The sequence below is a fragment of the Macaca mulatta genome, chromosome 2 (assembly GCF_049350105.2).
Source record: "Macaca mulatta isolate MMU2019108-1 chromosome 2, T2T-MMU8v2.0, whole genome shotgun sequence".
In the NCBI taxonomy this organism is placed as follows: domain Eukaryota; kingdom Metazoa; phylum Chordata; class Mammalia; order Primates; family Cercopithecidae; genus Macaca; species Macaca mulatta.
In genome coordinates this window covers 4,603,953-4,674,806 of record NC_133407.1, presented here as the reverse complement: position 1 = coordinate 4,674,806, position 70,854 = coordinate 4,603,953, and the positions used below count along the sequence as shown (strand labels likewise).

The window sequence follows — 70,854 nt, the reverse complement described above, 5'->3', positions numbered from 1 at the left end:
CCTGCTTCCCAAAGATCTGCCTCACTCTTGGGGAGGTCCTCTCTGATCTTCTCTGAGCATTAAAAGTAAATTTATGAAAGAATTCCTGGAGAAAAGCCAACCAGGGCGACTTGTCCTGAATCATTAAAGTTTCTGTCTTAAGAGATGATTTCCACAAAGGCCAACTCTATTCTCGTCTCTCAGGTTGGGAAGCTGATGACCTTCTAAGCAGTCAGGGCCCTCTGATGAGATGAACTTTGCTCCCATTGTTCCAAAGAAGGTGAACCTGTGCCCAGGAAAGCGATTGAGGATTGAGGGGCTGGTCCAGGCAGATGTAGCAAAAGGCAATTTTAAAGTTCTTAAGACAATGTGGGCATGCCCAAGATAACAGTCATGCACCCATCCATCCATTCAACAACTGAATGTTTATGTCGGCCAGAGCCCTGCATTAAATGGCGATTCCCTTCAACCTCGAGAGGGCGGGTAAGCCCACAAAGCCCTGGAAAGAAGATACAATGGGAAGCTCAGGAAATTCAGAGAGCCCACGGTGAGTGTGAGTGGACTGACTATGGTGGAGCCATGAAAGCATCTCAATACCAACCCCAGAGGCAAGGCCCAGCACGTGGTGGTGGAGGCAGGTGGTCCAGGACACCCTGGATGCTCAGAGAACTTCCTGTGGGCCAAGCCCAAAATGGCACAGGCTGAGGCAGCACATCCCACGTGTCTGTCAGGAGAGCAGTTTCCAAATGAAGCCATGGGGAAGGAGCCAGCAGGACAGGACCCTCTTCTCTGAGGAGCTGGGGACACGGGGAGAGCTCTTCACCTGAGCCTGGGCCAAGGGGAGGGAGTGCCTGGTGGGACCCAGTGCCCAGAACAAAGGAATTTGTGTCAGGGCCTCTGGGACAGGGACCAGGTGAGGCCAGCGGCATGAGGCCCAGGTGAGACTTGCGCTGCACAGTGACCATCTGGACATGCCCTCAAGCCACCACAAAGAACTGTCGCCTAATTGCTGGAAAGCAGAGGGCCGGGCTGGGGCAGACCCGAAAGGGGAACCTTGAGAAAAGAAACAGAGGGAGGCAGGAAAACCTTCTTTGGAACAATGGTAGTAAAGTTCATCTCATCAGAGGGGCCTTGTTGCTTACAAGGTCATCAGCTTCCCGACCTGAGAGACGGGGATAGGTCGGCCTTTGTGGAAATCATCTCTTAAGACAGAATCATTAATAATTCACTCTAGTTGGCCTTTCTCCAGGAATCCCTGCACAAATTAACTTTATATGCTCAGAGCCGGTCAGAGAGGACCTCCCCAAGAGCGAGGCAGATGTTTGGGAAGTGAAACCAGAGACTTTGCCTTAAAGGAGACACATTCCCTCCTGCTCCCCACTAATCCTAGAGTCTGCAATAAGCTGTCTGAGATAAGGGGGGCAAAGAAACCAGCCAGAGAAGAGCTGCAAAATTCCTGGAAGTTCTTGATCTGTAGTTCTTATCCCAAATGTGTGGCAATGAAAGAAAGCTGCCCACCACCTTTATGCCTTTCTCCCAGTAAAAGACTAATTTCAGCCGGGTGGGGTGGCTCACACCTGTAATCCCAGCACTCTGGGAGGCTGAGATGGGTGGATTGTCTGAGATCAGGAGATCGAGACCAGCCTGTCTAACATGGTGAAACCCTGTCTCTACTAAAAATACAAAAATTAGCCAGGTATGGTGGCACACACCTGTAGTCCTGGCTACTTGGGAGACTGAGGCAGGAGAATCGCTTCAACCTGGGAGGCAGAGATTGCAGTGAGCCAAGATCGTGCCACTTCACTCCAGCCTGGGAGACAGAGTGAAACTCCGTCTCAAAATTAATTAATTAATTAATTAAAATAAAATAAAATAAAATAAAAGACTAATTTCAAAAATCCCTCTTAGGTACACAGCAGAGCATAGCATACAAAATGCATTTGGCCCTCTCACCCTGGGTTTCACTCTGGGATTTCCCTATAAGCATTTAGATTTCCTTCTGCATGACCCAACCTTAGGCTGGAAGGGAACCTTTGTCATCAGCTGACAGTGAGGAGTGGCAGGTAGACAGGCCCTAGGAGAAGGGGGAGGTCAGTGTCTGGATGGGACATCCAGCCCCAATTCTGACTCCCAAAAGGAAAGCATCAAGGCCCAGAAGCGTTCAAGCAGAGGTGAAAGCACACCACACACCAGCAGCATCTGCCTCACTGCCACCCCCAACCTCAACTTAACCACCCAATTCTGCTCAGAGCTGAACTGATTAGTCATTCATAATGCTTAAGTCATTATTTCAGGAAGGAAGCCACGCTAGCTGCCTCTTCTCACTGGGAGTTTGCTGCCGTTGCAAAACAGATGAGTAATCAGACATTCCGGGAGCCCTCGTTAAGCCCATTGCCAAGAAAGGTGTCTTGCAGCTCATTTGCTGGAGGGGGAAGCCACGCTACAGGCCCTGAGTCATGCTGGGTCCAGGGGAGGGCAAGGCCAAACTTGCCTGAGTGCAACATTGCATCACGGAGATCTGCGAAGGAGAGGCTTGCCCAGCCCCCAAGCTCCGCTGACCTCATCCACAGCCCCAGCTGGGGCTGACCCTCTGTGGGCTGCTCTGCTGCTTCTGCGGTTTGGGGAGACTCAAGGCGTCAGAGACAGACATCCTGGGAGGGACACCAGGTACTAGATATGTCCCTATATGACAGGTGCTAAAACTGAGGCTCACAAAGGCAGTGACACTTGCCTAGAGTCAAACCTAATTCAAACAGACTTAGGATAGAATTTCATCTCAGTTTTTTGTCCCCAGCAATTTTCGCTGCACCAAATTACATTAATAGGTAATGTTAAAGGCTTGACTGTGAATGGCAACATAGTGAAAACTGCCCATTGTCCAGCAGCAGGCAAGTACTTCAGAGAATTGTGGTCAAATAAAATGAAATGCTAACCATCCATCTAGAAAAGATTGTTACCGCTTTATATTCCGATATGGAGCTATCTCCAGGATATACGTTCTGTGGCTGCTGTTGTTGTTGTTATTATTATTTGCTTTCCATTGTTGAGATGGAGTTTCGGTCTTGTCGCCCAGGATCGAGTACAATGGCGTGATCTCGGTTCACTGCAACTTCCGCCTCCCAGGTTCAAGCAATTCTCCGCCTCAGCCTCCCAAGTAGCTGGGATTACAGGCATGCTCCACCATGCCCAGCTAATTTTTGTATTTTTAGTAGAGACGGGGTTTCACCATGTTGGCGAGGCTGGTCTTGAACTCCTGATCTCAGGTGATCCACCTGCCTCAGCCTCCTAAAATGCTCTTAAATGGTTTTTAAGAGCAAGAAAGCAACTTGTGGAGAGAGTACGTATGGTGCACTACCGTGTGGAGGGACACACACGCATACTCCCTAACACTTAATGTTCCAAAGGGGTGCAAGGACTGGCACTAGCCATGCGAGTTATTATCAGAGCGTATTTTCCAACCCATGCCCTGAGTCGAGCTTCCAAGAGTTCCTCTAACTCGTGGCCACTGAGCCTGGCCAGCCCCGTTTCCCTGTAGCCCTCCTCCACCCCGGTGCATCTCCATGCCTGAGTGTCCAGGTGCTCAGGAACCTCTGTGTAAGCAAAGCTCTGGGAGGGGCCCCTTGGTACCCCCTACTCCCCCTTCCCCTAGTGTCAGACAGCGGAAGCCCCGCTTCGAAGCTTGCCTGAGGTCAAAAAGGGACAGCTCCAGAAAGAAAATGCTTCGTGCCTCTGTGTCTTAAAGCTCTCCTTCTTTGTGAGTTGTCTGTTCACGCATAAAGACCCCTGAGAGGAATCACCTTGAGCTCAATCAGCCACCACCTCATTATTTACCCACCAGCCTCTCCTTGGGTATTAACTCACACCCAGGGAACAGCAAAGATCTCAGGGGAGGGCCTGATTGCTCGCCTGCCCTCCAGACGGCTGCGGGGGACAAACTGCTCCCCAGCTGCTACTCCAGGCCCAGGGAGGAGGAACCATCTGAGCCATATCTGGTCAACCTGTGGTGAGAACAGCGCCCCTGGGTAGGACTGAGTCCATCCACCATCCCTCAAGTCACCTGGAAAAGTTGCTTTAGGAACTCCTAATATCATTTTTCACCTCCCAAGGAGTTCACATCTATGCACATGTTTCCATCGTACGGACCAGGAAACAGGCTCAGAGAGGAGAAAGGAATTATGTACCTCGGTTTAGAGCCAAAGTGTCCTGCCTGCATTCCAGCTGTTTCCATCCATGGCCATGTCAACTGGCATCTGGAACTACTAGTAGCAGCATCCAGTCAATGTGAGTTGACTAAATGGAGGAAAATCTACTATGGTGCTTGGAAAGATTGGGACCCTCATGATTTAGGATATAAAGATTTGTTGTCTGGATGAAAGAAAGAACAGGGCAGTGCTATGGGGACACTAGGATGTTCTAAGGAAACACATCCACTAGTTTAGGGTAATCAGGTAATACTATTTATGGACTATTAATGATACATGAGGATCACACTCGGCCCGAGTTCTTTGCTTTGTTTCACTGTCTTACTCTGACATCCTCTCCTAAGTTGCAAGGCTTCTCCCTCCCACCTCCCTCTCCCAGCCATATCACCACCACCACCATATTTTAATTCCCCATTTTTCTTTTTCTTTTTGAGACAGAGTCTTCCTGTGTCACCCAGGCTGGAGTGTAATGGTGTGATCTCGGCTCACTGCAACCTCCACCTCCTGGATTCAAGCATTTCTCCTGCCTCAGCCCCCTAAGTAGTGGGGATTACAGGCGTGTGCCACCACGCCCAGCTTTTTTTTATTTTATTTTATTTTTTTCAGTAGAGGCAGGGTTTCATTCAGCATGTTGGTCAGTCTGGTATTGAACTCCTGACCTCAGGTGATCTGCCCATCTCGGCCTCCCAAAGTACTGGGATTACAGCCGCTGGGCTGGGCCCTTAGTCCCCATTTTTCTGTCCACCCTCCCTTTGGCACCATCACAAACCTCTCCCAGGCCGGACTGGGCTTGCCTTCATATTGACCACGCATATTTATGCTGGGATACTCTTTCCTTTTTGAGGTCCTTCCCTCGCTTATTGATGTGCTTATTAATTAATCAGATGTTTACTGAACACTTGCACACGAGACACTTTACTAGTGTCACTGCATATGAATAATCATTGAAAATTACACAGAGTTTGGTATATCCTTCATAAGAACTAAAAAGGAAAAGTTACTCTAAAGAATCCTAAAATGAAATAACTTCTAAGCAACAAGATAGCAGTAAAAAGCTTGAGTTTTTATTAATGTATTATTATTATTTATTAATTATATTCTTCTGTCTGAAATCTTCCCTCAGTCACCAGGGCGGAATCGATAAATGGCAACGTTTTCCTGTCTGATGTTTTTAAACTACATTAAAAGGATGGAGTTTTAATTTCACATGCATTTGTTTCTGGGTCTTGGGTCTTTTTTTTTTTTCTTCTTCCTCAAAGCGGGTAAATGAGGTTCCAAACTTAGGATAATAAGTCTTAACAGTGAGGCACTTTTTAAAAAGTGAATCATTTCTCAGTTCTCCTTTGCTAATCTCTGTTGGTAACATTAATTATGAGTTTATGCAGTGTGCCCCAAGGCGAGCTCGGCTTTCCCAGGACAATTAAAGTTACTTAATTATTAAAAACTGTGTGTGCTGCTGCCCAGGGAGAAAGAGGCGGCCAGGGCCGGCTCTCGCAGCCCCCCATAGGAGTGACCGTACACTGTGGGAACCGGGCCCCTTTCCCTCACCATTGTAATTCTTTCAGTATAATCTGTGAAAATCCCCTCCACCGCCACGGCCTCTCCCACCTCAGCGTGAGTGATTTCGAGACCGCTCAGCACTAAGTCCAGCCTGCCGGCTGGTCCCCGTCCCAGGGTGGAAGAGGGCCCTTGAGCCCGGAGGCGGAGGGAGATGAGTGGCCCTCTGCCCAGGGTTCTCGGGTGGAGCAAGGGCCTTGGGAAGCGCTGAGCCCTTGGTTTGCTGGGTTGCTGTTGGGCCCACCCTCCCTCAGGCTTTCTGCCCCGTGGGAGCAGGACGAGCTGGACAGAAATGCCATCATGTGCCCTTATAGGGGGTGGGAGGGAAGGAGGGCTGATGTGGCCACGCTGCGCTTGGAGTGGGCATTTCCAAGAGTGGATGCTAATCTATAACAGCATTTTTTTTCTGGGTGGCTCTTTGATCATGCGCGTGAAAAAAAAACTATAGGTGGCCCTGGTTCTGCCATCCACACCCAAAGTGACCTTGGGCAAGCCATTTCTGTATTCGGAGTCTTGGCTTCGTAGTGAGAGGCAGCCTACGATCTGTAGGAGCCTCTCAGTCCTGGTACTTAGATGGAGTCTAACAGTTTCCCGGAAAGAAAACCTCTAATTTTCCATTTCATTTTCTACTTTCCTTCATTCACCCGGCGACTCTGTACACCATGCTGTAGGCACGGAGGCATGGACAGAGCAGACGCCCTGAAGGCCACAGCCTCTAATCCTATTGCTTGTCTTGCACGCAAGAGGAAAGGAGGCTGAGAAGGAAGGGGGCTGGTCCTAGGATCCCCCAGCGTGGCAGTGTGAGGCAGGCGGGGACCTAGTCCTCCCAACAGCCAGCCTGCTGAGCATGGCCAGGCCGCCGCTGCTGCCTCCTTCCTGGTTTTCGGTCTTCTCCCTTCCTGCTCTGTTTAACCCCTCCCACCATCAACTCCATCCCTGGGCTCCAAGTCTCTAGGGAAACATGCTCCAATAGAAATACGCTGGCCACAGGCTGGGCGCCCTGGCTCATGCCTGTAATCTCAGCACTTTGGGAGGCCGAGGCGGGTGGATCACAAGGTCAGGAGTTCAAGATCAACCTGGCCAAGATGGTGAAACCCCGTCTCTACTAAAAATACAAAAATTAGCTGGGCGTGGTAGCGTGCGCCTGTAATCTCGGGAGGCTGAGGCAGGAAAATTGCTTGAACCGGGGAGGCAAACGTTGCAGTGAGCCGAGATCGCGGCCACTGCACTCCAGCCTGGGTGACAGAGTGAGACTCCGTCTCAAAAAAGAAATATACTGGGCACAAATGCAAGTCACACGAGCATTTCACATTTCCTACTGGCCACATTTTTAAAAAATGAAATAGAAACATGTGAAATTGGCCGGGCATGGTGGCTCAAGCCTGTAATCCCAGCACTTTGGGAGGCCGAGACGGGCGGATCACGAGGTCAGGAGATCGAGACCATCCTGGCTAACATGGTGAAACCCCGTCTCTACTAAAAAATACAAAAAACTAGCCGGGCAAGGTGGCGGCGCCTGTAGTCCCAGCTACTCGGGAGGCTGAGGCAGGAGAATGGCGTAAACCCGGGAGGCGGAGCTTGCAGTGAGCTGAGATCCCGCCACTGCACTCCAGCCTGGGCCACAGAGCCAGACTCCGTCTCAAAAAATAAAAAAAAATAAAAAAAACAGAAACATGTGAAATTCACTTCATTGATATATTTTATTTAACCCACATATTCCAAATATTATCATTCCAACTTGTAATAATATAACAATTATTAATTAATAGTATGTTTTATATGTTTGAACTAAATCTTCAAAACCCAGTGCCTATTTTGCCTTTAGAGCATGACTCCATTCAGTTAGTCCTTTTTTTTTTTTTTTTTTTGAGACAGAGTTTTGCTGTGTCACCCAGGCCAGAGTGCAGTGGTGCGATCTCTGATCATTGCAAACTCCGTCTCCCGGGTTCAAGCAATTCCTGCCTCAGTCTCCCAAGTAGCTGGGACTACAGGTGCATGTCACCATACCCAGCTTATTTTTGTATTTTTAGTAGAGACAGGGATTCACCATGTTGCCCAGGATGGTCTTTAACTCCCGACCTCAGTTGATCCACCCTCCTTGACCTCCCAAAGTGCTGGGCATACAGGTGTGAGCCACCGCACCCAGCCTGGTTAGCCACATTTCAAGTGCTCAGTAGCCATTTGGAGGCAGGGGTTACTGTACTGGGTAGTGCAGGCCTCAGGTTTTTGGCATCTCTATCACTCCTCAATACTCTTCACTTCCTACAGGAACAAAAGGTTCCCACAAAATGCTCCTTAGACATATGAAACATTGACACCATGGAATACCACGTAGCCACACACCAAAAAACCAAGGACACTCTTTTATGGACCCATAGAAAGAGCACCAAGACATATCACAAAGTGAAAACAGCAAGATACAAACAGTGTATATGGAATTCCACCACTGCAGGAAATATACATATTTGGCGGTACAGGCACAGACTATCTGTAGGATTCTTAAGAAACTGAGAACATTGGCGGGGGAAACTGGATGGATGGAGGGCGGGTTGGGAGGAAGACTTTTCATAGCATGTATGCTTACACTTTTTGAATTGTGAATATGTGGATGTATCACTTATTCAAAAATTGAAACCAGAAGTTCAGTTAATGGGCACACCTTGGCACGTGTAGCCTGCCCGGGCACCTCTGTCCCTGCTCGGCGCTTGCCCTGGCTCCCCATGGCAGTGCCCCAGGAGGAGCAGGAACAGGTCAGTTCGCTGTTGTTCCTGCTGCTCCACAGTAGGAAGAGGGAGGCTTGGCAGAGGCCCAGGCAGGAAGACATGATATCAAGTGACTCTAAAGGGCCCTTTTGTCTCCGGAAAGACAGCAGTTTCCACTCAGCATCCCTGCCCCCACTGACAGCCCACTGGCTCTGGGATCCCCTCGCCACCTGCTGCAAGAGCATCATTTCTCCCCCGGAAGAGCCTCTGGGCCTGAGGTGGGGAGGGGAGGGGAGCACTGGCTGGGAAGGAGCATCATTCTAGCTTCCCAAAGGATGTCATTTGTTCCCAGAATGTCATTTCCAGAGGCATGATGCCACCCTGCCAGCTGTCCTCCAAATTTTGGCATCCCCAGCCTGCCTGTGGCAGAGCAATCTCACTAAGAAAACAGAGCACGAGCACGTGTGCATGTGTGTGTCCCCCTGTGAGCATCTATGGCCCGTGTACTGGCATGCATTCACTCCATTCATTAACTCCTTCAGAAGACATTCATTGAGCACCTACTATGTTCCAGCTACGCCCTTGGGATACATCCAGGAGCAAGACAGTAGAGGTCCTGCCCTCATAGAGCTTACAGTCCAGCAGGAGAAATTGACATTAAATTTTAAATAATTCAGTCCCACTTGTAGGGATAAGTGGAAGGAAAAGTACATGCAATCGGGGCACATGATCTAGTGTAAGAGGCCAGGGAAGGTGGAGCAAAGAAACTGGCATTTAAACTGAGACTAAGAAATATATCAATCGGCTGAGCATGGTGGCTCACACCTGTGATCCAGCACTTTGGGAGGCCAAGGCGGGCGGATCACCTGAGGTCAGGAGTTGGAGGCCAGCCTGGCCAACATGGTGAAACGCTGTCCCTACTAAAAATACAGAAATCAGCCAGGCATGGTGACATGCACCTGTAATCCCAGCTACTCAGGAGGCTGAGGCAGAAGAAACGCTGGAGCCCAGGAGGTAGAGGTTGAAGTGAGCCGAGATCACACTACTGTACTCCAGTCTGGGCAATAAGAGCAAAACTCTGTCAAGAAAGAAAGAAAAGAAAGAGAAAGGCAGGCAGGCAGGCAAGAAGGAATGAAGGAAGGGAGGAAGGAAGGAAGGAAGGAAGGAAGGAAGGAAGGAAGGAAGGAAGGAAGGAAGGAAGGGAGGGAGGGAGGGAGGGAGGGAGGGAGGGAGGGAGGAAGGAAGGAAAGGAGGGAGGGAGGGAGGGAGGGAGGAAGGAAGGAAAGAAGGGAGGGAGGGAGGGAGGGAGGGAGGGAGGAAGGAGAAAGAAAGAAGTCTAGAGATGGTAAGAAGTGAAAAGTGGGCCTTCCGGCCGGGCGCGGTGGCTCAAGCCTGTAATCCCAGCACTTTGGGAGGCCGAGACGGGCGGATCACGAGGTCGGGAGATCGAGACCATCCTGGCTAACACGGTGAAACCCCGTCTCTACTAAAAAAATACAAAAAAAAACTAGCCGGGCGAGGTGGCGGGCGCCTGTAGTCCCAGCTACTCGGGAGGCTGAGGCAGGAGAATGGCGGGAACCCGGGAGGCAGAGCTTGCAGTGAGCTGAGATCCGGCCACTGCACTCCAGCCTGGGCGACAGAGCGAGACTCCGTCTCAAAAAAAAAAAAAAAAAAAAAAAAAGAAAAGTGGGCCTTCCACAGACAAGGAACCTGCTCCATGTCCTCGAAGAAACCATACCCCCTTAACATTGTTTTATTTGGAAATATATTTTAAATTTCAAAAAATTACAAAAATAAAAATAGTACAAAGAACACCTGTATATGTTTTACCCAGATGATTCACTATTGCTCCCATTTTACCCCACGTGCTTTATCCGTTGTGTGTGCATCATGCACTCTCTGACCACACACACACAGAATTATTTCCTGAACAATTTGAGGATACATTTCACACAGCATAGCCCTCTAGTGCTAAATACTCAGAATCAGATGTCCTTTCCAAGCTCAGTTTGCTCAGTTAGAGCACAAGAAGGATAAGCCCTGTCCTCTCCACCTCCCAGGGCAGCTGCAAGAAGCACATGAGATCCTGCAAAGTCTTGGACACACAGCAAAACTATTATCTTATTTGGAAGCACTTCTTGGAATTTGGAAATGAAAGGTGCTTTCCCAGAGAAATGCCCAGGTTCTCAGTCCCTCCAGGCAACAGTGTGCTCTTCAGCCAGGTCTGGGGTGTGTGTGTGTGTGTGTGTGTGTGTGTGTGTATAGGTCAGCAGTGTTCCCCCTGCAGCCCCTCCTCTCCATCAGGCAGCCAGAGCAGACTTGAGCCCTAGTGAGCGCCTTTCTGGCTGATCAGTTCCCCTGGCTCCGGGGAAGCCTTGGGAGGGCAACCGTGGCTTGAAAACAATGCTCACCCGCCCCTGGGAAGGGCTCCTTCTCCTTGAGGAAATGGAACAGAGCCAGCACAGAAACCCAGACCTGCATTCAGGGAGCCCACAGATACTCACAGAGCACAATACACAAGTGTGGGTCCTCTCAGCAAGTTTGGGGACCCATCTCCTTAATGAGAACAATAAATTCACACGAGGAAAAGTGGTCGCCAAGCAAAAGCAACTGACGCACTCCCCCGGCTTCCTTGGCCCCGGGGGACTACCCCCTCTGAGCGTGGGACCTGCAGAGTCAATAACTGGAAGGGACAAGGGCCAGACCTACGGAGTCAGAACTTCTGGGCTCAGAGCCTAGGAATGTGTATTTTTAAAAGCTTCCTGGAGGACAATCAGGTTTAGCAACCACTGGCCTAAATACACTGTGAGATCACTTCTAGCACTGAAATACTCTGGTCCTGTGAATAGGAACAGAGATCTAAAGGTAGAAGATACACAGACACCGTTAAATGGGGGTGCATTGATCCTGGGACCCCAAAAAGGCACTTGGTAATAGTTTCCACAGAGCTGAAACCTTAAGCTCTTTGCTGGCAGCCTGTGGATCCTGGAAGGGAAACGTGTACAGGCAGGCCTCAGCATGGGTGCAAGGATGTCTTCCAGCTCCTCTCCCTCCTCAGTCTGTCAAAACCATCCCTGATGTACAGATTCTGTCCCCAGACTGCAAGTTCTCCCTGGGTTGGGGAAGAGAGGTGGAGGAGAATCAGGCAGGCAGCCACGGTCTGCTCTAGCTGCACTGATAAGAACTGGTTGCTGGCTGGTGTGGACCAGCTCAGCGGAGCACAGCTGTGAGCAAGGCCAGGTGCAGTCGGCCTGAGTGAGCCCAGAGGGACCAGCTGCCCAGCCCAAGCTAGGGAGCAGTGCTCACTGACCACAGGGCAGTGGGGACTCCGTACTCTGCGTGGCTGGCTTATTTTTTTTTTTCTTGCACCAGTGACCCACACACCTCAATGGGGTCACTCTGCCTCTCACTGGAGGTTTCTTCTTGAGTTTCTAGGCAAACACTGGGGCTCTGGGGCCCTGCAACCTTATCCCTCCCATCATTAAACTGTGTGAGAGTCCCAGGGAGCCAAAAGCTGAGTCGCCCTCCTCCCCTGCCCCAGCACTCAGCATTGCCCCAGGCAGACAGCAGGCACTAAGGAAATGACGGAGAGAGGGAGGCAGGAATGGAAGGGAAAGGAGAAGGAAGAGGGGAGGAAGGGAGGGAGAAAGGAAGGAAGGCTGCAATAAATCTGCAATAAAACTCCATTCTTATTCGACCCACTGCCTCAGATTTCTCCCCAGGGCCTCTTCCAGGAAAGCTCCTTGGTGAAACCCAGTTCATAACTACTTCCCCTCCCTCCCACCACCACACTAGGACTTCTCTTGTGAGGGAAGAGTGTGAACTAAACTAAAAGCATGAACTAAATGGACTTTACAATGGTTTTCCAGACATCAGAAGCCACCCACCTTGCACACAGAAGGAATAACTGACAGATTGAAAGAATCAGCATCTCTGAATGTCCAAATCTGTCCTATTCTTCAAGATCCAAAGGCATCAGCTACTTCTCAATGAAGTCTTCCTGGATGTCTCTAACTGGGGGTGATCTCTCCTCCTCTAAAACTACACAGCACATTACCCATCCTTCTTTGACTGATAGGCTGCAGCTTTTCTGCCTTATGATACAGCCATTTTGTGAGCATGGCAAGGGTGATACCAGGGAAATAGCAAAAGCTTGGCAGTCAGACGTTCCCAAGGTTAAATCCCACCTCTCCCTCTTACCAGCTGTGTGAGTGTGAAGGAGCTGCTTATCCTCGGTTTCTTCGTGTATCAAATCAGGATAATAACCACATGGCAAGTTTGTTGTAGGGATTACAATGTGATAGAGATTGGTGGGGTTCACATCATTCCCGTATATCCTTTCCCGTCCCAGGGAAATATTACACTTCTCTGTCCCGCTTGAAGTTAGGTGTGCCCATGTGACATCCTCTGGCCAATGACACGTGAGCAGAAGTCACGAGTGTCACCTCCGGGCAGAAGCGTTTCAGAGTTGGTGCACAGTTCCTGTGCTCTCTTCCCTGGGAGCAGCAACAGCCAGGAAAGAAAACAGCTCCCGTGTTGAGAAGGTGGCATCGTCGGATGGTACAGCGCCCTTTGGATTGGCAGCCATCAGCACATCCCTCTCCTGAAGAGCTGTTCAGAGGATGTAACATCAGTGAGAGACAAATGCCTGTTGCCTCCAGCCACTGAGATTCTGAGACTGTTTGTTACCACAGCATTACCTAACCTATTCTAATACAAGACACGATGTATGCAGGACCCTTTGCATGGCTCCGATACATAGTAAGTACTTGATAAATATGCCATGACTAAAGAAATAGCCAAACAAATCTGTGAACAAATGAATGGACTAGTCAATACGTACGAACTAGAGCTGCACTCCCTCGGGAAAGCCTAGACAAGTCTCCTGGTGCCTTTAAGGTGAATGTAAATGCCTTATACAGATGCCACTGGTGGCCCCGTTACACCTGAACTGTAGGGATGGCTGTCCTTTATGACTTTTCTCCCTGCCTATCCAGGAATGCAGTGTCACCCATGCAAGCCCCACACCTCTCCCTGGACACCACCACTCCCTGGACACCACCACTCCCTGCCACCTGTAACTGAAGATTCTGTGAGTTGGGGCTCTCGGATCGGGTGTGTATGCCATCAGGAGAGTCACACTCCCAGCAAAGTGACACTGGAGGATCCCTTGAGCCTCTCCACCACCCACAAGGCACAGTCCACAGAGAAGGGCCTGGGGAGAGGGAATCAGAGGCAACTAGTTGCTGTTCTTCTCTAGTCCTGGAAACTGAGGGGCCTTCACAGGAAGCTACTTCACACAACTCTGACCCATCCAGTTGAAAATAGACAGGCCTCAGCCCAGAAGGGAGCTGAAAACGGCCATGAGCAACCCCTGTGGAGTGCACAGGGGTTTGTAGTTTACCACGTATTATTTTCATATCCAGTGTCTGCTGAGGTCCCAAAGCAACTCGATGAGGTTGCCTGGATTGGAATCACTAATGCCCCCATTTTACAAAAAAGGAAACTAAGGCTGGGATAGGGAGATCAATTCTTCCAGACACTCCACAATGTCTAGAGGAGCTGGACTCAGTCACTGCTATCAGGAGCTGGCCTGAGTATTCCCTCTGCCTACTGAAGGAGGGGCTGAGAGCTCTTTTTTTTATTTTTTCACATCAAGGACATCATTTTCTTCTGGCAGATACCTACTGCTTGATGAAGCAGGCGTATGGTGTGTTCATCAACAATGTTTAAAGACTGCTCCCCATAACTATAAAAGCAATAAAAAGGAGAGAGAGAGGGAGGAGAGAAAACAATACATCACCCAGGAAAAGAGGGGAAAGAGGAAAGCCTTCTTCTGAAGCACTAAGTTCCTGACCCCACTGCAATGTGAGGTGTGTGCATCCGAGGTAGCCAGCAGCAAAGCACCACGCATGTGATCAGAGTCACTGCTGAGTGGACCTGAGGCCAGAGCTGGGAACTAGCAAGGGCCAAGTCCAAAAGGAAAGGCGAAATGTAGCCGGGAGAGTAAGTGCCAGGTCAGGTGGTGGGGAGGAGGATGCTGAGGACAGGTCCGGAAAGCCTGGGGGCACCAGGAGTCCCCATTCTGTGGTGTTTGTGCAAGTTTGAGGACAGGTGTGGTGGCCACAGGGGCCCTGAGGGCAGGGCGTAGTTTCCTCTTCTGGCCGATGAAGGGGTTGACCCTGGCTTCCTCTGCTTGCCCCCAGCTCTGACGTTGAGATGGTTTTTCATGAACCAAAAGCTTTTCGATTCTCGATCTCTAGACCACTGAGGGCTGTGTCACATCCAGACTCAGAGCTAACCAGCAAGCACAGGAACCGTCACTGCACTGTCCCCTTCATACCTCCTGACCCAGCAAGGAGAACAGTTCATGCCTGCCATACTGATGGGGAAACTGAAGCTTTAAGAGGCGAAGGTTGGCCGGGTGCGGTGGCTCAAGCCTGTAATCCCAGCACTTTGGGAGGCTGAGGCGGGTGGATCACGAGGTCAGGAGATCGAGACTATCCTGGCTAACATGGTGAAACCCCGTCTCTACTAAAAATACAAAAAACTAGCGGGGCGTGGTGGCGGGCGCCTGTAGTCTCAGCTACTTGGGAGGCTGAGGCGGGAGAATGGCGTGAACCCAGGAGGCGGAGCTTGCAGTGAGCCGAGATCACGCCACTGCACTCCAGCCTGGGAGACACAGCGAGACTCTGTCTCAAAAAAAAAAAAAAAAAAAAAAAAAAAAAGAGGCGAAGGTGCTTCCCGAAGTACCACAACTAGGAAGTGGAGAAATTTGAATGCACTCCCAGCTGACTGCAAATCTCAGGTTATTTCTACTGCATCAAGCTGCTTCCTAAGTTCAGAGTGAAGATCCACCCAGGGCCACAGTCCCCTGGGATCATTTTGCAGAAAGTTAGCCACCTACATGAACGAACTAAAAAAGAGCGGTGATAAGGTTCCATCTCTTCCCTTTCCTTTGCCCAAACAGAATGAGCACTCATATCAAGAGCAGCGGTGCAGAAAGCCATTTGCCCCCGTGCCCTTGCCAGAGACAAACAGATAACCCTTATTTGCAAGCTGGGTAAAATATTAGCTCAGCACCCAAGGGCGCTGTCCAATACAAGCAAGACAAAGTCCTTGGCTTTGGTTTGGGAGCTCAGAACTAAGCATCTACCCTACTGCGGTCCTCCCACCCCTCCCCCCCGGGTGCAGGGTCCCTTTCCCTCACCATTACAGCACTGCAATAAGGCAGCACAATGCCTCCGCAGCCTGGAGAGGCAAGGGAGAGCATAGTCCTCACGTCAAACTAAAGGTTCCCTAAGGTGCAGGGCTGTGTTCGCACCCTCTGCCTGCTCAGACAGCCATTCCAGGAAGTGATTTTGCTACTGCACGTACTCCTATGGGTGCCACCCACCCCCACTTTTGGTCTCACCCACTGTGACCAGGCAGAGACTCCACATCATGATGGCTTTCAAGAGGAACAGCTCCCACTCTCCTGGCTGGCTCAGGAGGGGAGTGGCCTCTCCCAGATGTACCAAAGTGTCTGTTCTCTGGGCCCTCAGTGGCATCTCCACTGCTGTTGTCTGCCCATTGGCTAAGCACCACATGCCCCAAGCCTGTGTCCACCACTGCTGTGGACATGCTCAGGCAACCAACTAGAGGGGAGCAGGCAGTGACAGATCTCAGATGGTGCTGGACAAGGGCTCTGGCCATCTCTTAAATACGCAGACATGTCAATTTTCAGTCACTATAGGGGCCAACTCGCCTTTCCAACTGGTTGATAAAACAAATGACCTACCTGGAAATTGACTTCCCCTCCTTAACTCGACTGATGTTAAAATCTTAGGAAGTAAGACATTGGTGCTGGCAATAAACCTCACCCACCAGAGCACATAAGAATAAAAACAAACAAACCAAACTCTTAGGTGGTTGGCAGTGTAAGCACAGCAATGACTTTTGGACTGATGGCTCCAACCACAGGACTGGAACCTAAAATAACCCAGGCAATGAGCCCCAAATAAACGAAACAGGCAGAAGATCTCTCTGGTCTGTACTTACTAGTCATGTTTTGAGGCCACCTGGGAATACACTGTCACTCTGTTTGTTCTTGTTAGACCCTGGACTAGCAGCCACCCCAATCCCTCCACCCTATGCCTCAGAGCCTTTGTTTATGTTGTTCTCTGTCTAGAAGGACCTTCTCTACCTCATTCATTCCTGCATAAGCTCAATGCCACCCCCTCAGTGAAGCCTCCCGTAACCTACACAGCCCTGAACTTCACAATCACAGTTACTTGTTTTTTCTCTAATCATCTCCTATTTTAAGTGTGGCTATTGGACAGTACTTGCCATGTTTTACTATACTTAGCTCTTTTAAACATCAGATTTCTAGAATACTTCAAATTATTTCTAAGGAAAGAATATATTTTGCAAACCCCAAACCTGTCTTGTTGTAGCTGTTGGGCAGTTTATTGCATAAATTAGTGAGAGTCTGGATAAAATACCTTTATAATTATAAACTACTTGATCCTCAAAGCATCCCTCCGATAGGAAAGGACAACTATTACTACTCCCATTTAACAAATGAGATCCACATCACAGGCTGACACTCATTCACTCAAGTTAAATGTGTGCAAATTTCCAGTCTAGAAAAGTGCTTCTCGATGTGCACACGAATTTCCTGGGGAGCTTGGAAAGATGCAGACTCCAATTCAGCAGCTCTGGTATGGGGCCTGAGATTCTGCATTTCAAACATATCCCCAGGTGACATTACGCTGCTGGCACGGGGGCCACATTGCCAGTCTCACCTCCCTAACAGGGTGGCTGAGAGGAAGAAAAGACCCGGTTAGTGTGAGTACGTAGCTGGAACTGATGTCTCTGAAACCTTAGGAAGGAGGATGGATACACATCATTATATCCACTTCACAGAGGTGAAAACTGAGGGTCTGAGAGACAAAGTGACTCCTCCAAGATCTAACGCACCCTCTGATACCAGTTCAGTACTGTTCAGACTGCCGTCTACTGCTCTGCATTTCAGGGGGATTCCGAAATGAAGGTACCACATCCTGTCCTCAGCAAAGTGACGAGGGTGACACACCTGCACCTGCAGGGACTATAATACAAAATTGAGCGAGAGAAAAACCAAAAGTCCAGAGGCGGGTGAGCACGTGCCAGCCAGATCTTATGCAAATATGTGCCGCATCTTTTGTTTCCTACCCATGGCTCAATTAGACTGGAGATGGGGGTCTTCTTGTATCAACCCAATCCCTTTAAAAAAAAAAGAAAGAAAAAAATAGTGGCTTTAGGATTTTTCTTTTAAGCACTGAACCTCTTCAGTGGAAAGTGCTGCCCTTCCGACCTGTTGATGTAATTGCCATAATTGAAGATTCCAGGCTCCCATGTGAGTGGACAGGGCCCCATTCATCCATCGGGTCAGCGAAGTGTAAACCTGCTGAGTCCTTCAGATGCCCTGGCCGCAACCGCCCCCCACAGCCCCCTCCAGCCCTGCAGCCTGGGCTCCCCGCAACGCCAGGGCAGCCAGGCCCAGGCCGGTCCCTCCTGCAATCTGGGAATGGTGCCTAATTAAGGGGTCTGTTCTCATCTCCATGGGGCCGACTTAACGCCTTCTGACAGTAATGAGAGCCACACGTGTGGGGGTGGGGGGTGGGAAGGACGGCCCACCTGCTGTCTTAGCACCCTATTAAACAGCAAGTCTAACACACACACACTCACACACTCACACACACAGACACACATTGCAGTCCTGCAGTAACCACCATCAGACCTTTAAAGCTACAAGGAGCTGCTCCAATTCTGAAAGAGGAAGGAACCAAAGAGAAGAAATAAACTGCCCAAGGGCACACAGTGAGTCACTGTCATTGGGACCCAGGTGTCCTGTTGCACCTCACAGCACAGACTTCCCCTGTGGAGGGTGGGGCCCTCCACTGCAACCCCAGGGGAGCACATATGAGTGTTGGGGCCGAGGAGGAGGCAGTCTCGACTACTCTGGAGCAGCCAGTTGCAGAGGGCCGGGCACAGCAGAGCAGAAAGGAGCTCTGAGAGCAGATTCCACCAGGGGCTTCTGTCTCCAGGACACCCTTTGATACAAGACAAAGCCAGCCTCAGAGGGGGACACTCACTGCTGCTGGTGGATCCTTCCGGCATCCAAAAGGAGTTGGTCTTGGTTTCCTTCTTGTGCATGCTTTGTGTCCCTGTCTAGCCTCCTACCAGTTTCCCGTCCTCACAGTCCTCAGTTCCAGCCCCCTCTCCTGTCTGCTTCCCATGAGCAGCTTAAGTAGCTACTCTGTGCCGATTCTCTTCTGTTTTCCCAACAGAGCAACTTTGCACAGTGCTGGGCACATGGTGAACACTCAGTAAATATTTAGCAAATATAATAAAAGTCAAGCTGATGTTAGCTCCAGCTCTAAGACATGTTAGTTCATTGTGTTAGTCATAATTTTGTTTATAGGCAGGGCCAGAGAAGCCTGCTGAGATGCAGGTACAGTAAAAATGCTGAAAATAACATGGACCAAATCTCTGCAATACTGGCCCATTAATAAAAATGGTGAATGAATGAAAGGAATGGAATATTTCAGTTATGTTCAATTCCAATTCTAATTCCAATGGCAAGGTGATGAATCCCAAAAAAGAAGCCAACATATCCTGGTTACTAACGATGTAATCTGGATATGCAGACTCCTCCCAGAAGCTCCGTCACTGGCATCTCTGCTACCATCTTTCCTCTTTGGACCTCCCAGTCCTCTCTGCACACTAGCGCTCAGTATGGTGGATCTCTCTACTTGTATTATGTCACACCCTTGCTCAAAAGCCTTCAGTGGTTCCCTGTTTCCCCCTGCATAAAATCTGCACCACCCGGCTCTCGGGGACCTTGTTGGTCTGGTTTGGCGTCAGCTCAATACCACAGTTTCCCACTTCTCTCCAGAGCACTGCTTCCCTCTGCTTTGGTCAAACTGGTTTCCTTACCCAACTCAGACAGTATACAGTAGGGAGGGGGAGTAACGATAAAATTTGCAGCCAACAAAGCCAGGTATGAGTCTCCCATTCACCATCGGATCTCTCTGAGTCTAGTTCCCCAAGGGTAAAATGGAAATGATAATTATATTCACTTTGTAGAGTCAGCATGAGGATTTTGTGATATAATGGATGTTAAAGGACTTTACAAACTGTAAAGGGCCAAAGGACTGTTGTTCATATCTAGCCATGGATTATTCCCAACTCCAGCACTGTCTTTGATCTCATGACTTACTTTACCTTGCCCTTCTCCGTATCTTACACCCACTTAAACCCAACTCCAGCCCTGCCACCCATAGAAAACCATACCTGATCACTACAGTTCTCACTGATCCTGGCTTTTAAAGTCATCCCCATAAAGCATCTTGATTTGCTCACTGTATCTTATGCATGTTCACCTTAGAACTCCAAGTTTATGATTATTTACCTACAGATGATATAAAAATTCAGGTTGCTTACAGTTAAAAAATAAGTACATTTATAATAGCAATAGCAAAGGTCAAGATAAAAATAAAGCAAAGGTCAAGCAAAAATAAAGTGCTTAGCAAAGGTCAAGATAAAAATAAAGTGAAAAATCAGAAATGTCAATTTTTTGGCTAAGGCGTATTAGTTTGCTAGGGCTGCCATTCCAAAACACTGTAGACTAGGTGGCTTAAACAACAGAAATGGATTTTCTCACAGTTCTGGAGGCTGGAAGTCCAAGATCAGGGTGCCAGCAGGGTGGGTTTCTGGTAAGGGCTTTCTCCCTGGCTTGTAGACAGCTGACTTAACTTCTAGTTATGGCCTCACATGGCAAAGAGAGAGAGTGTGTGTGGGCAAGCTGTCTAATTTCTCTTCTTTCTTCTTACAAAGGTGCTAATCCCATCATGAAGGCACCACCCTTAGGAATTCATCTAAACCTGATTACCTCCCAAAGGCCTCATCTCTAAATACCATCACATTCAAGGTTCAGGTTTCAACACATGAATTTATGGAGGGGCACAATTCAGTCCATTGCAGGGAAAAAAAGTACAATTGTGCCCCTTTTTAAGAGACAGGTTAAGTGACTACTGCAGCTAAGTATCCTTGGAGGGTAACCTTCATTTCCTCTTGCTCACATTTCTACACAGGGGAGACTTGCTCTCCCCAGAATACGAAGTAGGAGGGTTGGAGTGAGCCTTTCCCCATCTCTCTCCCCTTGGGGAGGAGGAATAACTAACAATGGGTGACCCGTAGATATTCACGGAGTGAGGGACACCAGGAGACAGTCACTGCCTTTTGCTCCTTTGGGCTCCTCAGAGCAGAGCAGGCGCCTGCTTTCCAGCCTCTCTTAGAGTTCTGTGATAAGCTGCCTGCTGGGTGAATCACCCCTCTCGGCCACCCACCACCACTACCAGACAGGATGGTCACTATTCTCCTGCTGCTTCTACCCCACTGGTTTTCTAGAAGCAGGCCCATAATCTTTCCCCTGCGGTAGCTTGAAAAAGTGGACTCACGGTCTGCACGGAAGAACACGCAGATCCCAAAGTCTAGCTCAGGGAGGAAGTGTGAGGTCCTACCCCCTCCCCCAACACAGTGGTTAGAAGAGAGCCCTGCCATTTTGGAAGCTTACTTGCCATCTGACATGGTTTGGCTGTGTCCCCACCCAAATCTCATCTTGAGTTGTAGTTTCCAGAATCCCCACATGTCATGGGAGGACCTGGTGGGAGGTAATTGAGTCACGGGGGCCGTTTCCACCATGCTGTTCTCATGACAGTGACTGGGTCCTCATAAGAGCTGATGACTTTACAAGGGGCTTCCCCCTTCACCTGACATTCTCCCTCCTGCTGCCCCGGGAGAGCTGCCTTCCACTGTGATTTTAAGTTTCCTGAGGTCTGTCAGCCATGCAGAACTGTGAATAAATTAAACCTCTTCTCTTTATTTTTATTTTTAATTTTTTGAGAAGGAGTCTTGCTCTGTTGCCCAGGCTGGAGTGCAGTGGCGAGATCTTGGCTCACTGAAACCTCTGCTTCCGGGATTCAAGTGATTCTTCTGCCTCAGCCTCCTGAGTAGCTGTGATTACAGGTGCCCACCACCATGCTTGGCTAATTTTTGTATTTTTAGTAGAGACAGGTGTCACCATGTTGGCCAGAGTGGTCTCGAACTCCTGACCTCAGGGGATCGACCCGACTTGACCTCCCAAAGTGCTGGGATTACAGGCATAAGCCACCGTGCCTGGCCCCTCTTTCTTTATAAATGACTCAGTCTCAGGTATCTCTTCATAGCAGTGTGAGAACGGACTAATACACCATCAATCCAGCTGATGCTCTGAAGTGCATTCGGCCAATGGTCTTGAGTCTATTCTCAATCACCCCTAAAGGGAAGGAGAGATGGCTTTAGACAATCCAGCAAGCACCAGTGTGAACTACGAGCTTCTTGATAGCCAAATATCACTGACAAAAAGTAGAAATATGACTAACGTGAAAGAGAAAAACTATGGCCTGATAGAAGGGACATTTAGTAACATCATGAATGAGGTCCTCAATGATGGCTTAGCAGAAGACGCCAAGATGGCCAGCTTTTGTAACAGAGTGGAATAAAAACTAAGGGCAAGGTATTTGTTATTCAGTGTAAGGGATCTAGACTAATACCATTCAAACCTCTTGCTTTCTGTTGACCCAATCAGATATAAGGAAAGGGCTTAATTTATTGTCTCAATCATGTTTGGGGCAGGAAAGAAATACCAGACAATTTAAAATTAACCTTTACACTACCATAACCATGAGAATAAAAACTCTTATGACTCTTTGGAAAGTAATTTTATAATATTTATTGAGAGTCTTAATAATGCCCTTCTCTTTAACTAGAAATTCCACTTCTATAAATTTATCCTGAGAAAAATAAAATGTTAAAAGGTTAGATTCTTAAACATATTAGGAAAATCATGGTACATAAGTGATGAAAAATTATGCAGTCATTTGAAATGAAACATGAGGAATTTATGTTGCTGTAATGTTATATGACAAAAGCATGTAATAAGTTATATACAAGGTATATATTGTACATACAGTGATCATAATCATGTAAAATCATAAAGAAGAGGAAGAAAAAGGGCAAGTAATGAGTAGTTATCTTCTTTCACCTTATCTGTATTTTTCTATTTTTTTCCAGTAAGCATACATTATTTAGAATTGAAAATAAAATAAACCATAAACCATAATTATATATATATATATCTCATATATATATATATATCTCCTCTTTCTTCTTACAAAGGTGCTAATCCCATCATGAAGGCACCACCCTTAGGAATTCATCTAAGCCTGATTACCTCCCAAAGGCCTCATCTCTAAATACCATCACATTCGAGGTTCAGGTTTCAACACATGAATTTATGGAGGGGCACAATTCAGTCCATTGCAGGGAAAAAAAGTACAATAGTGCCCCTTTTTAAGAGACAGGTTAAGTGACTACTGCAGCTAGAGGATAACCTTCATTTCCTCTTGCTCACATTTCTACACAGGGGAGACTTGCTCTCCCCAGAATATGAAGTAGGAGGGTTGGAGTGAGCCTTCCCCATCTCTCTCCCCTTGGGGAGGAGGAATAACTAACAATGGGTGACCCGTAGGTATTCACGGAGTGAGGGACACCAGGAGACAGTCACTGCCTTTTGCTCCTTTGGGCTCCTCAGAGCAGAGCAGGCGCCTGCTTTCCAGCCTCTCTTAGAGTTCTGTGATAAGCTGCCTGCTGGGTGAATCACCCCTCTCGGCCACCCACCACCACTACCAAACAGGATGGTCACTATTCTCCTGCTGCTTCTACCCCACTGGTTTTCTAGAAGCAGGCCCATAATCTTATATATATATATATATATATATCTTATGTATGTGATATATATATCTTATGTATATATCTTCATACTTTAGATACCAGCCTGGAAGACAATGGAGCTGTCGTTCTGTTATAAAAATTAAGAGAAGTCCGCAGAACCTGCCTTTTTCTAAATAAGAAGCTTTGGAAGTGACTGGACACTTTTGGCCATTGTAGTTCACAGGTAGCCTCTCTGGGGGCAATAGACAGACTTTTTCACTTCTTCTATTTACTCCCCAAATGCTTGATTATATAGCTTGTCACCTGCCAGTGGGGCCAGCTAGCTAGTTGCTGGGTTGAGTGGTTAATCCAATGATTTGTATAGCTGGCTCACTAAGGAAATCATAGGTACTCGATATATGGCTACTGAGTGATTCAATGAATGATTGAATTAGTTATCATTTAACCTATTGGCTGGGAAGTACTGAAAGAATTAAAACACTCTTAATATGCTTCAGGTCCAGCCTGCACTCACTCCCTTCAGGGATCCCTGCTGGACCACTTTGCCCTTGGTCCTTTCTCCAGCAGAAATAATCTCTCCTGTACCCGTCTCCACCCCCACATTCCCTTAGGGCCTGGTACAGACCATTATTTGAGTCATTATCATAGCCTTGATGCAATTTGTTTATTTGTCTGACTTCCTCACTTGACTCTGAGCTCTTTGCGACAAGGTTTTGCATGTTGTTCATTTTTAAAAATCTGCCTCTAAGGTTATAAGCAGAGCCCAGGACATATTTATTCAACATGACATTTCATAGGGGTTCAGCAAATGTTTGCAAACAAACAAACAAACAAAATGAATGCAGGACAAGGGTATTTTGAGTATCAATGAGCCATCCAGCCCTGAGCTAGGTTTCAGTCTCTGGGCGCATGAAGAAGGAACCACGGGAGAATTAGCATAACTGTCACCAGCCTTCATGGCCATCCATCATTTACTTGTTTCTTTTCACTTGTAGATTATAAATGCCATGAAGATAGAGGCTGTCTATCTTCCTGTCTGTCTTATTCACCTAACTAACCCCAGCAACTCACACCATGCCGTGGAAGGCATTCAAAAACTTTATGCTGAAGCAATAAGTGGATGGCAAAGGCACCCCAATTTTCAGTATTGATTTCCTCCAACTGTAGTTACTGAGCAAAACAGCCCAGGCTGGAGTGCAGTGGTGGGATTACGGCTTACTGCAGCCTCGACATCCTGGACTTAAGTGATCCTCTCATCACAACCTCTGGAATAGCTGCAGCTACAGGTGTGTGCCACCACGACTAGTTAATATTTATTTATTTATTTATTTATTTATTTATTTATCTATCTATCTATTTTTTGAGAGAGACAGAGATCTCATTTTGTTGCCCAGATTGATCTCAAACTCCTAGCTTCAAGCAATCCTCCTGCCTTGGCCTCCCAAAGAGCTAGGTGTGAGCCACTGTGCCTGGCCCTCTTGCTTTCTTATTGAGAGCCAAGTATAGTTGGAGACTGGTGGAGGTTTTCTCTCCCCAGTGGAAGGTTGCCTGGAGACTTTGGCAAGAGCCACAGCAGTTCCTAAAAGGAAAAGAAACCTCAAAGGAGAATGCTAATCTCCCCAGTCAGGTGAATGAGCAACAACAGGTAACAAATAATTCACCCCAATGATCCCTCACAATTACATGCCTGTCTTTAAATCTCCTTATACAAGCTGACTTCCTTAGAAAAAACAGGTAAAATCAGAAAGCAAGAAAGCAAGGAAGGGAAGGGAAGGAAGGGAAGGGAAGGGAAGGGAAGGGAAGGGAAGGGAAGGGAAGGGAAGGGAAGGGAAGGGAAGGGAAGGGAAAGGAAGCGAACGGAAGGGAAGGGAAGGGAAGGGAAAAAAAGAATGAGTCCTTAAATTCTTGAGACAAATTCAGTTACAGGACATAGGGCTCTATCCTGACATTTTGCAAAACTACATCCTAGCCTATCCTTTGCTCAGCTCTACATCAGCCAAAGCCTCAGTTATAAATAAATTCACAAATATATGGAACTCTGCGCTACGCCTCAAGGCCAACGTTCCTCATTCATGTGTGCATTCACTGGCTCCAGCTCTCCCTGGAAACATCCTTTTCGATGTAGCAGCCCAAATCATCCTAAAGAGGACATTCTCCAACTTTAGTGCACCTAAGAATCAACAGGCAGATTTCCGGGACCTGTTCCAGAAACACGGATTCAGTAGGTTTAGGGTGGAAGTTTGGAATCTGCATTTTAACCAACTCCCTGCTATGGACTGAATTGTTTCACCCCCAAATTCATATACTGAAGCCCTCACCGGTAATGTGATGGCATTTGGAGATGGGGCCTTTTGGAGGTCATTAGGTTTAGATGAGGTCATGAGGGAGGGGACTCCATGATGGATGGGATTAGTGCCCTTATAAGAGGACATGCCAGAGAGCTCTCTCTGCTCTCAAGTACCCAGGAAAGACCATGACAAGACACAGCCAGACGAGAGTTGTCTGTAAGCCAGGAAGCGCCCTCACCAAACAGACACAGACCCTGCTAGCACCTTACTCTTGGGCATTCAGCCTCCAGAACTGGGAGACGATTGATCCCTGCTGTGAAGGTATTTTGTTAAGGCAGCAAAAGCTGACTGAGATACTCCCCCGATCATTCTAATGTCCAGTGCCAAGGGCCTGTGCTTTGAAAATCTGTATTCTAGTCTTAAGCCAAAACTCTCCTCCCTGCTTCTCCAACCACTACTTGAGCTTTCTTCTTCCTAATGGCTCTCTCAGGCGTCTGGACAGGCTTCTTCTTGGGTACAAGTCACATTCATGTCACTGACCTGTGACTTTGTCTTTGTTTCCCGAATGCATCACACAGTGCATGGACTAGGGCAGGCATTCAGAAAGCGTTCATTTCATGATTGAATAGGTGAATGAATGACTGAGCAAATGAATGAATTTATAACACATAGAATAAGTAACTTCCCTTTTAGTATCTCCCTAATCCTTCCAACTCTAACTTGAGGAAGCTATGACTTGCTTTCAAGATCATTTTCCAGGCCTGGCGTGGTGGCTCATGCCTGTAATCCCAGCACTTTGGGAGGCTGAGGCAGGTGGATCACCTGAGGTCAGGAGTTCAAGACCAGCCTTGCCAACATGGTGAAACCCTGTCTCTACTAAATATACAAAAATTAGGCAGGCTTGGCGGCAGGTGCCTGTAATCCCAGTTACTCGGGAGGCTAGCGCAGGAGAATTGCTTGGACCCAGAGGCAGAGGTTGCAGTGAGCCAAGATCGCACCACTGCACTCCAGCCTGGGCAACAAGAGCAAAACTCTGTCTGAAAAAATTAAATAAATAATAAGATTATTTTGCATTCATTCTATTACTTTGTGGGAATGTTTCAGAGTCATTGCTTGGGAATCCAGCAGTGAAAAGTGGCCCACAAATACAATCTAATGGAGGCCCTCCGGTTGTTCACTAAAACTCAGAGAAGATCATTTTCCAATCAGAGACATGCACAGGTGGAATGGTGCTGGGATCTTCCCTTCCCTGCAGGAAAGCCCTGGTCAGCCAGGTCAGATGTGGGTAGATGGTACGCTCTTCTCCGCCGAGTGCTGAGCGAAGCCTTGGGCTGGAAATCCAGATACGGAGGTTGAGGACACATTTGGAATTAAAACACAATAAGCCCCTTCATTCCTTCCCCATTCACATCTTCCATTCTTAAGGCTGGAAAAAAAAAAGACCCCTTACTCCCTCATGCAAGACTGCCCCCAGGCTTAATCAGAGCCTTAACTGCTGTCTCTGGCTGTGTTGTAAGCACCGTGACAATGTTCGGGTTAGGTGTTTAGAACAGTATGATGTCAGTTGGGCTTGTGATGAAAGAGTTGCTGACAGACAGTGCAAGCCAACACCATGAGAACAGCTCAGGCTATGAGGTCATTCAGTCCAACAGGTAGGCAGTTCTGTTTTCTTAGCCCTGACATTCGATGCCCCGCCAGTTATTCAATAACCAGAAATGAGGCGACTCCTACAAATTCCTGGATCTCCATGGGGATGGCGAAGGAGGGGCTGCGCTTTGTCTGCCAGACTGTGGGTTTGATCAAGGGCACCGGAGGAGAAGCCAGAACTGGCAACCTGCCCCCAGGAAGATGGGTAGATGGAAGAAAACGCAAGAAAGATAATCAGAGGCAAGTGGGATCATTTCTGCAGAGGTGAAAAATGATTCTGCATCCCATTTAATCCAATCATGCCCTGCTCCGAGAGAGGAAAGTGAAACACCCTCAGACCGAACTCAGATAAACGAAGCAGCCAGTTCATAGCAAATTTGCTTTTCAAAAGACTGGGAGATAGGGGAATTGGTGGAGCTTTTTTTCTGTTTGTTGAGGAGGGAGATTATTTATTAACTTGTTTATTTTACTACCCAATACATACCACACATAGGACCCTACATGCAAAGATTTCATAGCTTTAAGAACATGAAATATTTTAATGAGAGACTGTAATTAATGTTTCAAAATGTAAGTTCAAGCCAAACCTACTTTTGTTTGAACATTTCATAGAAGTTAAAGGAAACAGAGGTTGTAGGTTTTGTTTTTTTTATTTTACGTGTTTATTTACTTAGAGACAGAGTCTCACCTTGTCACCCAGGCTGGAGTGCAGTGGCACCATCTCAGTTCACTGCAGCCTCGACCTCCCAGGCTCAAGTGATCCTCCTGCTTCAGCCCCAAGTAGCTGGGACTACAAACGTGCACTGCTATACCTGGATAATTTTGTGTATTTTTCATAGAGACAGGGTTTCGCTGTGTTGCTCAGGCTGATCTCCAACTCCTGAGCTCAAGCAATCAGCCCACCTCGGCCTCCTGAAGTGCTGGGATTACAGGTGTGAGGCACTGCATCCAGCCTTTAGATTTTGTTTTTAAGCATAACATTGGAGGTGGAGTGATCTTTTCGCTTCTCAGGGGGCTGCCATAACAAAGAACCATAAATTGAGTGGCTTAAAAGACCAAAACTAGGCCAGGCACGGTGGCTCATGCCTGTAGTCCCAGCACTTTGGGAGGCCGAGGGGGTGGATCATCTGAGGTCAGGAGTTCAAGACCAACCTGGCCAACATAGAGAAAACCCGCCTCTACTAAATATACAAAAATTAGCCAGGTGTAGTGGCAGGTGCCAGTAATCCCACCCACTCAGGGGGCTGAGGCAGGAGAATCACTTGAAGCCGGGAGGCAGAGGTTGCAGTGAGCTGAGATCGCACTGTTGCACTCCAGCCTGGGCAACAGAGCGAGGCACTTGTCTCAAAAAAAAAAAAAAAAAAGACCAAAAATGTATTATGTCATGGTCTGGAGGCCAGCAATCTAAAACCAAGGAGTCAGCAGTACCATGCTTCCTCCGAACCCTGTAAGGGAAACTCCTTCCTTGCCTCTTCCTAGTCTCTGGTGCTTGCCAGCAATTTGCAGCATTCTTCAGCCAGCAGCTACATCACTCCAACTTCTGCCTCCATCGTCACATGGTCTTCTCGCCTCGTGTGTCTCTGTCTCTGTGTCTCATCTACTTTTATGACACCACTCATACTGGATTAAGGGCCCACCCTATTCCATTATGACCTCATCTTAATTAATTACATCTGCAATGGCCTTATTTCCAAATAAGGTCAATGCTGAGGATCTGGAGGTGAAGACTGAATATCTTTTTAGGGGACACAATGCAACCCCCAACAGCTATAATCAGACCAGCTCATAAAAGAAAAACACAGAGCTCACAGCCTCCAACTAGCTCGTATCAGCACTGGCAAGGCCGTTTTGCATCAGCAAAGTTACTGATACATCAGTGATTCTTTCCAAAGAGGGGAACAAACCATTCATTCATCAATTATTTTTATTAATAGTAGTAGAACTAATATACTAATACTAATAGTACTACTAATAGTAAAAATAATTGAGGACATGCGGTATATGAACAGGTAAAAGCCAAACTGTTGTGGTAGAAGGCTGAGAGGGCTTATAAGAGCCCCTCCTGCTCAGCACCACCCCAGGCCCTAATCCCACATTCCCTGGGGATGAAAGGCCTTGAGGCATGGTTTAAAAGTCGTTAGACTACCCATGGAGAAACTGAGGCCCAGAGGGGCAGCAGTGAAAACCTTCTCCAGGGACACACACAGTAAGTCTATGGCAGGCAGGACTGGAACCTGGGCCCTTCCCTGATTTCTAGTTCAAAGCCTTCTGTACACGCTCATGTTCTTGGGGTAAAGAGAACAAGAAGATGGAGTTTCATGCTCTCTGGTCTTCCTTTTCAACCAGACTGACTCTCTGTTCCTGCAACCTCCTCTGTGTCCCCACACTGCATTTCCTGGCAAGGAACATCATTCACATCCAGCCCTAGGCCCCGGGTATGTGCTGTGATTCTCATCCCAGGGGCAGGGGAAGGGACTCGATGACTCTCTGGGTCTTTTCCAGTCCAGGGCTACTGCAGCCGCAATTAGGCTTCCAAATTCTGGTTCTAGTCTGCCACTTCCTTGCTCTGTAACCCTGATGAGGTCCAAACTCCCTGGCAGTTACCCCACTGCCACAATGGCCCTTCCATCTCTCTCTGGAGGAGGAAAATCAAGGTTCACAAAACACAAATGGGGAGCTGTTTTTTCACAAGTTTGCTCTGAACCCATCTTTTCCTGATCCACATAACTGACAGAGACAGAATGAGTTGGGGTGTGTTGGGGGGCGATGCATAGACTTCAAAAAGGAAAAAAGCCCCCAAGGACATTTCCAACTCAATCTGGGACAGTTGAGAAATCCATACGCAAAGAACCACCCCTGAAACCCAGGTTTTTTAGTCCAACCAACTAAACCCTGGGAGGACCTTCCAAGGAGGCAGAGGTGCCATCATGAAATGCCCTGTTCACATCAGAGGTCAGTCTGACTTCTGTCCATTAAAATTACTCTCTAGAGACTCATTGCAGCCTTCAAGGGTGTTGACTCTGGAGTCACTCTCCTACCAATCAATGGAAGGGCAGTAGTTTGGAGGAATCTCCAGAGAGTAGTGCCTCTAGGAGTCACAATCGGCCTCGATGTGTGGATTCAGGACATCTGCATTCCAGCCTGGGCTCTGCTACTTACCAGCAGATAACTTGGGACTAATCTCTTAAGTACTCTTGAGCCTGTCTCAGAGCTGTAAATTGCAGCAGCATTCATTCAACACTAATTGGGCACCTACAACGTGCCCAGTGCAGTGCAGAAGGATGGCATATTTTGCCCCTCTCTACTTCACAGGCTGCTGTGACTATCAGGCTATTCGGAGTCTGGAAGTGGCTGCTACATGGTTGTGATGTGTAAATATTGTTTCTACTATAGGCCTCCCATGGAGTGGGAGACCCTTCCTCAGCATGTCCCCTACCCCTCGGATGTTCATGCTCTGATTTCATATCAAAGCAATGTGATTAGCTCTGAGGTTTTTCATGATTTTCCTTCATAAGACCCATGTTGAGGGCTAAAGTGACACCTGAAAAAGTAGGATTCATGCAAATAGGCATTCTCTAATTTATCTTTAAAAATGGTGAATGGTTTGGACTTTGCCTTATTCATCCTACAGGGTCATGCACACAGTACATGCTCAATGAATATGTTGAATGAATAAATTAGCGAATGAATGCATAAAGGCAAACCTTGCCTCCAAGAAGGAGAATTAGTAAAATGGAATCAGAAGGAAGGAAAAATTTTCCATGAGTTTATTTTACCCATCTCCCAGGATACCAGCATCCTAACCCTCTCCAGCTCCTGTGAATGACTCAAGATTGTGCATTCCCTCTCCAGCTATGACATGAAAACCCTGCGTCCAGTGATCTTCATGCACTGTCAGGAGGCCAGGTGCAACTCCAGGAGCTCAGGCTGCCGACATCTTATTATAGCAGTCGTACGAAGGAAGTGGGCGACGCGGGTGTCCCCCACCACCCTCGCACTAACTGCTAGCGCCAAGAGGAATATTTTCATCCAGTCTTTCTCCCCCTTTCTTTCTTCTTTTAAGCTTCTTCCAGTGATAAAAGCTGGAGCAAATTGAAATTGGCAGCTCTATGGTCTTCAAGCAATAGGAAAAGTACTAGAGATCATGTGAACGACACTTTTGAAAACCTTTAAAAAAAATCTAATCTTGCCTCAATAAAAACGACATCATGTCACTGTAATCGGCAGGGGAAAGGCTTGGAAGTTGCTGGCAGTGGCCCAGCAGAGTTCAGGGGTTATGCTGGCGGTGGTGATTTCCCACGGGAAAGGTAGACAAAGAGTACTGCCTCTCAGGTGAGCCTCTAGGCCTGTCAGGTACAAGGCGGAGTGGGGAGGAATAAGGCCCCCCCGCCCCCCACCATGCCGAAGTCTTCCCGTAATCTCCGGCACTGCTGTAACAGCACTCAGAGGCGGGCTCCTCCACCCTCCTCTCCCACCTGCCCTTCTATCTGATGGAGCTTTTGGCTGTGCTCCTCCCTCTGGTTGGATGACTTTAAGGGAGAGATGAGACAACAGCTAACCTGGGAAGTCTCGATGACAATAAATCTCCTGGTGAGGGCACAGATCTAGAGCCAAGGAGGGTGGCACTAAATGCCCCAATTGCACTCAAGGGTGGAGTCCTTGCAAATTCACCCCTATGTGGTGTGAGCCAAGGACAACAATCAAATGGCAGGTTGACCACGCTGTAGCTGGCCATTCTGCACGGCGGCTGCTTTAGCCTGGGAAGTGCAGTGCTCAGAGCTGGTTTTCACAGCACTGCCGCTTACTTTCCATGGGTAGTTACTGTCTACTACTAGCCAGTAATCCATTAGCATGGATGGGTATATAAGGGACAGGCAAGAATGGCTGCTGCAGGGTTTGAGGGACAGGGGCCACAGATGGAAGGGTTACTTTTCATGATCTACCCTTTTGTACTGGTTGACATTTTTAAACATGTTTTTAAGTTCAATCATTCAATAGATAAGGAAACAAATCCATTAGCAGCAAATGAGCCCTCAGATGATGCCTGCCTCTCCTGCACCCCCCTCATCTCCCTTCTCAGACTGGGGGACACAGGCCCCTTCAGGGCTACAGAGCGGCCCAGCGGGGGGAGATCTGGAATTTCACTTTTACTCGAAGGGCAGAGGGAGAGCCAGAGACATTTCTTTTTTTTTTTTTTTTTTTTTTTTGAGATGGAGTCTCACTCTGTTGCCCAGGCTGGAGTGCAACAGTGTGATCTCGGCTCACTGCAACCTCCTCCTGGATTCAAGTGATTCTCCTGCCTCAGCCTCCTGAGTAGCTGGGATTACAGGCATGTGCCACCACGCCCGGCTGGTTTTTGTATTTTTAGTAGAGACGGGGTTTCGCCATGTTGGTCAGGCTGGTCTCATACCCCTAACCTCAGAATCTGCCCACCTCGGCCTCCCAAAGTGCTGGGATTACAGGCGTGAGCCATTGTGCCGGGCCAAGACATCATTTTTATATAAAAAGAAACATGGGTGCAATAGCTCACGCCTATAATCCCCGCACTTTGGGAGGTGGAGGCGGGCGGATCACTTGAGGTCAGGCGTTCAAGACCAGCCTGGCCAACATGGTAAAACTCCATCTGTACTAAAAATACAAAAATTGGCCAGCGAGGTGGCACGAACCTGTAGTCCCAGCTGCTCAGGAGGCTAAGGCAGGAGAATCACTTGAATCCGGGAGGTGGAGGTTGCAGTGAGCCAAAATGGCACCACCGCACTCCAGCATGGATGACAGAGTGAGACCCTGTCTCAAAAAAAAAACAAGAACCCATGTGGAGTACAATGCAACATGTACTTGCATGAGTAAGAGGAAACATAATACAGTGTCTCATCCTTACCATATGCCATATACCAACAAGCCAACCATCGAGCCCGGGATGCACTCAGTGCTGGCTCTTGTGTTTAAGGGCCTCTGAGGTTGCAGGGGAGTTTGAGGTTGTACCTCCCTCCAGGGGCTGCACACGTGAAGCAGAGCCTAGTTGCCGTCCATGACCTAGACGGCAGGTGTTCAGAGAGCTGGTGGAGGCTGGAGTGATGGTTGCCTGGAAAGGCAGGAAGGATCTTGATTGGCTGAGGCCACTGAGGGCTAGGAAACTGTATGAGCAAATGTCGGCGGTGGCTTGGCCTTAGAAGGTTGGTCCTGGGACAGAGACAAGTATGAGGGGCAGCATAGAGACAACAAAAGTGGACCCAGATTATAGAAGGCTCCCACGGGGGACTCACAGAGTTTACACTCCATGTGGCCAGCGAGTGCCACCCAAACTTGCCTCTGCACCTGCCGTGTTCAACCCTCACAATACGTCCAAAATCCAACTACCTCTTTCCTGCCATTCTATTCCAAGCCACCTTCACTTCTTACCTGGATTAAGGTTGCAGTTTACCTCTATCCTTGCCTACACAGAGCGGCCAAAGTGATCCTTCACAAAGATGAAGCATGTCAGCCGGGCGCAGTGGTCACACCTGTAATCCCAGCACTTTGGGAGACTGAGATGGGCAGATCACGAGGTCAGGAAATCGAGACCATTCTGGCTAACATGATGAAACTCCATCTCTACTAAAATACAAAAAAGTAATCAGGCATGGTGGCACGCGCCTGTAGTCCCAGCTACTCAGGAGGCTGAGGCAGGAGAATCGCTTGAACCAGGGAAGTGGAGGTTGCAGTGAGGTTGAGTGGAGGTTGCGCCACTGCACTCCAGCCTGGGCAACAGAGCAAGACTCCGTCTCATAAGTAAATGAATAAATAAATAAATAAATAAGGAGCATGTCATGTAACCGCTTTGCTCAAAACTTTGCAATGGCTCCTGCCTCCCCGAGAGCAATAGCTAGATCTTTAGAATGCTCCTTCCCACCAGCCTGCACCATCAGGCCCCAATCGCTCTCACTCTCAGCTCCATCTCCCTCCTCTTCCCCCTGCTCACTTTGCCCCGGTCACTCTGGCCTTCTGGCTGTTCCTAGAGCAGGTGGTCCTGCCTCAGAGCCTCTGTGCCTGCTGTTCCCTCACTCTAGAAAGCTTCCCCCAGCAAGCTTAAAGTCAAAGTCATCTCTCTAAGGCCTTTCCTGAGCATGCAATTTAAACCTGCACCCTCCCGGCACTCCCCTTCCCCTTTCCCCATTTAATGTCCCTCTATAGTACCAATCACCTTGTAAAATAGCATCCAACTCATTTATTTATTTTGCTTATCTATCTCATCTAAAATGTAGGCTCCACAAGCATACGATTTTTTTTTTTATGTCTGCTTTGTCAGAGTGTAATGTCAGGCAAATTCTTCCTTCGGAAGAGTTCCCACTAATAAATGTTGAAGGAATGAGGGAAATTTGAAAAAATCCCCATTAGATCACCACAATAACAGTTGCTACAGGCAAGATCCTTTGATGGATTCTAAATTTAGTGGACAGAAGTGTAAGCAGAAATAGACCATTTGCATAGTCTTGAAGTACTCCCCTCCACCCTCTACAAAAAATACTTAGGAAATACAAAGGGAAAATTGTAACTTTACAGTGAATCATCCTTGCAGAAACCACTTCAACCGAGTGATCATGGCTAACATCGGCCGTGAGATAAAGTGGCATCATGGAACCCCTGACATGCCTGGGAAGGGCACGTTCTCTCTGTGATGTCCTTCCAATAAAGCAGCTCCTTGACACAATCCTGAGAAGACACCAAACAAACACAAATGGAAGAGCAGGCTACAAAATCACTAACTAGTCCCCTAAGCCGCCACCGAGTGCAGGAGAGTAAGGACATGGGACCTCTACATGCACTGTGGAATCCCAGATGGAATCCTACAACAGAAAAAAGGACTTGAGTAGGAAAAAATGGTAAAATCCAAATCGAGTCTGCCATTTATAGTATTGTAGCAAGATTATTTTCTTAATTTTGATGACTATTCCATGGTTGTGTAAGACTAACATAAGGGGAAGCAGGTTAGAGGGTAAAAGAGAGTTCACTGTACTATTTTTGCAACTTCTCTGTAGATCTAAAATTATCTCAAAGTAAAACATTTTGAAAAAGAATCATCAGAGGTAACTGCAAATTTGTCAGTCTTCTTTCACAGAACTTTATACTTCTCAGCAGAGAGGAGGGAAACTCAGTCTAGAGATATCATTATTAAACGTGGAATTTGGAAGAAGGGTCTGCCAGTTAGTTGCTCAAGTAACAAACCTGGTGTCTTTTTTTTTTTTTTTTAAGGTCTCACTCTGTTGCCCAGGCTGGAGTGCAGTGGCACAATCACAGCTCACTGCAGCCTTGACCTCTTACAAACAGGTGATCCTCCCACCTCAGCCTTTCGAGTAGCTGAGACCACAGCTGGGCACCACCACACCCTGCTAATTTTTTTTTTTTTTTTTTTTTTTTTTTTTTTTTGCAGAGATGGAGTCTCCCTATGTTTTCCAGGCTGCTCTCAAACTCCTAGGCTCAAGCCATCCTCCCACCTTGGCCTCCCAAAGTGCTGGGACCACAGGCACAAGCCACCACAACCCACTCACTCAGTGTCGTCTTTGGACCCCTCTTTCGCCATCATGGTCCAATCCAGTCACCAAGACTTGTTGGGTCTCTTAATCTCTTGAATCCCTCCTGCTCTCCAGCCCCACCAGCCCCTCAGAGGCCAGCCTTTCTCTTCTCATCCGGGTTACTGCTGCAGCCTCCTCTGGAGTAAGGGGAAAACAGTGAAACTCTAGGGAAGGGTGCCCTTTGGAGACCTGGAAAGGCTCTTCCTTGCAAATGAATGTCATGGAGTCACCTTGAAACCAGGGAGAGGGAAAAGCAATGTACATGATACGGAAACCGGGATGAAAAACTGCCTCAACCCTACCAACAAGTGCAAGGAAAAATCTACAAAACTGAAGTCCATCTTGGTCATTCTATACAGTCTTTATTCTGTGAGAGAAAGCAGTGTCCCCCACTCAGGATATCAAAGACTGAGCTCCCACGTTATCTCCAGGTTTTACTCAAAGAACTCTGCATATTTGGGTATTATTTTTATCTCTCCCTTTCGTTTATTGTCTCAAGGTAAACACTTGTGATTCATAAATGCCTTAAGAGTGAATCAGTATTCTCCTGTTCAAACCAATAGAGGCCACATCAAACAATAACCTACAAGGTATTATTAATCATTAAATAGCACATATATGAGCACTCAGGCAAGGGAGCCATTTTTCTTTTCTTTTCTTGTTTGTTTGTTTGAAGGAAATCAACAAAGTACAAACCTTGACTTCGACCTATTCAGGAAAAAAGTATTTTTTTTTAACCATTAAAAAAACCAAGGCTAAAAAGGGCAAATATTTCACGTGGGAAAGTGCTCCTTCGTTTGGGAGACTTCCTTCAGCCATTAAACTATGGCCTGGATTTCAAACTGTAGCAGTTACTTTTTCCATAAGCTCACACCCTCGAAAAATGAACATTCTCAACCATGGTCGGTAGAAGCAAGAGTCCATTGTAGAATTTCTACACCGTAGCCACACCTGGGTGCAAACTGACAGGTAGGCAAGTCCAGAGCACACCTGCTCTACTGAAGAAGAAGAAACCAAGTCATGCCAAATACACTGTAAGCACAGCCGTCACAGGACCTCCCCCTCCTTCTCCCCTATACACACTAAAGAAGGTCCTCTAGGCTCAAAAATGGGGTTCCTCCCTCTATGGATGGTAGATCAACGGTATCACCCCTCACAGATATGGAGGCGCTAAAACATGAATGATTTTTTAACAATATTTCTTCTCCCTGTCCCTCAGGAAGCATCTCTGCTGATACCACGACTGAATGGACACGTGAATCTAGCACGTGCAGTCGGAGGCCCACAGAACTGGGATGGTCATGTATCCCAGCTTATGCCAGTTGTGCCAACATCAGTGTTACTAGCATTATCTTCCACTCTCAAAAGGGTTCCAGTTTGAACCCTAAATGATACGGTCACCTCCACAGAACTGGAGCAGGGAGGGTCTTGGGCGTTCATCTTTCCCACCAATCTTATCTCCTACAAGTGAGATGGGGGTCCAAGGAGGGTCTGCCCACATTTATGCTTTTGATTTGCCCCTCCCTCTGCAGCCCTTCCCATGCCCTCCTGTCCCCATGAGGGAGGGAGGACCACCCGCGCATCCTGCACGCCAGGCCCATATTGACGCCTGATGCTTTTGCCTCCATTCAGATCTCTTCTTTCTGTGAACCTGAGGCTCGTTTTAATTATTCAAGGCAGGACCACAACAAGCTCTGCATCTGCCTGCACACAAAGCCAAAATCACAGTGCTTGGGTGGTGGGGACCCTTTTCCCTGAAAAAGAAGGAGTCAGATCATTTTTTAAGGTCTCTCCCAGCCCTAGAACCTGTGATTCATAAGAAATTGGCTGAAGCTTTTGGTTTGCCAATATACTCATGAACCAGTTTACCAGGGTGGTTGCCATCCATTTCTTTGAAAACATTAGCACCTTGTGAATTTTCATGAGATGAACGAGGGTACCCATCTTACGTATCAGAGATGTTTACTATACAGTAATAATAAAGGTAGCTGAGAACTTATATTGTATTTACAAAATGCCAGGCACTGTAGTAAGCACATTACATATATTGGTCCTCAGAACACTCTTATAAGGTAGGTACAATGAATATCTCCCCATTGAACAGATAGGTAAATCAAGGTACAGAATTGTTATGTCATGCAGCTAGAACGCAAGTAAGTGGAACACGAACCCAGGCAGTCTGGCTCCAGAGCTGGCCTTTTCGCCACCCTGCTATCCAGTTTCTTCTGAATATCTATGTAGATATATGTTCAGCATTCCTAACCGAAATAATCAGCAGGCCAGTCAAATCTCAGCTGTAAAACACTTGAAGTTCACAGAGCAAGTCACTATTTAAATCTTGGAGGGCATTTCACCTCCGCTTTATAGCCCCCTTTACCGATATCACTCAGCATCGTAAAACAACCAGGTGTGCTGGGGTGCTCTGTCAAAACAGGTGTTTCTGTGTGCTGTGTTTACACTTATTTAACCCAGGTTGTCTGGGCCCAATTGCTATTTATTTCTTAGTTATACAGACTCTTCCACGGGGAGCTCGTATGAAAAGAGGTGTGAGGTGGGAAAACAGGTGAGTAACGGCCCTACCGCAGGACCTTTGGCTGGGCTTGTGTACTACCCTGGCAACTGCCCACTGGGCTCACCTGTCCCAGGTGCCCTCCACACTTTCTTTTCCAGTCTTCCAGAAGGACCATTGATCTGCCTACTGGCCTTTTTTCCCTTTCCATCTGCTTTCCAGCAGTGGAACCTGCCTGCTTAAATCTTACTTATTAACTACACATAGATATGGCAGACTGTGATTACAGTAGAATTGTTTGGGAGCTCAGTATCTTGCCTCTTCCCACGTACCTTACCCTGGGAATTGCTTTGTACTTGCATATTGCCATGTGGTGGTGTGTCTTTAATAACCATCAATAAAGATAGGCCTGGGAAAACTGGGACAGCCACAGCCACCTGACTGCACAGAATGGAGCTGTCTGCAGAGGTATCCCGGCTACCCAGAGGTGGTCACCAGGAGCGGTCAAAGTAAACCCACCCCCTTTGATTCTGCAGCCAAAAAGAATTTAGAAGAATATGCTCACCATCTGAGGGTTCCCTGAATCCAATAAAACCTGTTCTTAAGTCTAAGTTCATTTACGAATTTATTCTCCAAATATTTGAGAGTGACTGTTCTGTGAAAAGTATTCTACCTAATACTATGAGGTGTTTCGTAGCTTCTTTCGCAGAAAGGCAAAGGATGTGGGAGGTAAGGAGAATCTTTTTTTTTTTTTTTTTTTAGACAGGGTCTAGCTCTGTCATCTAGGCTGGAGTGCAGTGGCACAATCTTGGCTCACTGCAGCCTTCGCCTCCCGGGTTCAAGTGATCCTCCCACCTCAGCCTCTCAAGTAGCTGAGACTACAGGCACGTACCATCATGCCCAGCTGATTTTTGTATTTTTCTGTGGAGATAGGATTTCGCCATGTTGCCTGGGCTGGTCTTGAAATCCTGGGCTCAAGTGATCCAGCCACCTAGGCCTCCCAAAGTGCTGGGATTACAGGCGTGAGCCACTGTGCCTAGCTGGGAAATTTTTATAGTATAAGCCTGGGGTGTCACACTCTACACAGATTAATAGCGCTTGAAGAGCAGGCAGGGATGGAAGGAACTGTCAAAAGAGGTATGTAATTTTGCCTTGCATGTAGTAGGTGCTCAAGAATATTTATTGAGTGGAATTAAGTTAAACAGACAATTGGAAATTGGATGGTCTTAGCCCCTGACTATACTGTCTGTCATCAGTGCAGGTTCACTCAATACAAAGAAAATGAGCTGAGACTCTACCCCTCCATCCAGGTGACAGATGGTTTTAGATGCCGAGTCTAGGTCTGCCCCAGGTGCCAGGGCTTTGAGGGCAGGGGAGGAGATGAGTAGCCACCCACAACAAGGAGACCAAATTCTTGAACTTGAGTACTGGGGTGCCTCCGTGATGGTGAGAGCCTATGGAGATAAAGGTCACAGCTGGATACATGTATGATATATGCACAGCGTGGCAACCTCTTCCAGGAGCCAGCGACGTGCTTGGACTTTATCAGGAGACCTCCCATCAGGTCAGGTGAGCCTGGCACACACCAGCACGCTGCAAGAGAGCCCGCTCTCCCTGAGTCCTCTCAGATTTCAACCAACGCTGGTCTGTGGAGGTCCAAGCCCACAAAAGGACAGACTCCTTTTCCCTACTAAACACAATGTCAGTACTCCGAGTGGGGCTGAGGGAATCCAAAAATGAGCTCTGTCATGTAGACAGTTGCCCACAGTGGTTGAGGAACTATGGAGATTCATGCTCGGTCCTTTCTCGGAAGCTCCAAGGATTCAGCGTACTGCCTCACCCTTTGTTCTGAGCCACTGTCTGCCAACCTCCTGCCCCAAACCATCACCCCTAAAATGAGTAGCAGGGTATGGTCCCCGTAATTCCCCAGTCCTGGTCTTCATTTCCAAACAACCCCACAACCTTTTCCAGCCTATGGGATTATATATGCATATACACACACACACACACACACACACAAATGTGTATATATATGTGTGTATATATATAAAATGTGCATATATACACATATACATTAAAAGTGTGTGTGTATATATACATACATACATCAGATAGATATATATGTATTTTTTTACTTTAAGTTCCGGGATACACGTGCAGAACGTGCAGGTTTGTTACATAGGTATACATGTACCATGGTGGTTTGCTGCACCCATCAACCCATCATCTAGGTTTTAAGCCCTGCATGTATTAGGTATTTGTCCTATTGCTCTCCCTCCCCTTGCCCCCCACCCTCTGACAGGCCCCAGTGTGTGTGGTTCCCTTCCCTGTGTCCATGTGTTCTCATTGTTCAACTCTCATTTATGAGTGAGAACATGCAGTGTTTGGTTTTCTGTTCCTGTGTTAGTTTGCTGAGAATGATGACTTCCAACTTCATCCATATCTCTGCAAAGGACATGATCTCAGCATACGTATGTTTATTGCAGCACTATTCACAATAGCAAAGAATTGGAACCAACCCAATGCCCATCAATGATAGACTGAATAAAGAAAATGTGGCACATATACGCACCATGGAAGCCTACGGGATTTTATGTTACACCTATGGCAGCACAAACAGCATGGAACGAACAACTAACTAGTACAAAGTGATGCAGCTTCCAGAATTCTACAAGGGCCCTCATTCTCAAACCTGGTCTTCTTTTCTGACATCTTCCCAGAAAGGCTTTCTGCACTAAATGCTGAACCAGGCAGCTCTACCCTCAGTTCAGGGAAGCCTAGGACCCTACCTCTGTGTGTCATTTCCAGAATCTGCTCAGCCATCTTTTTGCTAAGTGGGATCCTTCCCCTATGTCTCTCCCTTCTGATTTTCCTCCACAAGAACAGGACCTTCCCTCACTTCCTCTTCCCACAAACATGTGCCTGTCCTCTGGATTACTGACATTCTTTACCAGCTTAACAGACATCTCTTTTGTCCTCTCTGTTCCAGTTTCTGGAAATCTGATTCTTGTCCATGGCTTTCCCTAAGAAAGAGAAGTCAGCACTCTCCTGGCCTGTAAGCTCCTTTCTCCACCCTGTCTCTCTAGAGGTAGTATTTTCCAGAACGCCTGTCTATCCCATATCCGGAGTCCCCAACAGCCCGCAGTCCAGCCAAACGTCTCCTGCATTGACCACAGAAGTCCAGTCTCTCCCCACCTGGGATGCCCAACAAAGCCCTTCCAGCCTAGACAGTCTAGAACAAATGGCTATGTATGAGGACAAAATGCTACAGTGGACTTGAAAGTGCCTCCTCAACTGTCAAGTAATACCATGTGGGCGACACGTACCTTAGGTACCTCCCACTCTGTGGAAGAGACCAGAAGTCCCAGTCATGCTAGAGCCCGTCAGTCTTTCTTTCTTTCTTTCTTTTTTTTTTTTTTTTTTTTTGAGACACAGTCTCAGTATGTTGTCCAGGCTGGAGTGCAGTGGTGCAATCTCAGCTCACTGCAATCTCTGCCTCCCGGGTTCAAGTGATTCTCATGCCTCAGCCTCTGAGTAGTGAGGACTACAGGCACGCGTCACCACGCCCAGCTAATTTTTTGTATTTTTGGTAGAGACGGGGTTTCGCCATGTTGGCCAGGCTGGTCTCAAACTCCTGGCCTTAAGTGATCCACCCGCCTCAGCCTTCCAAAGTGCCGGGATTACAGGTGTGATCAACCATGCCCAGCCCTATCATCTTGAGCTCAGCTGTGGCGGCTGCCCGGACCATCTTCTCTTCTTCGCTATGCCTGACATCTAAAAGGAAAATACATATTTCATTTGCAAACATCATCTCTCCACCACTTGGAAGATCCATTATTTTTCTCACTTCTCCCTCTCCTAAATGTGAAGCTGGCCAGCAGCAGTGTCTTGGTGTTCCAGCCCCTTCGCTGTATTCCTACCATCATGTCTTCTCTGGTCCTGAGATAAAAGCTCAGCACCACTGGAGCACTGATTCCAGAGCTAGAATTATTGCCTCCTCTAATCTGCCTTTCAGAGCGCAAATCAGGGGAACACACTGGCAATTATAAGGAGGGAGGACATGTGGCTTGGCTTGGTTTGGTTGACTGAGAGGCAGCCTGCCTATCCTGGACAGACCCTGCAAAAGGCTTCCTATGTCCTGGAGCTGAGAAATTAAGATCCCTTCTTTTTCAGAGAATATAGGGTGATGAGCAAATCTGAGAAAGGAGAATCACAGCACAGCAAACCTGGGACTGTGCTCTGTGACCCTACCAACATCACTCACCAGCAGACAGCTCAGGGTCTTAGCTGTAAAATTCATGTTTGGTGGTAACGTTAGTCACTTGCTGTAGATGATACTTGAAAATGTTTTTCTCCTATAGAGGGATATAGTAAAGAGAGCTTCTAGACTGGCAGGCAGTTCTGGTTTTTGCTATTTCCCCTCTGGGAGGCCGCTTGACCCTGTGCAAGTCGCTTCTTCCTGGGCTCAGTTTCCTTATCCATTAAAGGAGTGGGCTGACTCGGTGACCTCTTAGGTCCCTTCTGCCGTCTCTTCCAGCTTCCATCTTTCTATAATCTGTGAGATAATGCAAGAATGCTGATGATGATGATTGTAACTAAAAATATGTTGTGGCCGGGTGCGGTGGCTCACGCCTGTAATTCCAGCACCTTGGGAGGCCAAGGCAGGCAGATCACCTGAAGTTGGGAGTTCCAGACCAGCCTGACCAACATGGAGAAACCCCGTCTCTACTAAAAATACAAAATTAGCCAGGCATGGTGGCACATGCCTGTAATCCCAGCTACTCGGGAGGCTGAGGCAGGAGAATCACTTGAACCCAGGAGGCAGAGGTTGTGGTGAGCCGAGATTGCGCCATTGTACTCCAGCCTGAGCAACAAGAGCCAAACTCCATCTAAAAAAAAAAAAAATGTGGCCGGGCGCGGTGGCTCAAGCCTGTAATCCCAGCACTTTGGGAGGCCGAGGCGGGCGGATCACGAGGTCAGGAGATCGAGACCATCCTGGCTAACACGGTGAAACCCCGTCTCTACTAAAAATACAAAAAGAAATTAGCCGGGCGTGGTGGCGGGCGCCTGTAGTCCCAGCTACTCCGGAGGCTGAGGCAGGAGAATGGCGTGAACCCGGGAGGCGGAGCTTGCAGTGAGCCGAGATCGCGCCACTGCGCTCCAGTCTGGGCGACAGAGCGAGACTCCGTCTCAAAAAAAAAAAAAAAAAAAATGTGTGTGTGTGTGTACACACACACACATGTATGTATGTTGTATGGCCAGGTGTAGTGGCTCAGGCCAGGTGCAGTGGTTCATGCCTGTAATTCCAGCACTTTGGGAGGCCAAGGTGGGCAGATCACTTCAGGTCAGGAGTTCAAGACAAGCCTGGCCAACATGGTGAAACCCCATTTCTACTAAAATCACAAAAATTAGCCAGGTGTGGTGGCACGTGCCTGTAGTCCCAGCTAGTTGGGAGGCAGAGGTGAGAGAATCGCTTGAACCCAGGAAGTGGAGGTTGCAGTGAGCCGAGATTGCGCCATTGCATTCCAGCCTGGGCGACAGAGTGAGACTCCGTTTCAAAAAAAGAAAAAAGAAAATACGTTGGTTCATCCCAAATCACTTTCAGGTCCTGAGTTTTACCAAATGGTTTTTCTGGATAGCTAAGTTTTTCTGTTTTTGATTTTTGGAGAAATTTGGTCTGATGTTACCATTTGAGCAGCTTATCAGCAAGGCAAACAAATGCATGCCCTGAGTTTAAAGGGGATGGGCTTCACCCCACATTCCAGAGGCTTCTTGAGGTCCCTGGGCCTGCCCCCACATGCCCCAGCCCCAGCATGGCTCTGACCTTTTCAGGCACAAGGGTACAAGTTAGCATCCATGTGATCCCTCAGGGATACCCTCCTTCATCCCTGGCCTTGCAGGTTCGCGCCTCACTGAAGCTCTGCTCAGGTTAGGAGGTTAGCAGGGAGCACATTTAGAACCTTCCCACAGCCGCTGCTGTGGCTGGGCCAAACGTGTGAGTTAAGCCATTCCAGGATGCCCCACCCCCACCCGACTGGGAAAGGCTTTCTTGGCAACCATCCTCTTTCAGAGCCCATTAGAAAAGTGCACATTCCCTTGGTTTCACTGGCTCCAAGTGAGTGTGGGAGGGTGGGGGGAGTATTACAGGCTGCCATTCGCCCATGTTGAAAGCTTCTGCTTTCCACCCCCACCTCCAGTTTGCAGTGCAAGGTCCTAGCTTGGCCAGGAATCAACCAGGCCTTTTGTTCAGAAGTAGCAACTTATTTTTATCAAAGATGGAATGCAGTTGCAGTTGTTTCTTATGCCTCTGCATGGAAACCAGGGCTCCTGCTGCAAGCACTCCCGACTCCTCTTCTCTCAGCAGACACTTTGCTTTCTCACCTATCCCTTTCTACATCCAAAAATTGGATGCAGAGCTGCTCAAGTGCCTCAGAATTTGCGAGTAAAAAGTTGTAGAAATTCAAAGTGTCTTTATTGTCTATTTTAAATGCAGGCTTTGGTGATCACAACTCTATAAACCCAATCTAAAATTACCCAAGGACCACAGCAGTGTGGTGTGGCAAAAAGAGCTCCCAGCTGCCTTCTGCCCACCCTACGCCCCCGCACACCCCCAGCCTTATGTTGCTGTGGGCAGCTGAGCAAGTCCCTTCTCTGCCTGGGGCTTAGAGTACCCACTAGTAAGCAGAGATTCCCTGATCAGCTTTCCTTAACCTTTTTTGATTGCACAGAGCTTTGCAATTCTGCTGAAAGCCGTGGACCCTCTTCTCAAGGGAAAAAAAGTGACGCATCAGTTTATGCATTTGGAAAGTATCTGTTAAGCTCCTGTTAAATATGCACATATAGACACACGTTGAAATTCCATTTCAGGGGCTTTACAGGTAAAAAAAAAAATCCTGGTTATGAATCCTGTGAACAGCATATACAGACTGCTAGCTAGAAAGACTATGATACTAATTCTAGCAGAGGGTTCTCAAGCTACCAGCCAGCACATGCCAGAGAACCGGGGCAGCAAGGTGGTCATTACAAAGGTGACCTCTACTTGCCCCCCCTTCCCAGCACCCCCATCTGGCATGCGCCCCAGCAAACATGCGAGCACAACCAGCCTGGAATGTGCTGTTTCTGGGCACTCGGACTGCTGGAAGCTGGCTGCAGCCCTGGAGAGACAACAAACATGTCTTTCTACCCTGGGCTTTATTTTTCTCACGGTCCCTGAAAGGGCTGTGATCAGGTGATATGTGTGGGACTGCTCCCTGTACAGGTGCGGAGCAGGTACCGAGGGGAGGAGAAAATCCGCCCTGTGTGTACTTACTCAAAGCTCTTTCAATAGCCCTCCCAGGATAGCTCTTGGCAAGGCAGCTACCACGTCTCTGGCAGGCTGGAGTGAATCTGAGTGTGAGAAAGTCAGTCATGCGGAGGAAAAGGGGAAAAAAAGCTTCAAATCCTCAGGCAAAATACCTTTTTTCTTCTTCTCTTGCTCTCTCCTTTCTGTAGCTTTAAACCAAACCCACAAACCACTCTGATACCAGGGGACAAAGGGGAGTTTCACTAGAGATGCAGTTATTTGTTTTATGGTTTGAAAGCAAACAGGTGATGCAGTAAGACAGAGAAATCACCCTTCCAGGGGCCGGGGTGGGGAGACAGCGTGGGTGGAGACAAGCACGAGAGCCCCGGTTCTATTTATTGCACATGACACGGTGAGAACAATTCAGAACGATGCTGGTATCACAGTGGGATCAAAGAGGTGATCTCCTCTGACAAACTGGGCTCCAGTTTCTCTTTGCTTTGGGAGTCGGGGGAAAAGGATGACTGAAAAATAAAGGCTGTTTCAATCTATCTAAGAGCATTCTTCCAAATCCAGATGTTTCTTCCTGAGTTGAGGAGCTTACTGTCCCATTTGAGAAGGGGTGGGGAGAGGACAAAGTTGGGTCCTGTTTTCACTGCCTAGGATAACTTTTCAGTTCCCTAGAAACTGAAAAGTCATCTATGAGCCCATGTGCAAGAAACTCTTCTTGAATGGTTAGAGTGGAAAGCCAGAGAGTTCCTGGAATTTATTTTTATTTATTTATTTATTTTTGGTCCAGACACAAATTCATAGTTTTTTTTTTTTTTGTTACTTGAGCCTCTGTCCCCCTATCGAAAACTGTGTGAGTTACTTGCCCATTCTCCCAGTCCAAGCACTCCCAAAGTGGCAATAAACGAGTTGATTAACTATTTGGCCCATGAGGCTGCTTTAGGCACTGCAGTGAGACCCTAACTTGACCATATTCCATTCCCCATGTACTTTCAGGGCGCCAAATAGTGGGGAACAGAATCAGATGAAAAAGTCTCTTAGAATGGGCGGAGGTGGCACACCCCAATAGTTAATGAAGGCCAACCAGCAGACGGCAGTCAATGTCATGGCAGAGCTTAGCAGAGCAGGCACTGGTTCTGAAAGATTTGGGGGGAACCTGGGAAGGGTTAACATGCTTCCCTGGGAAGGGTTTAGTTCCTCGGAAGAATCCGGGTCAGTGTATTTGGGAAGTTTTTAAAAAGTCAGACACTCAGTAGAAGCATTTTAAGAAGCTTGCAAAGCTTATTGGGGCCATGGCAGAAAGGAGGGTAACTTCACAGGCTCACCACCTTTCACAGAGAGGATTTTAACCACACAGGAAAACCCACGTCTTCCAAAAGCAACAGACAATTTTCTGTCATCACCACTTTTCCATCTGTTTAAAATAAGAAAGAAAATTCCTTCCCCATTGGCCCCAGGTTGCAGGTCAACAAAGGAGGCATTGTTCACCATTTCTTCAGAACATGACAGGGCACAGCTCACTCTGCAACGTAAGAAAACACTAAAAAAAAAAAAAATCTCAGAGTAGCCCAAGGGGCAACAGTGAGTAAACCAAGCCTGCAGTGAGGTAAATGTTTGGTTGCAGACTGGAGGACTGTCCTGGAAGGTGGAAATGAGGCTTAAGTTAATACGGTCAGAGCCACGATTCCTTAGTTAAGACTCAGGAACTAAATCTGAGTTCCTGAGTTCCTGGTCGGGAGTTGGGAACACTGCATTAAAGCGGAGGCAGGTTTGAGTTGAACTCAGGTCCCAAGAGTGTGCAGTCAATGTCCAAAGGAGCTGATGTAGACAGATGCCTCTGGGAGTCAGTCTGCACCTGCGTGCTAGGAACCTTCTTCACTAGCTTGAACCGCGTAACTGCCCTTTCTGCCTCCAAACCCTGCAATCTGCTCTCCCACTTTTGCCAGAGCCAACTTTCTAAAGGGAAACCCTGATACCTCTTCTTTGCTCAAGAATGTTTCATGGCTCTCCATTGTCTAAAGATAAGGTCCAAAGTCCTTTAGCAAGATGTTTAAGGAGCTTATGACATGGCCTCAAGCTGCCTCTTCTAGTCCTTCACATTCCCTAGGCTCCAGACCATGTTCTCTGAATAAAGTCTTCAAGTTCCAGGGTCTTGGCCTTTAATGCCATGGGTACCTGCATGCTCTCCGGCCCACGACTCAGCACATTCCCAATGCCCCAATCCTACCTATTTTTCAAGGCACATAGGCCAATCCCTCCAGGAAATATTCCAAGGTACCCCAACTTAAAAGTAATTTAATTCTCCTGAAACTCCATAGCATTTTACCTCTATCCAGACATATGTCTCTCTTGAACCTAGGACCCCCCAGAGGAATTTCCTGGGACATCCGTAGATGTCAGCTGTACACGTTCATATGTATCTCTAGAGTGCTGGCTTCCAGAGGGCAATAACGGTCTTACTGACTGCTGTAAACCCAGGTAGACCAGCAATACTGTTATCCATACAAGTGTGGTTTCGTATTTTGTTTCTGTCCTCCTCATCTCTCAGGCCACCACCTAACTCAGAAAATAAAGGAAAAATAAAGGAACGTTCAGTCATCAATCAGAAAATCAGCGTCTGTCTGTCCCTGCAGTTTACTGTCACCTTCTTGCAGGCTGCCACTGTATCTCTCATCGTGGAAATCCCAGGGTTTAACACAGTGTCTGACACTGCGCGTGTGTTCCACAATGAAAGAAAGAAGGGGGCTTGCCCAAGGGTCACCCAGAGTCAGGAACCACTGAATCTCATCCGGGACGAGATCTGGCGAAACCATTGACAACATTATCTCAGTAGGGAGCTGGGAGGCAGGAAGGAATGAAGTGTCTGAGAACCGTGCTTCAGGCCTCCGGGACGCGGGAAGGGCTGAGGGGGCGGGAGGCCACATCAAACAAGACGCTGGGCTCCCGGGCTGCCCGGAGCCGCGAGCCGAGCTCCCAGGCGGCGAGAAGGGCGGAGGGGGGGTTGGGGCACGGGGGCCAGCGACCCGGGCAGGCGGGAGGGAGGCGGAGGAGGCGGCCGGCCCAGGCAGTGCGCGCCGCCCGCCCGGCTCGGCAAATCCCCCAGGGAGGCCGCCGCCAGAGCCCTGGCGCTCCCGGCCCGGCGCCCGCCACGTGGCACCCGGCGGCGGCGGCGGCGACTCCTCCCGGCGCGCGGCCCGGCCAGCAGGCAGCACGCAGCCGCCCGCGCCGCCCGCCTCCTCCCGGCCGCCCGCCGGCGGCCTCCCGGGCGCAGTGAGGGGGAGCGGCCCGGCCGCCGGGACCCGGGGAAGGGGCGGGCGGCGCGAAGCCGCTTTAACCACAGCCGCCGAGCGGAGGCAGGAGGCTGACCCGGCCGCTTCCTAAGTGCGGTCAGGCATCCCGTGACCGCGGCGGGCGCCCAGGGCCCCGCGTGGGGGAGGGCGGGGGCGAGGAGCAAACTCGGAGGCCCCCACCTCGCCCCCGGGCTGTTGCAAATGCGGCTTTCAGCCGAGTGAAAACCCCAAGCCCGAAAGTGAGGGTGGGGCGGGGTGGGGGGGAAGAATCCCCACTCTCCAACCCGGGTGTGCGCTCCCCGCCCGGAAGAGCTGACCTTGGCCTGGGGAGGCGGGGGTGGGGAGAGAGGGTAAGCGCCGGGGCTCGGCTCCCAGCCCGCCGCCCCTTCGGATTCCTGGCCCGGCGGGGCCGGAGGAGGGGGCCCCGGACACACACACACACCCCACACGCAGCGCGCGCCAATGAGCCCGGGCCAGGCGCAGGGGGCGGAGTTTTCCCAGGCTCGAGCACAGCAGCTGCTATTTACCTTCTTGGCTTCTCCCGGGGACCAGGAACCGGCCCCCGCTCTCCGCCGCCCGCCGCCGCCCCCCGCCTCCCTGCCCCCGGGGCGCGCGCACACACACTCACTCACACACGCACGCACACACACATCCTCCCGGCCCGGCCGCAGCCGCGGCGGCAATAAAACATCCTGGCACGTGCTCCGGCTCCAGGCGCGCCCACGCCGGCCGGCTGATGTCAAACTGCAGCTCGGCTGGTGTAGCTCTTAAAGGGCCCGCGCGCGCCGGGGGCCGAGGCCGCCCGCGGGGCGAGGAGGGAGAGGCTCTGCTTCCTGGCCCTCCACCTCAACGCGCCGCAGAACCTGAAGCCTACGGATGAAAAGGGAAAGGGTGGTGAAGGCGGGCGCGAGTCCCTGAGGCATTGCCCTCAGAGCCCCCCTTGTTCATTTTTTCATTTGAAATACCATTTCCTTCCACCCAGTTGGAAATTATTCTGATTGTTTCCTGGGGAAGCGCGGGGTCTAAGGCCCCAAATCCAGAAGAGGAATTTCTGAAAGACGGGGTGGGGGTAGGGGGGGTAAGGGATTCAAGAACTACCTTACTCCGAAAAACCTGCGTTTGTAAGGTAGAAGCCAATTTTTCCTTTTAATGCATGGAAAAAGGAAAAAAAAATGGCCCTTTTCCTGCATGATCTACTTTCACCCTCATGAATGTGTAAAGTCTGAGCGGGAACTTAAGATATGTCGGTAACTCACACCTTTACACGAGTCCCGTCCCCCCCCCCCGCCCCCTTTTAACCACTGCTAATGTTTTTCTCTGTCCCTTTATACCTTTAAAAAATGTGTTTCAAATGAACTTATTACAGTCAAAGCAGCTCTGTTACATATGAGAGAGGGCATAAAGGGTAAAGACCCTGGCTCCAAAAGAAAGGGACAAGACCAAAACCAAAGCGGAAAGAAAAAAAAGATCACCTCTAAACCAAAGCCCAGAGGGAGAGTAGCAAAGGGTTAAAATCCTTTTGATTGACGTTGTAGCCTCCGGTGCCCTGGGCTCAGGCGCGCGCCATTGGCCGCCAGACCTTGTGCCTGGCGGCCAATGGGGGGGCGCGGTCCACGAGCGGTGCCGCGTGTCTCCTCCTCCCATTGGCTGAAAGTTACTGTGGGAAAGAAAGTTTGGGAAGTTTCACACGAGCCGTTCGCGTGCAGTCCCAGATATATATAGAAGCCGCCAGGGCCTGGGGATCACACAGGATCCGGAGCTGGTGCTGATAACAGTGGAATCCCCCGTCTACCTCTCTCCTTGGTCCTGGAACAGCGCTACTGATCACCAAGTAGCCACAAAATATAATAATAAACCCTCAGCACTTGCTCAGTAGTTTTGTGAAAGTCTCAAGTAAAAGAGACACAAAGAATTCTTTTTCTTGAAGAACTCCAAAAATAAAATTCTCTAGAGATTAAAAAAAAAAAAAAGGAAAATGCCAGCTGATATAATGGAGAAAAATTCCTCGTCCCCGGTGGCTGCTACCCCAGCCAGTGTCAACACGACACCGGATAAACCAAAGACAGCATCTGAGCACAGAAAGGTAAGGGCGGTACCTGTATCTCTCTGCAGCCCCTCAAGATTAAGTAGGGGTTGGGGGGGCTTCTTTCTGTGTTGAAACCCCGGGATGAAATGGCAGATCCCATGGGAACACAGAACTCTTTTTATTTATTTGCAGTCATCAAAGCCTATCATGGAGAAAAGACGAAGAGCAAGAATAAATGAAAGTCTGAGCCAGCTGAAAACACTGATTTTGGATGCTCTTAAGAAAGATGTAAGTGGGGAAATGTTGTTGCTCTTTCTTTTACTGAGAAAGCAAACACTTTCTCAGCTACTAAGAGTGAAACCCCCCGCCTGCGGGGTCTAGCACTCGCCGGTACTGCGTTCTCCTAGGCGGGAGGGCCCGGCCTTATTCTCTGGGGTCCAGAGATATGCTTGCGCTCCGTGGCCGGGAGAAGGGACCCCCAGCACTCTGAAGCAACTGACACGGGGTTCACTTTCTTTTCTTGCCTCCTCCTATGCAGAGCTCGCGGCATTCCAAGCTGGAGAAGGCGGACATTCTGGAAATGACAGTGAAGCACCTCCGGAACCTGCAGCGGGCGCAGATGACGGGTGAGGGCGGCTCGCCGCGTCCCCCTGTGCGGGCGTCCCGCTCGCCTCGCGGTGATTTCTTCCAGACTTCCGCCCGTGGTTGTGAGAGGCATTCAGCTACATTTTACTGCCTTGGCTCACTCTCGCGTTCCCACGGTCTGGGGCTTATTTATAGCCACAACTCCAAGTTGTTACTGTTCCGGAAAGGGAGGGAAAGAGGTTGCAGCCGCGAGGGTGGCGGGCGGCGGGTAGGGGCGAAAGGACTTAGGACTGTGGCGGTTTGGAACTGCGTGGAGCCTGGGGGTCACTGGTTTAGCACTCCCTCCCGTTGCAGAAGGGGAAACGAGGCTTGGATGATGGATTGGGAGGCATTGTCCAAGGTCACATCGCGCGCGGGGGTGGGGGTGACAGATCTGTGGCTGAGATAGGTTTAAATGCAGCGACAGGGAATCGGGAAGGAGTGGCTCGGCTTTGGCAGCCACGCTAGTGTGTAGAGGTGGCTTTTTTTTTTTAAACCCATCCCACCCTCCCCGCCGGAGGCAGTTTTACGGGCCCATGGTCAGGGAGGCGCGCCACTGGGACCTCCCAGGGCGGAGGCAGTGGCCACGGGGCCAGGGCCGTTCGGTGACCCGTCTGTCTCCTTCTGGCCCGCAGCTGCGCTGAGCACAGACCCAAGCGTGCTGGGGAAGTACCGCGCTGGCTTCAGCGAGTGCATGAACGAGGTGACCCGCTTCCTGTCCACGTGCGAGGGCGTTAATACCGAGGTGCGCACTCGGCTGCTCGGCCACCTGGCCAACTGCATGACCCAGATCAATGCCATGACCTACCCCGGGCAGCCGCACCCCGCCTTGCAGGCGCCGCCGCCGCCCCCACCAGGACCCGGCGGCCCCCAGCACGCGCCGTTCGCGCCGCCGCCGCCGCTCGTGCCCATCCCCGGGGGCGCGGCGCCCCCTCCCGGCGGCGCACCCTGCAAGCTGGGCAGCCAGGCTGGAGAGGCAGCTAAGGTGTTTGGAGGCTTCCAGGTGGTACCGGCTCCCGATGGCCAGTTTGCTTTCCTCATTCCCAACGGGGCCTTCGCGCACAGCGGCCCTGTCATCCCGGTCTACACCAGCAACAGCGGCACCTCCGTGGGCCCCAACGCAGTGTCACCTTCCAGCGGCCCCTCGCTTACGGCGGACTCCATGTGGAGGCCGTGGCGGAACTGAGGGGGCTCAGGCCACCCCTCCTCCTAAACTCCCCAACCGACCTCTCTTCCCTCTGGACTGTAAACAGGAACTTGAATACTGGGAGAGAAAAGGACTTTTTTGATTAAGTGGTTACTTTGTGTTTTTTTAATTTCTAAAAAGTTACTTTTTGTAGAGAGAGCTGTATTAAGTGACTGACCATGCACTATATTTGTATATATTTTATATGTTCATATTGGATTGCGCCTTTGTATAAAAGCTCAGATGACATTTCGTTTTTTACACGAGATTTCTTTTTATGTGATGCCAAAGATGTTTGAAAATGCTCTTAAAATATCTTCCTTTGGGGAAGTTTATTTGAGAAAATATAATAAAAGAAAAAAGTAAAGGCTTTTATGTCTTAGAACTGACTCTTCCAGGATATGTAAAAAGGCTCTTAGTGGAATTTGAATTACATGTAATTAGTCAATTCAAGAATTGACTCTTTTGTTATTAAAAGAACATTTTTAAAAATCCATCAAACCTTTCACCAATCCTCCGTGAACTAAAAAGACTAAATTCCATTTACTTTACAAGCAGCCATCTGGTAAGGCTTCCCTGATAAACTTGTGGTCAGTCTCTTAAAGGATTTCCAAAAACTTGTTTTTAAGTTGCAGTCGGGTAAGTCTGCAGCCCTTGTTCTTCTATCGCCTCCTGAGAAAGACTGAACAGGACTAAATTCACGAAGTCAGTGGATCCAATCCTATTGCCCATTGCACGTTAAGGGTGGTTCCTGCAGCTCTCCTCTCCCAGGGTAGCTCACCGACATCCAAAGCAAAAACACTTCCAACTGCTGCGCCTCCTTCAAGAGTTGGGGTCTTCATTAATTAGCCAATCCTTTGGTTCAAATAAGACGTTCCCTAGCACCCAAAAGTTTGAAATGCCTCTCTGCACCCTCTTCAAGCAAGCTGAAAAGGTCAACAGATTCCTTCTGCCAAGGGACAGTTAGTTAAGACTCCCAAGTGGAGGCTGAGCCCAGATGATTAACACCAGACATGTGTTTTTGATAAGTTTCTGTGCTTGGCTCTAATAGAGAAAGCATGTGGGAGCTGTGCTGGCAGGCACACAGGCCATCTTCCCCTTTTAATACAAACAGCAAGCGACCCCTTCGCTTGGTCATGCCCCATTTCCAGGCGAGATGTGGGCTCCAGATAGAAGCCAAAGGGTTGTCTCGGGTTTCAGCTCACATAACCCTCCTTAACAAGTCCTAACTCAAAGCGGACAGCTTTAAACTGTGCCAGGATCTGCAGGGAATTTCTTCCAAATCCCATCACAAAGGCTTGTCAGATTTTGTCAGATTTGGCCAGGTGTTTGACTGCATCCAGGTGTTGGGGAAATGAAAACCACGAGCCCTGCGAGACCAGACACATCAGCCGCGCTGTGGGTCTGGCGGGCGCGCCCTCCTCCCCCACCGCCGGCCAGTCCTCCTCCCCGCCCTGGCCCCTCCCGCCAGCCTCCTCTCACCCCCCTTTTCTTAGACCGGCTTCTGGGAGGAGAAGGATGAGGCGGGAGAGATCAATCTTTGAAGCTTTCCTAACAAAGATAAAGCCAACGATTTTCTGTCTTGTTTCAAAAGCTTTACCTCTCCCCCGCCCTGCTCTGGCCTTTCCCACAGGCCAGTGTGGAGAGCGGCTCTATCACGGGAATGATCCAGGAGACAGCAGTTTTCCACTCAAGATACCTTCGGACCCAGCTTCCACCCCAGAGGGAGAGATTTAAAAGAGACCTTTTTGAATTTGTCTCCTTTTTGCCTTATTTTGTGTATAGGAAAGGTGTCCAACACACCTTCCGCCAAAGAAACACACACACACCCTTCTTTATCATTTTTCCACGTTTTCCCTCCTGTTGAAACAAACAAAATAACAATTGTTCATTAAGACACCCAACTCAAGCACCAGTGTTTCATTTGGTAAACCTGTCCTCTGGCCCCACTAGCAGCCCTTAACTGTCCTGCTAGAAATAATCAGACCTCAATGTCTTATTTTTATACAAGGAATTCCTTTTACATTGATGTCTTTAAAAATCACAGGAAAAAAAAAATCTCAACACCAGTTGAAAATTAAATGTCCCCATGTTGAAGGGGAACAATTTTAAAAGTGCATTTTTATTAATATCACCGAGACTACATAGACATCTTCCTAGGGAGGGGGACTAAATCAAAGGAAAAATACACATCTGTGTTTTGTTTTGTTTTTATAATTGGTGATTTGAAAACAGCACGTTTTCCCCCCTGAAAGCTGGGTTTAGACTATTCGATGAGGATTTTTTCTGTTATAATAAGGGGAGAGGGTGGAAACCCCACTAGTCTCCAAACCGGAAAGGACACTTCCCAGTTCTTGCTCCAGCTATGCCACCAAAGTCACTGTGTCACCTTGGAAAAGTCATTTCCCTTCTCCGGGTCATTTCCAAGTCTGGAAGACGAATGGACTTATTTCTAAGACGCTGTACCCTCCTGCACTTTGGCTGTTTCTGGAGTAAGTAGCTGAGGGAGAGACGAAACTTCAAAAACGACTTCAATGATGTTGCCTCCCTGGGGGTCCCTCAGGCCTGGCCTAATTATACGGCCTCGGGCACACCAGCAGCCCCTCTCGCCGGCCCCCGGCGGTGCTGATCGCTCCGGGAGATAAGGCACAGCTCCAAACTGCGTCCGGATGCGGGCCGCGGGCCTCGGCTGCCGCGCGCATTAGCCTCTCAATGGAGCCCTTCCGGGGCCCCGGCCCCCCGCCGTCTCCAGCAGCATCCGGAGCGGGAAAGGCGCCGAACTGGAAGCGGGTGGGAGTGCTCCTGGGTCAACACGAGAGCCCTCTCCAAGCGCTGAAGCGCGACTCCGGAGGCTCGCCCCTCCTCGCGCCCCCATCCCACCCCACGCGTTTCTGGAATGGGGACCCAGAGGTTTAGCTGGACCCCCTGGTGGTCACCACCGTCCCGGGAAACCTGTCATTAAAGTCAATTAACTTTTCCCACACCCCTTGGCCGGTAACAACCCGCTCCTAGCTTCCTCCCCGGCTCCTAAGTGCAACCAGATGGGCGGACAGGCTGCCCCCGCCGCGCGCCCGCCGGGCCGGCCCGGGGGTTCCAGGGAGGCCGCCCGAGGCCCGCCGCCCGGGCGGGAGCGGGCCAGGGCGGCCACGCCGGGCCAGCCCCGGCGGCCCTGCGGCCAAGGTGGTTTGCTTAGCAGGCCCGGCTGCTTTCTGGCAGGAAATGAATAGCTCCCAGATGAGCTCAGGCAACCTGAGAGGTCGTGAGAACGGCGCGAACCCCCGCCTGTGCAGCCGGCAGCCTGCCAGGCCGCGGGGGGAGCGGGCGGCGGCGGCGGCGGGAGGCCGGGAGGCCCGGCGGGCGGGCGGGCGGGCGGCGGCGGGGAGAGGGGCGGGAGCCGCTGACACACGAGCCCGCGCCCGCTCCCGCTGACAGGCAGGCCGCCGCCCCCGCTTCCCCCGCCCCGGGCCCCAGCGCCTCCCAAGCAGCAGGCCCAAGCCGCAGAGAGGCGGCCGCGCGGCCCCGCCGGGCCTGGGGGTGGGGCCGCCTGCCAGTGTTTTTCCAGTTCCCCCGGTAGCTCCGGGCCGCATTTAGTAGCTGGGGAAACTGGGCCGAGGCCAGGGCCGGGGCACTAGAGGCCCTCGCGGCCCGCAGAGCCCTGCCAGGCGGCAGGCCACGCCGGGGCAGGAGTGGGCAGAGGGGCGGGGTGAGGCCATCGCAGCCCACAGAGCCGTCCCAAAAAAGACCTTGCCAGCAGACAGCAACCCTGAACGCCTTAAAAAAAAAAAAAAAAAAAAAAAAAAAAAAAAAATCTCATTTCTGAAAACCCTGAGCACCTACTGAGTGCTCAGCAGGCCCAAGAAGATAATACGAATTCCCACCAGCCTCCGCCCCACCGAGCTCTCTATGTAGCTGGGGAGATCCACGAGCACCCTCGTGACTCATCCCAGGCTTGATGTGCTGAGTGCCAGAACTGAAGTTTAAACAAAGGGCACCTAGAACAGAGAGATTAATTCTGCTGAGAGGAAACCAGGCCAGGGAGGTTTTCAGAGTTGGCACTTGGAGCCGAGAGGTGAAAGATGAGTTCAACAGGAAGGGTTAGGAGCAGAAGGGTGAGGGAAAACGCAGAGACGAACATATATACGTCCAGTTTGGGGAAATGTCAGTATGTTTACCATGGTGTGGTATCTAAGTTTTCAAATATACAAATTGGCTTAGAGGTCAAAAAAAAAAAAAAAAAAAAAAAAGAGGGATAAGCTCTGCAGCAGTGGTTGGCTCAAATGCAATATAGCCCAGGGGTTAGAAGCACATGATCTGGCTCCTGGCGGCTTGGCTTAGGTTTTGAGCCCAAGGGAAATTACTGAACTCCCTGCCTCAATTTTGTAACTCTGTATCTCATTTGTAACTTAGGGCTTGTCAGGGTAGTGCTTCACAGGGTTGAGAGGATGAAATGAGTACATGCGCTTAAAGTATTCAGAATAGGGCTGTCAGCTCTTCGGATTCTTAAACAACCACAGTGAGGGACGTTCACCAGACAAGAAAACCAATCCTGGTCTTTGCCCGGTGATGGCAGGATCTGCTTGTAATTGCACCAGGCCCTAGGTGAAAGGACCACTCCTTCTTAGTTCCTGAATTTCATGCATTCATTTGATAATTATTGAACCAGGCGCTACGGGAATAAAGGGAGAAGAAAGGCATAGTCTCTGTAACCATAGAGCTATCTGGTAGGCAAGACAGTCAGCTTAAAAACAAGAACAACAACAAATTGCTGTGTTGAGTGCCATAAGGGAAGAGTCATGCACAGTAATGGTACAAAAGAATATTGTACGTCACAACAGGTAACTTTCTTGGTTCTCCAAATAATGATTAATCCTTGTGATCATTCACAGAAATTACTCGCATAGTAAATAACTAGTCAAATTCCACCTAAGAAAGGTGATTCCCAAATGGTTAATTTCAAGGGTAATCATTTTACAATACTAATATCTTCTGAATGAGCATCATTACCCAGATATGGTCAAGAAACTGAACTGAGAATCAGGAAATCTGAGGCCTGATCCAGTTGGACGGCTACCTGTGAGATGCTGGCCAAGTCCCCTTACGTTTCTGGGCTTCGATCTCTGTGTCAGCACAATGAGAACGTTAGACCACGAAGCCTCTGAAGTGCTTTCAACTCCAGTCTGTGATTCCGTGTCCTCAGTGTGCTTCTGTGCACCTCTACAGTTAGACACATGCTCTGTGGCTCTAACAACCTATATCAGGCGTGTTTCAGACCTTACAGCCAAGGCCTTGGCAGGATTGTTACAGACAAGTATTTTCTTTTTTCTTTTTTTTTTTTTTTTTTTTTTGAGATGGAGTCTCGCTCTGTCGCCCAGGCTGGAGTACAGTGGTACTATCTCGGCTCACTGCGAGCTCCGCCTCCTGGGTTCATGCCATTCTCCTGCCTCAGCCTCCTGAGTAGCTGGGACTACAGGCACCCGCCACCACGCCCGGCTAATTTTTTTTTTGTATTTTCAGTAGTGACGGAGTTTCACCGTGTTAGCCAGGATGGTCTCGACCTCCTGACCTCATGATCCGCCCGTCTCAGCCTCCCCTCCCAAAGTGCTGGGATTACAGGCGTGAGCCACTGCACCCAGCGACAGACAAGTATTTTCATCTGCAGTTAAAGATGTGGAGACCAAGACCTGAAGGATGGGCATTGTAGTTCACTGTTAACAGAAAATAGCCTACATATTAGATTCCTGGAGACCTGCCATGTTAGTGAGAATCATAGCCACTGCAAAGCACATCGAAGGCAGACTGCATGTGCCAGGATTTGCTCACATATCTGCTACCGAGATCTTATCCTTTGCTGTGATATCAGAGCAGCAAGAGTTAAAAATACCACTTTCTGTCTTCATCCTAAAAAATCCCCCCCCCCCTTTTCACTTGCTCACTTCTTTTCTGAAAAGAGAATGTGATCTGTTGGTTCTTGGGACTCTCTCCATTTAAGAAATATACTTCCCCAACTAGGCCAGGTGAAGTGGCTCACACCTGTAATCCCAGCACTTTCAGGGGCAAAGGCAGAAGGTTGCTTGGAGCCTGGAGTTCAAGATCAGTCTGGGCGGCACAGTGAGACCCTCATCTCTATGGGGAAAAAAAATAAAGAAAAAAATATATATATATATGTATATTTCCCCATATATATATATTTCCCCAACTAGCTAGAGTTTTTCCAAAATAGTACACTTGCTGAGTTAAATAAGCTAACTGGTTCCCCATATATATATATTTCCCCAACTAGCTAGAGTTTTTCCAAAATAGTACATTTGCTGAGTTAAATAAGCTAACTGGTCTAGTCTGGTTAAAGAAGAATGTCAATCTGAATTACTGGAAAATCTGAGTTTTAAATATCTGTTAGGAAAAGTAGTAACTTTGCAAATACTTGTACTGGGTCTGAATTCATAGCTTTCATAAAACTAATGCATTAAAGTCATTTAAAGAATGTGTTCTCTTATTAAGCAGGTTAAACGTGGCTCTGGCAATATTATTTGTACTATAAATCTTCCTTAAAATAATCAAAGGAGCCAGAGTGCAGCCCAAGTAAATAATTGCAATCTAAATTAATAATAAGCCTTTACTGTAGCTATTGTTTCTATGTTCAGACATGTTCCCAATCCTAATTTGTCTTTAGTCAAGCAGGGATCAATATATTTTTTTCTTAGAAGTCCGAAGATAACTTAATGATAGCCATGTTATTTAAGGAACCCTATTTGTTTCTTAAATATTTTGTTTTTCACAAATGTGATAGTTTTCATGTTCAACTAACTTTACTAGTTTTGTCATCAATGTGAGACATGAAATGTATAATTAGTTTACAAAAAACTCCAGCCTACAGAAAAACTATTGCAGTTGACAAACACTACCCCAAACTTCATGTTTTCTGCAACATCGTCTTTTCCTCCTAGCTTTATGGTTATAACATTTGTCTCTGGTTGGGCGCTGTGGCTCACACCTGTAATCGCAGTGCTTTGGGAAGCCAAGGTGGGCAATCACTTGAGGTTAGGAGCTGGAGATCAGCTTGGCCAATACGGCGAAATCCCGTCTATACTAAAAATACAAAAAATTAGCCGGGCATGGTGGCGTGCGCTTGTAATCCCAGCTACTCAGGAGGCTGAGGCAAGAGAATCTCTTGAACCCGGGAGGCGGAGGTTGCAGTGAGCTGAGATCGCACCACTGCACTCTAGCCTGGACGACAGCGAGACTCCATCTCAATAAATGAATAAATAAATAAATAAAAATAAAATTTGTCCCTAAAACATCAAAATTTAAAACAAGAATATGATTGCTTAACAGGACCAGGAGAGAGCAAATGCAATGTGTCACCAGGTGAGGTGGCACACACTTGTAGTCCCAGCTACTGAAGAGACCGAGGGAGAGCATGACTTGAGCCCAGGAGTTCTGGGCTATGGGATGCTATGCCCATCACATGTTCGCACTAAGCTCAACATCTAAGTTCGCACTAAGCTCAATACTAAGTGACTTTCTGGGAGCAGGGGACCACCAAGTTGCCTAAGGAGGGGCAAACTGGCCCAGATTGGAAGCAGAGCAGGTCAAAACTCCTGTGCTGATCAGTTGTGGGATTGCGCCTGTGAACAGCCACTGCACTCCAGCCTGGGCAACACAGCAAGACCCTTTCTCTTAAAAAACAAAAATCTGCAGTGTGTCAAATCTGTTTCAGAGCAGCTCCCATAAGGGACATTTAAGATGCATTAATAGCCACCAGAATTGTTTCCTGAGATAATACAAGGAAACATCTGGTATAAGTTTTTCACTTAACTTTTTCCCCGTTTTCACAGGTAAGTGTAAAAGTGCACTTCTTCATTTTAGTGAATATCCAATAAACATCTGGGGTAGGGATGGGATAGAAAACTTGAATGAGGCTTCTCACACCTCAGATTTGTAAAGAACAAATGCTGTCAAGGCACAAGTTATTCTTTCCTGTGTTCTGTTTCATAATTAAGACCGTTTGATTATATTCATACAAATAGAATCCTGAAGGATCAGATAGGTATTTATCCTAAGACTCATTATTATTGTTGTTGTTATTATTATTATTATTATTTTGAGATGGAGTTTCACTCTTGTTGCCCAGGCTTGAGTGCAATGGCGCGATCTCAGCTCACTGCAACCTCCGCCTCCTGGGTTCAAGCAATTCTCCTGCCTCAGCCTCCCGAGTAGCTGGGATTACAAGTATGCGCCACCATGCCCGGCTAATTTTGTATTTTTAGTAGAGATTGAGTTTTGCCATGTTGGTCAGGCTGGTCTTGAACTTTCGACCTCAGGTGATCTGCCCGCCTTAGCCTCCCAAAGTGCTGGGATTATAGGTGTGAGGCACCATGCCTGGCCTTACATTATTAATCATTATTATTATTACTTTATTAAGTAACTGTGGAATTGGCCATTCATACCTTTCAGGTGAGAACAAGTCTTCAAAAAAAAATGATGAAAATGAAGACTTTTTTGTGGTATTTTTGGTTTTGTTTCCTTATTTTGGAGGCGGGGGATGCCCAGGTTGAAGGCAGAGCACAATCACATAATTGTCTCAAGAGCTCTGGAGTTGCTTCAGTGTGTTTTGTAGTCTCTTTCTGGTTTCATCTTGAGTTCAGAACAGGGAGATTCCATCCAAAGAAGAGACACATGAGACAGTTTAAGGCCAGGAGCAATTCAAAACGGATAACTTCAAATGTTCTTGCCTCAAATATTCACACCGTTCCTGTATCAAAGACCTAAGCTATCATCACATTTACACATCTATACTGGTTTAGAAGTGTAAACTTCTAAAACTAGAAGTTTCATCTCAAGCAATCAATTGTCTTAAGACACAGCCGTCAATTTCTAGCTGGCAGATGGACTGAATTCAACTTAATTTTTTAAAAGCCCAGTTTCCATACTTGGCATACAACTTCCAGGCAGGGTCCAGATCTTGCTCTCCTCTGAGGGGAGCCCCTCAGCATGTCCCTGCTCTCTATGGATACATGTTCCATTTTAAATAAACATCCCTTTACATGCAGCCCCTCTGTGAGCCACTCACTTCCTGGTTTGCTTTTCCTTTGAGCCTGGCGGGTGGATGATGACGCTGAGTGCCGGTGGCCAGGGAGCATGCGCACCACGGGCTAGGGAGTGTGCCTCTGGACTGGGCATTCTCTGCCTCCCTATACCCTTGCCAAGCCATTGATCCTCCTTCCTCAGATAAAATCTGTCCTTGGTGCCATCCAGCACTCCACTCTTTCAATTCCTACTTCTCCGCTTAAGCTTGCCTCCCCCCGATTCCATCCCTTCCTCCTTTCTCAGGGTCTGTGCTCCGGATGCTATCCTTACTCTCTTCATCAAGGATGTGGCCCACAAAGCATCTGCTATTCCTAAATCTTCAACCTCCCTTACCGTTTTGAGTTTTCCCCCTCAGCATATGAGCACATTTATTTCTTTACAATCCTTAAGAGCCACGCTGCGACCTCTCTCCTCCCTTCTCACAGAGAATGCCTGGGTTGTGCCCGTGGCCCACACTGCCCCACAACTCTCTCCTCCCCACCCTTGCAGCCAGCCTCGCTCTGGGCCCTGCACTCTGCTACAGGCTCTGGCCTGGACGACTCAGGAAACAAACCAGACGGTCATTTTTCTGTCCTTTCCTCTGTCAGCATTACAACATTTGTAAAGTGTTGACCATGTTCAAACTCCATCCTTGAAATTCCCTCCTTCCTAAACCCCTGCAGCATCTCTTTCTTCTGAGTTCTTCCGACCTCTCTGGCAATTTCTCAGTACCCACTATGGGACTGTCTCCTTTTACCTTCTGTCAGTATCTTTGTCCTCTTGTCACTCGGCCCCCCGGAGTAGTGGTGAGCATCTACATGCCCAAAGAAGACTACCCGATCTGGCATTTTCAACCCATAGTTCTTTCCTGAGCTCTCAAGTCGCGGACTCAGCTGCACACGGGACATCTCCACATACATGGAAGTCGGCATGTCTTAAACTTGATTCCATGACCCCAGCCCTCATCCCTACAGAATGCCCCACCCCTGTTTTCCTAGGCTCACCCTGTATCTCATCCCTGTATCTGTCTTATGAATCTCAACCCCATTTCACTGCCTCGGTACAGAAGTTTCAAGCTTTTTACTTTCATCTTCCCCAGACTGATCTCCTCAACTCCGGTCTTGCCTCCCTGCTATCCGTTGGCCATGATCCAGTCCAAACAACCCTGTCTCTGTTAGAAGATGTCTCAGGGCTTCCTGCTGCCTTCATGACTGCAGAAACTGGCTTGCTTTGCTCCCAGCCAACTCGCCTGCCTCATTCCCTGCAAGCAGGCCTCATCCCCCCTCCTTCTCCCCACGCACAAAGCTGCCTCAGTGCCCAAGCCCTCCATGCTCTCTGTTTTCTGTCGCTTTGCAGTCTTTGTGCCCGTGCTGGAAGTTTCCCTCCCCCGCATCTCTACCCAGAGACCTCCTACCTCGCACGTCCTTCAAGACTTGGCTCAGTCTGCTTCGGAAAGCCCACCCTGCCCAGTCCCATGTTCTGACCCTTCCCCACCCCTCTCGCCCTCTCCCTGGGACATTGTTTGTTTGTTTGTTTGTTTTTTGAGAAACCCAGGCTTTTCTGCCTCAGCCTCTTGAGTAGCTGGGTTTACAGGCATGCACCACCATGCCTGGCTAATTTTTTTTTTTTTTTTTTTAGTAGAGACAGGGTTTCAACATGCTGGCCAGGCTGGTCTCAAATTCATGGCCTCAGGTGATCTGCCCTCCTCGGCCTCCCAAAGTGCTGGGATTACAAGCATGAGCCACCACGCCCGGCCTCCCTGGGACATCTAACACAGCACTGCTGACATTGGACTGTAGTGTAGGTTTATCTGTCTCCCCAGCTCAGGCTATGCATGTTTTGGAGGCAAAAATGATGTATTTTTCTGTACCCCCGGCACCTGGCACAGTGGCTGGCGTACAGAAGTCGTTCAGGAAGCTGTATGCTACCAGTGTAGTAAGAACGGTTGATACTTGAAGGTTCACAAAATGCTTCCAAAAACACCATTTCTTTTGATCCCGAAAGCAATCCAGACAGGTAAGTATGGCTGGTGATGTTACCATTATATCAAATGTGGATATTTACGCTCGGAAAGTGTAGGTGAACTGGCCAAGGTGACAGCTAGGAGGTGACTGATGTGGAATCTCTGGAACCCACATCTTCTGGCCATGAACGCCATACTTAAGCTAGTCTCTATGGTTGCACGAGCATCCCTTCCCTGCCACCTGCCAGGGGAAATACACCTAGTTTTGATCTCTGTGATTCATGCATTTTTGCTGCATATGTAACCAGAACCAATTTGCTGGAAATCTGTTCTCATCCCTGATTTGCTGGTGTAAAACATGTGGGGACTGCGGGTACCTTTCTTCTGTCTCTCAGATGGCACAGAATTAATGTAATCAAATTCCTTTTTTTTTTCTGAGATGGAGTTTCGCTCTTGTCGCCCAGCCTGGAGTGCAATGGCGCAATCTCAGCTCACTGCAGTCTCCGCCTCCCAGGTTTCAGTAATTCCCCTGCCTCAGCCTCCTGAGTAGCTGGGATAACAAGCATGCGCCACCAAGCCTGGCTAATTTTGTATTTTTATTAGAGACGGGATTTCGCCATGTTGGTCAGGCTGGTCTCGAACTCCCGACCTCAGGTGATCTGCCTGCCTCGGCCTCCCACGGTGCTAGGATTACAAGCGTGAGCCACCACACCCTGCCAATCAAATTCTTTTTAAACATAAAGATTAATACTCCTCAGCAAAAATGAATTTCCAGTTATTTTTCAGAATCAAAAATTCTGTACAGAGAATGGGAAAATAAATCATAAACTTTCAGGAGGAAGAAAAGTATCCAATTTTGAAAATCCTATTTGTGAGGCTGGTTTGAAAAAGACTTGTCTGTTATAGGTGAATGAGTCATAACGTGACCTAGAGAAACCACTAACTAAAAGCATGTAGGGTGTAACAAGCGAATTCCAAAGCACTAGGACTGAAGGCACACCAGAAAAGCCACAAACACAATGTGGCTGTTTGTCACAAGATCAATACAATCTCTGTCAGCAAAGTGTTCTCCACCCACAAAGAAGTTGGTGACTTTCCAGATAAAATTTTTTTGGCTTTTTCTGCCGATCTGTGACTCCTGGTATTTTGCATTCCAGTTTTGCGATACAGCAAAATAAATATTACCTGAGGAGTTTACAGCTTCTTCAGGTCACCTGCAGCCAGGGTGCAGTGCCTGATAAGAAGTGGGCCCTGCACCAGCGTGGGTCACTGGCCCACAAAACACTTCCCAGTGGGGCTGACTAGTCATTCGTGCACCAGGGATTAGTGCAACTTCTGCTCTGCACCATTCCAGGTGCCCGAGTTTCTACAATAAACAAGTCAGGCAAAGCGCTGGCTCTCGAGAGGCTTTTATTCCACCATCAGGAAGAAAACAAATAAAGGAGAGAATGGGCCAGGTGCAGGAGTTCACGCCTGTAATCCCAGCACTTTGGGAGGCTGAGGCAGAAGGATTGCTTAAGGCTAGGAGTTCAAGATCAGCCTGGGCTGATCTGAGTGAGACATTATCTCTTCAAAAAAAAAAAAATTAGCTGGGCACAGTAGCACACACCTGTAGTCCCAGCCACTCAGAAGGCTGAGGTGGGAGGATCACTCGAGCCCAGGAATAAGGCCGCAGTGAGCTATGATTGCGCCACTGCATGCCAGCCTAGGCAACAGAGTGAGACCCGGTCTCAAAAAACAAAAAACAAAAAACAAAAAAAAAAAAAGAGAAAGAAAAAAAAGAGGGAATGTAAACTCATGGGAAACACTGTGAAGAAATGAAATAGGATGTCATGATGGAAGGGGTCAGAAGCAGGGTGGGGTCTAATTTAGAATGGACAGAGAAGGAAAGGCTTACTGAGTAGGTAACTCCTGAAGCCAGGAAAGCCAGTAAAACAAAGCAAGTCTAACAAAATGCCCAACCTGATTTTGAAGAACTAGTCAATGATGGTGGAAAATGTCACCTCTGGCCAGCCTGGGCAATGTTCATAAATGGCTGGTGCTTGGGGCCATAACTTGGAGCAGGGTCATTTGCTGCTGTTTTTATGATCACACAACTACTAAAAACCTCTCTACAGGCTGTAGGCTGGGCGCGGTGGCTCACGCCTCTTATCCCAGCACTTTGGGAGGGTGAGGCGGGAGGATCACAAAGTCAGGAGATGGAGACCATCCTGGCTAATATGGTGAAATCCCGTCTCAAAAAAATACAAAAATTAGCCAGGCGTGGTGGCGGGAGCCTGTAGTCCCAGCTACTCGGGAGACTGAGGCAGGAAAATGGCATGAACCCGGGAGGCAGAGCTTGCAGTGAGTAGAGATGATGCTACTGCACTCCAACCTAGGCAACAGAGCAAGACTCTGTCCAGAAAAAAAAAACCCTCTCTACAGTCTGCAAAGCACTTTAAATATTTGAAGTGGAAGTGAATTCAGAGACAGTGAACTTAATCTCTTTGTTTGCCACATGAAGAAACAGTTATGGCCCTGGTTGGCTTTGCATCCACATGTTCATTCCATAGGCACCCTCTGAGTTCTTGCCTTGCACACAGTGATGGGCAGGGAACCACAGGGGATACAGAAATAAACAAAATTCGAAAGGCCTTCAAAGAGATCCCTGTCTAGCAGGGAACACATTATCTAAGCCAGCTAGGAGGAAAACAGTACTGAAAGCAGAGTCATCCCCAGACCCCACCCAGAACTAGCAAGGCGCAAGCCAGAACTGGAACCCTGGACTCCAGACTTCTCGTCTGGGATTTTGTTTTCTGTTTCTTTCTTTCCTTTTTTTTTTTTTTTTTTTTTTCCTGAAATTTCTCAGTTACTTCCACCTGGAAAATCTCCCTGTGTCCCCAGGCCAACCTCACCACCAGTCCCTTTGGCTAATAATTAGCTTTCAGGTCTCAAATTAGACGGCCCCCTCTGAAGCCTTGTGTGAGCCTCTTCTCCCTGAATTTCCTTCTGCTGTGCCCTCACTATGTGCTGTGCTGCCATCAACATTGCCCCATCAGACCTCTCATCACATGGGCCTATGAGCTGCCCTTCAGGGTCACACTGCAACCTTGGGACCTGACACAGTGCCTGCCACACAGTAGGGGGCTCAATAAAGTTCTATTAACCAAGTAGACAGATAGACAACTATGCAGAGCACGCTGCCACCACTCTCACCCTAATGCAATATTTTCTCTCTTTTTTTAAGATGGAGTCTCACTCCGTCACCAGGATGGAGTGCAGTGACATGATCTCAGCTCACTGCAACCTCCGCCTCCGGGGTTCAAGCAATTCTCCTGCCTCAGCCTCCTGAGTAGCTGGGATTACAGGTGCACGCCACCACGCCCAGCTGATTTTTGTACTTTTACTAGAGATGGGGTTTCACCATGTTGGTCAGGCTGGTCTCGAACTCCCGACCTCATGATCTGCCCACCTCAGCCTCCCAAAATGCTGGGATTACAGGAGTGAGCTACGGCACCCTGCCTCTCCTTTTCTTCTTTCTCACCTCTCTGCCTCCTTTTCCCACATCCTGGCACCTCCTCAGACCCCAGTGTACCTACTTGCCTCACCGGGGCTCCACCCAGACCTCCTTCCCAGGAAGTACTGGGAGTCCATTCACACTGCACTTACCTACCTCCGAGCGCGAAGCGTCCTGGCTGAGGAGCAACAGGACACCCAAGAAATGCCCTGAACCAGCCTGTTTCTCTCTGGCTGGATCCTTTTGCAGGGGACTGGGAAGTCGTCTTTTCTACCCTCAGCACAGATGAGCTCCACAAAGCCATGGTTTCTTAGCGGTTTCCCAAGTCCCCTCACAGGACCCTCTGACAGACAAGACCGGGAGGGAATAAATACCCGGCTGTGTCAGGGAAAGAGAATATGGGTGATTTTTTCCCCTTTACTTCATTTTCCAAACAACTCCGTAAAGTACTTATGCTACTTTTATATCCAAAATGCTTACATTTTTTAGAATGAGTCTTTGACAACAGCTTGGAGAACATGTTTTCCTCTTCTGAAGGCCGGCTATACTGACAGTCATTACGGTTCAGCTCAGCATGTAATCACCCTCTTCCTAAGTCCTGAGTATTGTTGGATCTCGCATGGCTAGACTGTCACACGGAGACAATTCGCGCTGCTTTACTCTACATCTCTCTACTGATCATCCCGGGGTCTGACTGGCATGTTGTGGCTGCTCATAACTTATTATTTGGCTTTTTTGCTCAGGCTGCAGGTTTTGAGACAGCCCAGGGCTTCCACTCCAAGACTGAGGAAAAGGCTCTCCTCCTTCTCCACCCTGCCTGAGCACTGGTTCCACTCTCTTCCCTGAACTTGATGACTAACAAGTATTTCAGTCTCTGAATTCAGCTCTCTGGTGGATTAAGGTGGGAGGCAAATTTATTGTCACGCTCCCAGTCAAGAGGTGGAGTTTTTCTCCTCCCCGCGATTCTGGTCTGGCCCTGTGACTGCTTTAATGAATAGAAGGTGCAGAAGTCATACTGGGCCAGTTCCAGGTACAAGCTTTAGGAAGGCCTGGGAGATTTTGCTTTTGCACATTGGAGAGCCCTGAGCCACCATCTAAGAAGTCAGCTACACTTATGGATAGACCACATGGAGCAGCCACATGGAGAGAGGCCTGGCCATCCCAGTATCATGGCTGAGCCCAGCCTGCCAGCCATCACTGCCAAGGCACCAGACATGAGGAAGCCATCTTCGGTGTTGCAGCTGGTAGAGTCCGAGGACGACTGCAGCACAACCAATGCTATGTGGAGCAGAAGAGTCGCCCAGCTGAGCCCACTCAACCCTCAGCATGATGAGAGATAATACAATGTTGTTGTTTTAAGCCTACCAAAAGTTGGCTCCCAACTGTCACCAACACAACCTATTGGTGAGACAAAGCTGAGCTCATTGCTTATTGTGGTAAGGGAGAATGCCACCTGGCAAAGCTTTGGCAGTATTTCCAATGGGGAAAGGAAGGTCAGAATGCACTAATAATTGGGAACTTGGTTTAAGGCAGTCTTTCATTACAGGGACTTGATCAGGACTGGGCAAGAATCACTATGCAACACTCCAAAATTGGTGGAAACAGCAAAGTAAGGATTTTGAGATGAAAGATTCACAGAATCTGAGGGCACAAATTGTCTGTGGATGTTTTCCATGGAATAGTTGATGGAAAGTTTCTTTAATGAACAATCAAACCACTTACCTGGGCAGGAGGCATCTGGAAAAATCAGTCATACTAATGAAGACAGAGAAACAGCACAAAGTCATGTCACTACAGGCAACAGGATATGGTTTAGGTTTCCCGGGTGCAGGCAGAGCATGGAGCTAGCTGGTTTTGGTTCTCAAGCCACTAAATTTTGGAATGCTTTGTCACAGCAATTAATTATTAAGACATTTCTGTAACCTTTCACTTCTCAATATTTCTGTATTTCTCAATCCATTCATTCATCAAATACTTGCTGTATACCTATTATGTGCCAGGCACTGTGCTAGGCTGGTGATACAAAAGAGAGTAAGATAGACCAGGTCCTCCCTTTCTTGGAGCTTAAATCATCATCAGGAGGAGAAAGACAATAAACCATTAAACGAAAAAGTTAACAAGATAATTTTTATACTGATAAAGTGTTCTGAGGAAAATAAAATAAAGCAATGGAATAGAATTGGGGGGGGCAGTGGAGAGTTGGGACGAGAAGATAGAGCTGTGTTAGAAACAACAGTCAATGCTAATCATGGTGGTTCATGCCTGTAGTCCCAGCTACTAGGGAGGCTGAGGCAGGAGGATCGCCTAGGTTCCAGTGATTCTCCTGCCTCAGCCTCCTGAGTAAGTGGGATTACAGGCGCCCGCCACCAGGCCTGGCTAATTTTTGTATTTTCAGTAGAGACAGGGGTTTCACCATGTTGACTAGGCTGGTCTTAAACTCCTGACCTCAAGTGATTCACCTGCCTCAGCCTCCCAAAGTGCTGGGATTACAGGCGTGAGCCACCATACCTTGGAAATATGTTCTCCAAGCTGTTGTCAAAGACTCATTTTTAAAAATATAAACATTTTGGATATAAAAGTAGCAGTGATCCTCCTGGGCTCAGGAGTTTGAGACTGCAGTGAGCTGTACTCCAGCCTGGGTAATAGAGACAAAAAAAGAAAAGAAAAGGTGAGGGAAGGGGGGGGTGGGGAGGGGAGAGAGGAAGGGAGGGGAGAAGGGAGGGGAGGGGGGAGGGAAGGAGAGGAAGGAAGGAGGGAAGGAAGGAAGGAAGGAAGGAAGGAAGGAAGGAAGGAAGGAAGGAGAAAGAGAGAAAGAAAGGAAAAAGCAAGAAAGAGAGGGAGAGGGAGGGAGGGAAGGAAGGAAGGAAGGAAGGAAGGAAGGAAGGAAGGAAGGAAGGAAGGAAGGAGGGAAGGGAAAGAAAGCAAAAAGGAAAGAAAAGAAAGGAAAAGGTGAGGAAAGGAGAGGGAAGGGGATGGGAGGGGATGGGAGGGGAGAGGAGGGGGTGAGGGAAGGAAGGAAGGAAGGAGAAAGAGAGAAAGAAAGGAAAGAAAGGAAAAAGCAAGAAAGCAAGAAAGGGAGAGAGATGGAGGAGGGAGGAAAGAAGGAAAGAAAGAAAGAAAGAAAGAAAGAAAGAAAGAAAGAAAGAAAGAAAGAAAGAAAGAAAGAAAGAAAGAAAGAAAGAAAGAAAGGGAAAGGAAGGAAGGAAGGAAGGAAAAGAAAGAGAGAGAAAGAAAGAAAGAAAGAAAGAAAGAAAGAAAGAAAGAAAGAAAGAAAGAAAGAAAAGAAAAGAAAAGAAAAAAGAAAAGAAAGAAAAGAAAGAGAAAGAAAGAGAAAGAAAGAAAAGAAAAGGAAGAAAGTTGGTCAAGGTAGTCCACTTGAACAGATGACGTCTGAGCTGGATGATATGCGAACGGTGGAAAAAGCCAAACAGGTAAAGATCTAGGGTGAGAATATTACAGGCAGAGGGCACAGCACAGGCAAAGTCCCTGAGGCAGACAGGAGCTCAGAGTGCCAGAGGGACTGAAAGACCATGTGCCTGAAACACGGCAACCAAAGAGAATGTGTTCCAAGTTGAGACCAGAAAGGCTGGCAAAGGTCAGTTCACATAGGGCCTTGAAGGCTGGCGAAAGTCAGTTCACATAGGGCCTTGACGGTATCACAAGGAACTTGGACTTGAGTC

The 70,854-nt window shown here is 48.5% G+C and overlaps 2 protein-coding genes across 2 annotated transcripts; one reads left to right on the top strand and one right to left on the bottom strand.

Annotated features, from left to right (window-relative positions):
• Window positions 1–33,933: 33,933 nt before the first annotated feature.
• Window positions 33,934–49,736, bottom strand: LOC144339429 (uncharacterized). The gene is made up of 3 exons (XM_077994064.1): window positions 49,688–49,736; window positions 45,542–49,579; window positions 33,934–42,787 (listed from the first exon to the last, which is right to left on the bottom strand). Exons 1-2 carry the CDS (start codon window positions 49,734–49,736, stop codon window positions 48,447–48,449), a joined length of 1,182 nt encoding a protein of 393 aa, XP_077850190.1. The 3' UTR covers window positions 33,934–42,787; window positions 45,542–48,446.
• Window positions 49,737–50,557: 821 nt separating this feature from the next.
• HES1 (hes family bHLH transcription factor 1) lies at window positions 50,558–53,019 on the top strand. Its single transcript, XM_015132526.3, has 4 exons — window positions 50,558–50,896; window positions 51,032–51,127; window positions 51,378–51,465; window positions 52,099–53,019. The coding sequence occupies exons 1-4, from the start codon at window positions 50,789–50,791 to the stop codon at window positions 52,647–52,649; spliced, it is 843 nt and encodes a 280-aa protein (XP_014988012.1). The 5' UTR covers window positions 50,558–50,788; the 3' UTR covers window positions 52,650–53,019.
• Window positions 53,020–70,854: the final 17,835 nt, after the last annotated feature.

Bases quoted from the DNA above. Each gene is read 5' to 3' on its own strand.
- LOC144339429 (XM_077994064.1), bottom strand. From the start codon at position 49,736: ATGCCTCAGGGACTCGCGCCCGCCTTCACCACCCTTTCCCTTTTCATC. The intron at 49,580-49,687 runs GTAGGCTTCAGG...GGGCCCTTTAAG, and splicing joins CACCCTTTCCCTTTTCATCC to AGCTACACCAGCCGAGCTGC.
- HES1 (XM_015132526.3), top strand. From the start codon at position 50,789: ATGCCAGCTGATATAATGGAGAAAAATTCCTCGTCCCCGGTGGCTGCT. The intron at 51,128-51,377 runs GTAAGTGGGGAA...CCTCCTATGCAG, and splicing joins TGGATGCTCTTAAGAAAGAT to AGCTCGCGGCATTCCAAGCT. The intron at 51,466-52,098 runs GTGAGGGCGGCT...TCTGGCCCGCAG, and splicing joins GCAGCGGGCGCAGATGACGG to CTGCGCTGAGCACAGACCCA.